General features: G+C 38.7%; 2 protein-coding genes across 3 annotated transcripts; one reads left to right on the top strand and one right to left on the bottom strand.

The window, feature by feature from the left end:
• Positions 1 to 52,841: 52,841 nt before the first annotated feature.
• LOC104231639 (subtilisin-like serine-protease S) lies at positions 52,842 to 57,426 on the top strand. Of its 2 annotated transcripts, none has more exons than XM_070167953.1 (11): positions 52,842 to 53,306; positions 53,441 to 53,538; positions 53,649 to 53,746; positions 53,831 to 53,938; positions 54,593 to 54,704; positions 54,779 to 55,307; positions 55,387 to 55,481; positions 55,580 to 55,822; positions 55,901 to 56,015; positions 56,266 to 56,455; positions 56,533 to 57,426. In XM_070167953.1, exons 1-11 carry the CDS (start codon positions 53,226 to 53,228, stop codon positions 57,093 to 57,095), a joined length of 2,232 nt encoding a protein of 743 aa, XP_070024054.1. In that variant the 5' UTR covers positions 52,842 to 53,225; the 3' UTR covers positions 57,096 to 57,426. The 2 variants fall into 2 exon arrangements, with proteins under 2 accessions (XP_070024054.1, XP_009782970.1); XM_009784668.2 differs by having other exon boundaries at positions 53,831 to 53,989.
• Positions 57,427 to 57,671: 245 nt separating this feature from the next.
• On the bottom strand, positions 57,672 to 61,009 carry LOC104231640 (uncharacterized). The gene is made up of 2 exons (XM_009784669.2): positions 60,767 to 61,009; positions 57,672 to 58,280 (listed from the first exon to the last, which is right to left on the bottom strand). Exon 2 carries the CDS (start codon positions 58,263 to 58,265, stop codon positions 57,822 to 57,824), a length of 444 nt encoding a protein of 147 aa, XP_009782971.1. The 5' UTR covers positions 58,266 to 58,280; positions 60,767 to 61,009; the 3' UTR covers positions 57,672 to 57,821.
• Positions 61,010 to 72,089: the final 11,080 nt, after the last annotated feature.

Below are 72,089 nucleotides of genomic sequence, written 5' to 3'. Positions count from 1 at the left end.
CCCGGTTTCAGAAATAATCACAGCTCCTATCCCGACTCCTTTCATGTTAGCAGCCCCATCAAAGAAAAGTTTCCATCTAGGTTTTTCAATTTGCTCCATCTCACCAATATGCATTACTTCTTCATCGGGAAAATAAGTTCTCAATGGCTCGTACTCTTCGTCGACCGGGTTTTCGGCTAAATGATCGGCCAATGCTTGGGCTTTTATTGCAGTCCGAGTCACATAGATGATGTCAAATTCTGTGAGCAATATCTGCCACTTTGCAAGTCTCCCTGTTGGCATAGGCTTTTGAAAAATATATTTCAACGGATCCGGCCGCGAAATGAGGTAAGTAGTGTAGGATGACAAATAGTGTTTCAATTTCTGAGCTACCCAAGTTAGGGCGCAACATGTCCTTTCCAGATGAGTGTACTTAACCTCATAAGTTGTGAACTTCTTGCTAAGGTAGTATATGGCCTGTTCCTTTCTGCCAGTGATGTCATGTTGCCCCAGTACACAACTAAATGAATTTTCCAAGACTGTCAGGTAAAGAATCAAAGGTCTTCCTGGTTCTGGCGGAACCAGCACGGCTGGGTTTTTCAAGTATCCTTTTATCTTATCAAATGCTTCTTGACACTCATCAGTACATTTGACCGCAACATCCTTCTTCAACAATTTAAAAATAGGCTCACAAGTTGTCGTGAGCTGAGCAATAAACCTGCTGATGTAATTCAACCTCCCTAACAAACTCATTACTTCAGTCTTGTTCCTTGGAGATGGCAATTCTTGGATGGCTATGATCTTTGATGGGTCCAACTCGATGCCTCGCCGACTGACTATAAATCCCAACAGCTTTCCAGATGGAACACTAAATGCGCACTTGGCAGGGTTAAGCTTGAGGTTGTACCTGCGAAGTCTCAGGAAGAATCTCCTCAAATCCCCAACGTGGTTGGCCTGATACTTTGATTTTATGATCACATCGTCCACGTATACCTCAATCTCCTTATGTATCATATCATGAAATACCGTGGTCATTGCTCTCATGTAAGTTGCCCCGGCGTTCTTCAAACCAAATGGCATTACCCGGTAGCAATAAGTTCCCCATGGTGTGATGAATGCCGTCTTTTCTGCATCCTCTTTATCCATTAGAATTTGATGATACCCGGCATAACAATCCATAAAAGATCATATCTCATGTTTGGCACAATTATCGATCAAAATATGGATATTGGGTAATGGGAAGTTATCCTTCGGACTTGCTTTGTTGAGATTGCGGTAATCGACGCATACTCTAATTTTGCCATCTTTCTTTGGCACAGGAATGACATTAGCCAACCAAACAGGATATCGAGTGACCTGAATGACCTTTGCATCCAATTGTTTGGTGATTTCTTCTTTAATTTTCACACTCATATCAGTCTTGAACTTCCTCAGCTTTTGCTTGACAGGAGGCACCATTGGATCAGTGGGCAATTTGTGAACCACTAAATCAGTGCTCAAGCCTGGCATGTCGTCATATGACCATGCAAAAACATCTTTGAATTCGATGAGTGTTTTAATTAACTCTTCCCGGATCTTTGGTTCGAGGTGGACACTTATTTTAGTTTCTCGGATATTATTTGTATCTCCTAGATTGATGTCTTCGGTATCACTCAGGTTAGGTTTGGTTTTTTCTTCAAAATGAATTAACTCTTTACTAATATCTACGAAAGCCTCATCCTCATCATATTCTTATTCATAATCACAATATACTTCTTGAATTATTATTTTGGAGTCAAATTGATTTTTAGGACTGGGCTGAGGATTCCTTATGCATGCCATATCACTAGAGCCAGCGTAAAAAGAACTGTACAGAAAAAGAAGAAAAAGAAAAGAAAACTATCAGGAATGATAATGAAAAGGAAACTGTATTTCATTGGATGATGAAAGATAACAAGGTTTGCACACTTCAAACAAACTGTAAGATAAAAATTTGGATTACAACCCTGAAGTAACCCAAACAAACTGAAGGAAAATCAAAATAAACTACTAACACTCCTTTCGAATGGGGAGAGGAGTGGCTTTCCAGTTATTAAGCTTTGTCTCTGGCCCAACGAATTGAACTTCCGCGTTGCTAGAACCTTCACCGTTTTCCACCATGTTCACATCGTCAAACAGCTTTTCAAATCTTTCAATTAATTCCTCCTCAGGTTTAATCATGGATTTAGGAATTGTTGTTATCGGGTAATTTCTGGTACCGGACTTGACAAAAGACTTTGATAGATGTGGGACTGGCTTTGGAAGGACCCATGCCTTCTGTTTTGGCTTTCTGGCCTTTCTCACGTCTGTGACAGTGGGTATGAATCCCAATCCGAATGTTCCCCAGTTCTCGGGAAGAGATACTAGTTGTATAATTCCTTGAAAAGATGAGCCTAAACCTTTGCCGGGTACAAAACCATTCTTCAACATTTCATAGGCTACCATGACTGATGCAGCAGTTATCTTTGGATTCGGAATGTATTTCCCCTCCGGAATTTTCTCTACCAACATTGTGTCGGAAACCTAGTAAACCCATGGTCCCTGGTCATTTTCTATTCCCTCGACTGGTGCAATGGCACTGCTGTGAGCATTTAAACTGTCTTCCCCATGCACAACTATTTCTTGTTTATCCCATTCAAACTTGACCACCTGGTGTAGTGTTGATGGGACTGCTTTAGCAGCATGGATCCATGGTCGACCCAACAGTAAATTATAAGAAACAGCTATATCCAACACCTGAAACTCCATTGTGAATTCAACCGGTCCTATGGTCAGCTCCAGCACTATGTCGCCAAATGAATCTCTGCTTCCACTGTCAAATCCCCGTACGCAAATACTATTCTTGTGGATTCTCTCCTCTTTTATGTTCAACTTGCTCAGAGTTGAGAGAGGTCAGATGTTTGCGCTTGACCCGTTGTCAACCAACACCCGGGTCACTACGGAGTTTTCACATTTTAAGGTGAGGTAAAGAGCTCTGTTGTGCTCAGTACCTTGCACAGGCAATTCGTCATCAGAAAATGTGATTCTGTTTGCCTCAAAGATTTTGTTAGCTATTTTTTCCAAGTGATTCACGGAGATTTTATCAGGAACGTGTGCCTCATTCAAGGTCTTCAATAAAGCTCGACGGTGCTCGTCCGAATGGATCAGCAATGACAATAATGAAATTTGAGCGGGCGTCTTTTTCAATTGTTCCACGATAGAATAGTCGTGGAGCTTCATCTTTCTCAAGAATTCTTCTGCTTCTTCTTCCGTCACAGCTTTCTTCATTGGTGTTGGATTATTTTTAGTTTTTCTTAACTCTTCGGGAGTAAAACATCTTCCCGAGCGAGTCAAGCCTTGCACCTCACAGACTTCTTCCTTGACTTCTTTTCCTTTGTACATTACCGTCACCCGTTCGTAGTTCCATGGAATGGCCTTGTTGTTGATCACTGGTAACTGGGTTACTGGCTTGATAATAACCCGATCTATACGGGCTCCTTCCACGACTATGATGGGTTTGCTGGCGACCCCTAGTACAATCACTTTTGATCCTTCCTGCTTCATAGCAACTTTGCTCGAAGATCCCTTCTCAACTACCACAGATGGCTCATCACCATTTTTGTTCTGCTTAGGTACCGACTTCTCCTCTACTAACTATTCATCTGGCTTGGCTTCATGAGACCTAATCATCATGACGGTTTGTGACGGCTTCTTTGTTTCCCCATTAGCCCGTACTATTTCTATCATATTGGCCTCTTGATGGGCTGGCATTGGATTTCTGTTGATATTGGGAGCTTCGGGGGTTTGAACTTCAATTTTATTAGTATCAATCAGCTCTTGTATTGCATTTTTTAAATGCCAGCACTTTTCCGTATCATGGCCTGGTGTACCAGAACAATACTCGCAGCTAACGGTGTAGTCCAGATTCTTTGGAGGAGGATTGGGCAGCTTGGATTGTATCGGCCTTAGCATATCTAGCTGTCTTAGCCTATGGAACAGACTAGTGTAGGATTCTCCCAGTGGAGTGAAGGTTTTCTTTTTCTGCACCCTTTCACCCATGAGTGCTTGATTAGGCCTGAAACCTAGTCCGGGATAGGTTCGCGGATAAGGGTAGGTACTTGGTATGACAGGAGCACGCCAATGAGCGTGGGCAGGTGGCTGATTGTATGCTTGCACATGGTTGACGGAAAAATGAGGTTCCGATGGGTGATAGTAGTGTTGGGGTGAATTGTGGTGATAAGTTGGTTGGTGGGATCGATGTTGATTGTAGTAATGAGGTGATCCTCTGGATCCCGACCAAGTTCCTGAATCAACCATTGCCGCTTCCTCTCTTTTCTTCTTTCCAATCCCTCCTACTCCGCCTTGAATAGCTTGAGTAGTTGCCTTAATAGCCTAATAACTCATGATTTTATTCGTCTTGAGGCCTTCTTCCACCATACCTCCCATCTTCACTACTTCGTTGAATTATTTTCCTATTGCTGAAACCAAATGGGCATAGTAAGTTGGCTCCAAGGCTTATAGGAAGTAATCTACCATCTCACTTTCCTTCATTGGAGGATCCACCCTTGCTGCCTGTTCCCTCCATTGGAAACCATACTCTCTAAAGCTTTCATTGTGCTTTTTCTCAAATTTTGTCAAGGATAGTCGATCTGGGATGATTTCCAGATTGTATTGGAAGTGACAAGCAAATGCCTGTGCCAGGTTATCCCATGTGTACCATCTCCCATGGTCCTGGCGGGTATACCACTCCAAAGCTGATCCGCTCAAACTTTGACTGAAGTAAGCCATTAATAATTCGTCTCTTCCCCTAACTCCTCGCATCTTGCTGCAGAAACCCCTCAAGTGGGCTACTGGATCGTCGTGCCCGTTGTATAGGTCAAATTTGGGCATCTTGAAACCAACTGGTAATTGCACATTTGGGAACAAACATAAGTCCTTGTAGGCCACACTGACCTGCCCTCCTAACCCTCGCATGTCTCGGAACGATTGTTCTAAGCTTTTGACCTTCCTGAACATCTCTTCTTGTTCAGTATTTTTGACTGGCTTGTCAATTTCTGTTGGGAGGTCAAAACGGGGAGTAAATGAATGGATTTCGGAAGCTTTGAAAGTGGGCTCCGGGGGTAGTATTGGTTGTCCTGGGCCTGGAATATAGGCTCACTAGGAGATTTATGGAATGTAGCTGGGGGAGGTGCCACGAAGACAGGAGTCACTGGTGGAGGAGGGTATGGAACTGGTTTAGGAGGTGGAGACTGCGGTGTATGAGAGGTGGTGCCTCGGTAGTGCTGGTAGATGGGGAAACTCGGGGATAGTTCAGTGGCAGGACTATCATGAGTTTGGGCTAGTGATGGGGTGGAGGCCGGGTTAGCTGGGTAAGATGGGGGTGATTGCCCTGTGGACCAGGCCCGATACATCTCGGCCATTTGTTGCTTAAGTTTAAGCATCTCTTCTTTCATTTTACCGACGTCCATCTCCTCTATCTCAACACCTGTGTCGACATCCGGGATAGACATGCTTTCGGGTATCGGTCCTTTTGATCTGGTGTGATAATGATAATATGCCAGTATACTCTTAGAAAAACTAACTGCTTGAATTCTGGAAATGAACAAACTTGTTAGTTTTGAGAGTTTAACACATATATAATTACACGTTGAGATGCAATGTTCCTAGACAAATAACCCTTTTCTATCATGCATTTGCTCGGCTGCTTGTGTCATCCCAGCTTTTCTTGATATTTCTTTTTATTGTCACTCACTCTTTATTTTATTCCTTTTTGTGGTCGAATCTTATAGAGATTGCCTACGTATCATGACCCCGCATGAATCAGACCTTGCATAGTTCGGCGTAAAGCAATTGTCAACACTTTTATTTATTCTTGAAATAATACAAAGATGGAATAGACATTACATTTGGAAAACATTATAAGAAAATGGATTAAAAACTCGACACAAACCCAAAACAAAAGACATAACTCTTAACAGCTCTGAGCATGCTCCACTCCCCACTTTTGTTTTCAATCCTTGGATCATCTGTTCACGGTGGGGCTTGACCCGGCTGACCTCCTAGTGTACGATACATTCTTTCTAACTCCAATGCCAGATGATGGGCAAAAATAGGTGCATGCTCTATAAACCTTTCATAATCCATCCCTTGGCAGTTCACATAACTTTGAGAGGTGTAAACCGCCAAATCATGGATTTGTGCCCTGAAATCTTGGAGACGTTGGTCTTGGTTTTGCAGTTGCTGTTGGCGAGTGGTGGCTATATCTCTGATACGGTCTTCGCGATCTAAAGCTGACTCTAATTGAGCTCGGAGTCTGGCCTGATCGAGTCTTGCCTGTGCTCTTTCTCTGTCGATGTCTGCGTGCTGATGTTCTCTATTGTACCTTCTCGCTTCTTCCAATTGTGCATGGAGTTGAGCTTCTGAATGTATCCAACGGTCTTTCTCTTTCTTGAATTGTGCCCTGTCTTCTTCGGATTGCAATACTTGGCGTTCCTTATTAGATCTGGCCTCCTCGTTTAATTGTATGATTCTTTCTTTAGCTTTGCCCAATGCCTTTTCGGTTTTTGCCAAAATGGAATCATAATCTTGCATTTTTTCCAAAAGACTGGCGATGATTTTTTGATCTTTCCAACTTCTCATTGGTGTTTCGGAAGCTTTCTTCATTTTTTAAAATTGAGCGTGAAGATTTTTATTTTCACAAGCCAGACTCTTCTTTTCACCTTCTGCTTCTTGTGCTTGCAAGTCTTTCTCCAAATTGAGGTTCCTCAGACTTTCCTTTAAGGCATGAATAGTTGCTTTGTATCCCTTTTCCTTTTCTCCCCAAACCAATCGTTCTTGGATTTTATCGTTAAAGGTTTGAACATGGGGTCTTTTTATAGGCCTTCTTAGATCGGGTTCTGGTGCATCATCCACGCGGGAACATTTCTCAAACCACCTTGCATATCCTGGATTTATCTCGCCCTTTGTAGTGTCTGGAACTTGAGTATCATCTTTCAAGTATCGACATCCATTCCACATCTGCTGAATTAAAGCTTCGGGAAGAGTGGCTTCGGGATGTAACTCGATTACTTGTATACTCAAATCCTCATCATCAGGCACCACTTGGTATCTCTCTAGTTGTCTTAGAACTCTCTGCGGCGCATATGGCTGGACGCTTCTCAATCCCAATAGCAGCAAATAACTATTCAAGGTTGACATGTGTATCACTTCCCTTACCGGGAGCCATCCCAAAGTCCACTCAATTTGACTTGCCGTTAAAGATCATAGATGAGATACCCAGGCTTCCACCCCTTCTGGAGACTTATAATCTTTTATTCTTTCTTCATAACTCTCGATGAAATTATCATTGCTTGGACCATACTGCATGAACTTGGGGTGATGTTGGAGATGTTCAATCATCCACATTTGCAACAAAATTCTGCACCCTTCGAAGACCTTTGCCCCTGATTTACATAAACTCAACGCTCGATAAATGTCTGAGAGAATGATCGGGGCAAGGGTGTGATTTTCCTTGGTAGTGAGGACCTGTACGACTTTTGTTGTGCGAATATCAATTGTTCGTTCTTTGTTTGGGAAGACCATGATTCCCAGAAAAGCCACCATGAAAGCGAAGCGACGGTGAATCTGCCAGGTGTCTTTGTTCTGTTTGTTAGTAAGGCCCTTTTCATGAATTTCAAATCCGTCCGGCTTTCCGAACCTTGAATATAGGAAGTTGAAAGAACAACACCCGTTGACAACATTGCTTTTTCTGATTTGATTACTGATGTTCAGAAGACCAAAGAATCGATGCACTGAGGGAGCCTTTGGGAATATCAGATTTTGATTTCTTAAATCTCCGTCAAAACCAGCATATCCAGCTATCTCTTCTAATGTAGGAGTAAGCTCGAAATCAGAGAAACGAAAGACATTGTGAATAGGGTCCCAAAAAGTTACTAACACCGCAATCAAATCATCACGTGGTTTAACTTTCATAATATCTGTGAGAGTTCCCAAATGCTTAACGACCCATTTCTGACCATCTTCTCCTAACTCATGCCACCATATCTGAAGCCGAAATAGAAACTCAACTACATTTGCGAACGGTGAGTTTTGGGTGGTGCTCATTTTGTATCTGCGATTAATTTTAACAAAATCAAGACTCCTTTTGAAAACAGACACTCATAAAAAGAAAATCATTTTTTTTATTTATTTAACAATTCTTCTTTTTTTTTTCAAAATGTAAAACTATTTTGGGAATTTTCTAAAACAACCCATTTTATTTCTCGGCCCTTACAATGATTTTTTTTCAATTAAGCTGGTCAACATGCAAATCCGAGGCAAATGAATGCACAAGTAGCAAGTAAGATGCATCATGATGGTCTTTTCATTTCGGGTTCACCTGTCCTAGACAGACCCAACCCCTGTGTTGAGTCTCCAAGGTCAAATGTACATGATGCAAATAGACGTTCCTACTAGGGATGCGGTACAAGGCTGAGTTATTCTAAGTGAAAAACCTGAGGCAGATTATTCTAGACCTGGCTTACCCAAACGGACAGCTTGAGCCGAAATGGGGCAACGTACCGGGAGCACGAAAGTCTACCCGGCCTAGTTACTTGTCCCAACTTCGTCTTATTTGGAATGACTTCTAACAGAAAGGTGGGCCACGCGCACGTGTGCACCATAAATTCAGAAGACTCAGAAAGAAGAAGGGTTTCGTAGCAGTTTTATATATACAATTCAGATAATATTAAAGCGGTAAAAAGCAACATTTAGTACATTAAGCATAAATATGTGGAAAAATCAGATAACGAACAAAGCCAACTATAACAGTTAATTTAAGCTTGAATTCTCGAACCCTGAACCAGTGGTTCTGGATTCACTCCAAATCCCCAGCAGAGTCGCCCGAGCTGTCGCACCTCCTTTTTCTGCCCCGCAAGGGGTGAAGGAGTTTTTTCCAATTAAAGGACAATCGAAACGAGATTTATTTATTTATTTCAGAGTTGCCACTTGGGAATTTTATGGCGTCCCAAGTCACCGGTTTTAATCCCGAATCGAGAAAAATATGACTCTGTTTGTCATTGTGCGAACCAGAAATCCGAGTAAGAAATTATGTTAATCCGGGAGAAGGTGTTAGGCATTCCCGAATTCCGTGGTTCTAGCACGGTCGCTTAACCATTTTTTATACTTGGCCTAATTATTTTGATTTACTAAATACATTTTTCTTGTTGCATGATTTGGTTACCGCTTTTGGTTAGATTGTTTACAATTATAGACCTTCCTTGAAATGAATCACGCGTACGTATATTCGTATTATATATTTTTTTATAAATGTAAAGAATCGTGTCACGCATACGTGTACACAATAAGATTGATAATATTTTTTTATATATTTTTATTATAAAAATATATTATGGCCGAAATTGCGCGTGCTTAAAATAAAATTACGAACATTTGTCACTCTTGTATGATTAAATAGTGAACTGCACATCTCGGGTTATATGAAATTAATTTAATTTAAATATCCTCCGAAAAACCCCTTTTATTAAGAAAGTTTGCTCGAAGTTGCGCGAACGCATACTCCGAATTGTCTTTAGAAATGTAATCATGTCACGCGAACGTGTCCCCAATTACACAAAATATTTTTTTGATGGTAATATAAATTTTCTACAACTGTTTATTATGTCCATTTATTTTTAAATATGAAAACCATGGGAAATCACCGAATGGAATGTCTCGAGATTTCTTAAAAAATCAAAATTTATTAGGTGTTGACCACGGATTATATTTTAAACGTGTGAATTATATACCTCAAAACTATTCAAATTAAAAGAATTAATGAGATGAAAAATAAATAAATAACGCGCAACTAAAACTACCATTTTTATCGTGAATACGGTATTCGTATTTTGCTTATATATTTTTAATACTTGATAATTATATGCACAAGTTATTTATCATTTTCCTAAGCTTAAGACTAAGTGTATATGTTTGAAAACTTATCAAAAGCGAATTACGTGTAAAAACTAGAAAAAATTTAATTGATAAGCAAACTAATAGTTTTCGAAGAATTTTCATTATTCTATTCGGAGCGAACTCTACTTTGCATATCTTTGACTTAAAATGTTGCAATTCGTATTTATAAATCCGACCTTCTTCTACACGACTAGTTTTTAGTCCAAAGGTCAAATTATTTGGTTAATTTGCTTACGATGATTGAGTTTGGGATAAATAAGATCAAACCAATTTTTATCTCGGCTTATGCAAGCTATCTACAAATACTAAATCTATACTTTTACAAATCAGTGACATTATTTTTATATACTATTTATAAGGAAATGGGTTAATCGCATTCCTAAAATAAATGGCCATTTGTTGTTAAAAAAAACTAATTTACAAATTTGATTAAACAAATTGATATTATATACTGCAAATACACATCTAAACCTTTTGGAATATCCCAACATCTTAAACGTAACGGATTATGCCAATTTTCCTCTCACTCATGGTTATACACATAACCATTAACATGCCATATACAAACAAGAAACTCTTACATCAATTAGAAAAAATCTTATGCTTGACGAGATAAATGTGCAAAAATAAAAAAAAAATAGCTCCTGTTTTGAAAGAACGAAATAACAATTTCAGCTTGATTTCATAGGCTCTGATCTAGATTTACTTCAAGGTTCAAATGTCTTTACATACCTGGAAATGAGGGTAAAAGAGGTAGTATTCAGCAGTAGCAGCACAAGAAGCCCAACAACAGAAATAAAATGCCAAACAATTCAGCAGATTTGAGCAAAGCCGACAGAAACCGTGAAAACCACACGAACAGTAGCAGAAATTTTAAGAAAATTTCAGATTCAATCAACAGTATCACCAAACAAACCCGGACAGATATGAGGAAACAATATTTCTGATTTTTCTTTCTTTCTTCTCTATTTTTTCTATTCTGTTTTCTTTTTTCTGCGTGTGTGTGTGTGTTTTTTTCTGTTTTTCTTTTTCTATCTCTCTTTTCAGATAATCTGTCTCTCTTCCTCCTCTCAGTCCAGATTTTTCTCCTTCTTATACAGGTCTGTCCCCTTCCCTTAAGTGCTGCCCGACCCCTCTTCTTTTCAACAAAATCAGATTTTCCACTAAAAATCTGCTCTTTTTTCTTTAAATCCCACTAAAGAAGCCTTTTCCCTGATTTTCAGCCTCTCCAATCCTTTTGTCCCCCATTGGTGCATTAATTAATTCATACTAATATCCCATTAACAAAGCACTAACATTAAAATACTATCCTGACTGTTTCATTCCCATAATACCCCTAAAAACTCTTAATATTACTGCCCTCATAACACAGACACTGCTTCATTACAGCTTTTAAATCTGAAATTCTGTTTTAATCTAACAGTTATCTAAGATCAACTCTGGCCAACAGCTATAATCAATTCAGTTTATTCAATTCAAACAACATTTCACACTAGGACTCGAATCAGATTGAATAGCATCAGAATAGGGGTCAAGAAATAGCTATATTGGATTAATTAGAATAACAATTGTCATATATATACAAATCATAGATACAGAACATTGTAAACACATTGAATAGAAATATATGTAAAAGATGGTGAATAATTAAGAGACAAGGGATCAAACACAATACACATGAGACCATTCGCACACTATTATCAACAGGATGCCAAGTGATTCAAACTATATGAACGACCTATTCAATTAATCGATTACATATTACAATTGTCACTTAAACAAATCAGTAACAAAGCAACTATCAAACAGTGTTATTGACGAACTTATAGACTAACAGGGAATTAATTAAGCGACGCAATTCAGGACTCGATTTCACAATTTATAACACATACTGTTAAGGCGATTATAAATAATAGACAGAATCGGACCAAATAAAAGGTCCTTTGAAAATGAATAGAATTATAAAAGGTCCTCATAATAACAGAATTATACGGACCCAGTCTTCGAAACTCTGATTCGGACACTTTGAAATCGAACAGACCTTAGTCGAAGTATTCTCAACTGAAAATACTTTGATTAAGGTCGATTAGACCCCAACCTTCTATTCAATTTGGGCAGATTCCAAGATTTGGGATTTTAGGGTTCTTGAGGGTCTGATTTAGGGCTCAACCACTTCTGGTCAGATTCGAACCAAACAAAGTTTGGTTTGGTTATGAGTGAGGTTAGGAGAGTGACTGGTGTGAGTTTGGGGTATATTGGGGTAGGTTTAGGTCATGCTCGAATCTTCGATTGAAGATTCGAGATGTTGTAGGGTGATTCTAGGTGAACAAACAACAGATCCGTAACGAGGGTAGTTAGGGGGTGCCTTGGTGTGAGTTTGGGGTTGATTGGTGTATGTTCCCGTTTGGCTCGAATCTTCAAATGAAGATTCGAGAAGATGGGGGAAGATTCGAACCACACGAATAACATATTTGGAACGGGGGTGGTCAGACGGTCCTAGGATGTTAAGGTGGTGGTCACCGATGTTGTTGCCGCCGGGTTTCAGGCGAGGGAGATCTAGGGCGGCTAGGGTTTTGGGGGGGGTGGCATCGTCTCAGAGACAATGATGAACAGGAGGACGAGGTGGGGTGTTTGGTTAGGGGGGCTGGGTTAAGAATTCAATTTATATAGGGGAGGGGTGGTCTGATCTGGGCCGTTAGATCAGGCAAGATCGATGGCCAGGATCTCTCCACTTAAAGGAACGGTGCCGTTTTGGTTTAGTGGGGGATTGGGTCGATCTCATATGTGGATGGGTCGGGTCAGGAGGGAAAGCCTGGGAGCCATTGGATTAATAACGATGAACGACGCCGATCAAATTCAACCATACGACGTCGTATGGTTTGTCTTTGAAATTAACTGACCGGGCATCATCAAACGGCGTAGTATTTGCCCTATACTACGTCGTTTGATGGTCTTTGGGTTGACTGACCTGGGCCGGGTAAATGCTTTGTTTTGGGCCTGATTTTTTTTGTCAATTAAAATGGCCCAGTCCTATTTTTTGCTCTTTTCTTCATTTTTACTAACTAATAAAACCAATTAAAAATTAATTAAAGTGCTCATTAATTCCTAATAAGTATTATCACATAATTTTAAACACTAATTAGAAGTAATCTCACACAATTAGATATTAAACGCCGGAGAAATTATATAATATAAAAATCCTAAATGTATTTTTGTATATATATTTTATATTTCTATTTTGTATAAGCCAATGATTAATTAATTCTAAAATGCCACATTAATTCCTAACTGCATATGCACCTACATAAAAAGAAATTCCTATTTAATAAAATAAATATTAACAAATAAAATGCCACGAAGAATTCAAAATTGCATACAAAGAAAAAATTATTTGTGATTTCTTTTGGAGTAGTTCTTGTGAGGAAAAAATCACGGGCTCACACTTGCTGTCACACCTCCTTTTTCACCCGCGCCCGCAGGGGCGCAGAGGGAGTTTTTCCAATTAAAGGACAATCGAAATGGGATTTATTTATTTATTTCAGAGTCGCCACTTGGGAGATTTATGGTGTCCCAAGTCACCGGTTGAATCCCGAATCGAGGAAAGGATTGACTCTGTATTACAGTCCGTGAACCAGAAAACCGAGTAAGGAATTCTGTTAACCCAGGAGAAGGTGTTAGGCATTCCCGAGTTCCGTGGTTCTAGCACGGTCGCTCAACTGTCATATTCAGCTTATTTATCTGATTTTTATACATGTTGAACCTATGTGCAGATTTTAATTGTTTGCCGCTTTTATTATTATTGTTTTTAATGAGAATTGCAACGTCGTGAAAATACATCGCGAACCACGTCACATCAATGCACCCGTGGTTATTGACACATTTCAACTCTGTTGAGATTTGGATTTGGGTCACATAAATGTGCACCCGAGTTTAAGAAAATAAATTATTAAAGGCGCGCCTAAAGAGACTAACGCAGGGTTATTTTGGGAAATGGTCGTGAAGTTCGCTAAGCGGCCGATCCTGAGTTCTAAGTATATATACAATTATCAAGGGCCCCGCAATTTATGCATTTAGGTGAGGCTCGCCTTATTTTATTATTTTAAAGGTCCATCCTAAAACAATCTATAATTTTCTAATTAATTCGTCTCTCAAATGAAAGCAGTCCTAGTTAACACTGATTTTAACACACAGCTCAATTCTCATTTTTGTTTAGCACTTAACTCACAATTGTTTGTTCATCCCTATTAGAGTAGAAATGGTATTACCTATAACTTACTCTAACGAATCACTTATCCAATAATGATTTAAATCACACATGGAGTCATGGATAATTTCAAATTCAAAACTAAACATACGTGACCTGGACTAACGTGAATATGCACCTATTTGCTGTGATTTGCCTTTGATTTTTAGTGTGGCGAGCAACTAACCCTAATAATGAAACTATTTGACACTATGGACTTGATTTCAACAGAAATAAGCTACATATTAGAGTTAACAGTCCATCACGATTTAAAACAACTCAAATCGGTTAAACAACAATCTTAATTATACAGGTGCCTATTGTCCACAAGTTATAAAACAGTACATAGCATGTTAATAATCCAACTAGTCCCTTACGCAGCATTAATGCACAAATTTATCGTACAAATCTTAAAGCTAACTGTATCATATTAAACAAAAAAAAGTAAAGCTTTAATGAATGTCAAACAGCAATTGCCTTTCCATTCCACTGAAGAAACTACATCAAAACAGATTCAAATGTGTACCTGGAGAAATGCAACACAGGAAGAGGAGAAAGAATAGTCAGCAGCAGGCTAGTAGCAACCAATACAACAACAATACACCAGCAGCAGCAACTCAATCAATACTCCAAAGAAAACCAGAAAGGTTGTAAACTAACAACAATAGCAAATACCAAGACAAACAGACTCAACCAAGCTTGTATTAAACCCAAAGCTGAATCAGTAGACCACTTAACCACTTAAGCAATAAAAAGGAATGAGAATCACTGCCCATAATTCGAATTACATCTACGAATGCAATGAAACAGTATCTTTCTTTTTATTTCTGTTCTTAAACTCTCCTGCACTCTTTAAAAGAAACTGATAACTTTCAAAGCTCCCAAATGTTGTTCTTCTCCCTCCCCCAAATTCTCTCCTTAAGGTCCTATTTATCCTGTTGCGGATCCTCTTTTGAAGTATATTTTAATCCCTTTTAGATCTATCCCTCACCTTTCCAAGTTGTACCTACTCTTGCACATGTATCCCTCAATTTTTTATCATTATCCTCATGCTATTCTGATTTTCCACCCTTAAAGGCACTAGGCATGGTTCAGTTGTATTTCCTTTTCAGTTTTTTAATCAAAATCCCATGTTATTCTCTGATTTCCACTCTCTAAAGGTGCTAGACAGGGTGTCAGCTCTACTGCCTTTTCAATTCTTAATTAAAAACCCCTAAAGCCCCATAAAGATTTGAATTATACTTGTCATGACATTAGCAAGAAACATTCCATAAACAAACCTATTTGATATTCGACTTCCGAAATAATTAATATAATTATTTCAAACGAGGAATCAGAACACCACGAGACACAAACATGCTGATTAAAACACAAGTTAATTGATTTGTATAAACTGTGAAAAATGAAAAACTAGAAATCTAAAGAATCATATGGCAGGTGCAAACATTTGCAATTAAATACAGGGGTTGATTAACATATCCAAAATCAGAAAATAAGAACTAACAGAAACAACTAAATTGGACAGGAAAACTAAAATTAACAAAAATACGAACGGCTAAGCTAATCTAAAGCAAAGAAATGTGGTTCGAAGTAAATTGCAATTTTCACCAGAAAAATGAACCAATCAAATACATGCAGAAGAAAAGAGGGAGAAGGATAGGTGAATCGAGTAAAATAGGAAGAAAGTGCCATAGGGGCTCACCGATTCAACTTTGAACTCCCTTGGCGTCTTGACTCGCAGGGAACTGAGGCTAATCATTTGTTCTTGTTAAGAATAAATGACCAGCATCAGTTCCTGCAGTGAGTCAAATCTTCTTGTTACGGGAACACAGTCCTGAGTCGACGTATGCCAACAACTCATCGAGAACCGATTTTGAAACTTTAAGTCTCAGACTCAGATTTGAGATTCGAAAGAACATAGTAATATTCGAGGGAAAATAATGATGGATGGTGTATGAGGAGGTCAAGGTGGTTGTTGGGTGTTAGTTAGGGATGGCTTGGGAGGTGGCGCTGCCACCAGAGAATCTTGTGGCGGCGCTAGGGTTTGGACCTTCGAATGAATATTCGATATGCTTGGGCTTGATTCGAAGGGAAATGAGTATGGGACTGGAACGAGGAAGTCCTGGGGAAGCTGTGGTGTGAAATTGGAGGCCATTGGATGAGATAGGGTTCCGGCCTGATTTTCGATATAATATTCGAAGCACACGGCTGGGATTCGAGGGATAAGAGTTAGGGATTCGGAATGGAGAGGTCGAGGGGAATCAGTGGTGAAAATATGGGGTCGTTTGGACCACCGGAACCGCTGTGAGGCGATTTCCAGTAGGCGGAGGGCGGCGGTTGAAGGCGGAGGTTGTTGGGTCTGTCTCTAGGTTCAAACTTGCTCGTGTAGTCTTCCTTCTGACTTCTGCAACGGAATTTATGCTGGGGATATTTTGTTGTAACCCTCCGCTTTACTGACTTCTGACTTGAAATTGAGTGTAGTCCTTTGTTCTACAGGCGGGCTCCTGACTTCGAACTTGAAATTTGTTCCTCTGTTCTACAGGCGGGCTCCTGACTTGTTTTGAAATGTACTCCTCTGTTCTACAGGCGGGCTCCTGACTCCAACAGCAACTTAAAGATAAAGCCGCCTCCCTTCTCCAGGTGGGCTCCTGACTTCAACAACAACTTAAAATTTAACAGCCTTCATTCTCCAGGCAGACTCCTGACTTCATAAACAACTTAAAGATAAAGTAGCCTCCATTCTCCAGGCGGGCTCCTGACTTCAACAGCAATTTAAAGATAAAATAGCCTCCATTCTCCAGGCGGGCTCCTGACTTCAACTACAACTTAAAGATATAACACCTTTATTCTCCAGGCGGGCTCCTGACTCTGTCAACGACTTAAAAATATACTACCTCCATTCTTCAGGCGGGCTCCTGACTTCAACTATAAAAATATAACACCTCCGGGCTCCTAAGTTCAACAACAACTTAAAAAGATAATACCTCCATTCTCCAGGCGGGCTCCTGACTTCAACTATTTCGTAAAATATAATACCTCCATTCTCCAGGCGGGCTTCTGACTTCAATAAACCTTAAAATATAACACCTCCATTCTCCAGGCGGGCTTCTGACTTCAACTATTTCGTAAAATGCGTTCTATCGTCGTGGTTCCTTCCTGCCTCTTGAATCATTTTCCTTCTAACTTGAATCATCTTCTTTCAGAACTGATTCCCTCAAAACTGGTGTTTCATTCCTCTAAAAACTGCTGGGGATAACACCGGCGTTTCAAGAATATGTTATTCTCCTCCTTCAAAGACTACTTCCCTTAAAGCTGGTGTTTTCCTTCCTCTGAAACTACTTCCCTTACGACTTGTGTTATCTTCCTCCTGAAATTGCTTTCTTTAAACTTGTTTTGCCTTCTCCCGAAAACTGCTGGGGATACCGCTTCCCTCAAAACTTGTGTTAGACTTCCAGAAATTTTTGAAATGAGGGAAAATTTTCTGCCTCAGTTTGACAATCTTTCTTGTGGCATGTCTTCCCGTCGTCAATAACATTTCCTGTCCCTGCTTCAAATCAAAGAAAATTTGTTAGTTTAAAACGTGGGAGACGTTCCTGTCGGGGATGGTTTTCCTTTTTTCCTTTTTTCCATGCTCTGCATTGTTCGACCGTCTTGAAACTTGACTGATAACTTTCGACCTTCTTGATGCTTCTGTATCCACCCACTTCTCGATCGTTATTTTTCACTTTTACTCCATACTTTCCACGACATCTTAGAACAATCCATCATTTGGTCTTATAATGACGTCTTTCTTGTCCCGTCACATTATCTTCGGCCCGTCTTATCCCTATTTACCTTGTCCCATGTTGGCGACTGGTAGTTGGCTTTGAAAATCCTTCTTAAAACAAACTACCATAAATATCTTTAACCAAAAGAAATGCAAGATGATGACTTCAAAAGATAAAAAGAAAGATATTCCTAAATAATTGTTTGAAGAGAAAAAAGGAAAGGACTTATCTGAATGGTGTAACCGATCTCAATGATCATGTCGTGCATTTCGGTTTAATCAACCCAGTCTATTATATCACTCAATCTTTCTGATGACCATACTTTGCATTTCAAAAGGTCCTGCCACCCAACTCTTTTGCCGAATCAACATCTTTGTTCTGCTTGATGCCTCGACGGATCATTTCCGTCAACCTTACCTCGTTCGCCCACTTTCAATTCCTTGTCGCCTTATAGTACCCTTCGAGGGGTTTTCACTAGTAAGACTCTCTCGTTTCTCTCAACTCCCGTCGCTCTATGGTGCCTGTGAAGGTTTTCACCGATAAGACTCTCTCATTTTATTTCTTTTTAGCTGGGGATTGGGGTGTTATTGATAAGATTCTCTCATTTCATTTCCTTTCTGCTGGGGATTCTCTCATTTCATTTCTTTTCTGCTGGGGACCAGAGTGTTACTCCAGACTTCCATTTGCCCGACTTGTCACTTCTCGGATACTGATCGGGAGGTCTTTTGGACATTAATATAGGTTTGGTGTATGGCTAAAGAAAAATTTTAAAATAATTTTGATGGGTAAAACATTACAACTTTTGGAATCAACTTTCGTTCCCCAAAATAATAAACACCACTTCTGCCCCAGTTTTTCTCGCTTGGGGATTTTTTATTCTTATTACACTATGACCGAGCCGTGAGGCGCCTACGTATCCTTTTTTTGAGGAATCAGGTCAAACGTAGTTCCCAATTCCTTTGTTTTTCTTGTGACTTTTCTTTTGTCTTTATCATTATTTTTCTTTTCTCCCTTTTTTCATTTTCATTTCTAATTCCAAAAGAGGGGTATGAAAGAATAAATAAGGCTCAAAAGGGGAAGCAAAGGTTGAAGTGTTTGGATGGAAGAATAAATTGCCTCCGTCATTTCATTCTCCGATATCATGCCAAATGCAAACAAACAACAATTACAATTAAAAGAAATCATACATAATATCTCTTAACTGCATCAGAATTGATAGCCATGTCGATGCATTTTCCTTCGACATCTGTTAAACATAAAGCACCATTGGACAACACTCTAGTTACAATGAATGGCCCTTGCCAATTCGGGGCGAACTTGCCTTTTGCCTCAGCCTGATGTGGAAGGATGCGTTTCAGTACTTGCTGGCCTACTTCAAACTTCCAGGGACGCACCTTTTTGTTGTATGCTCTTGCCATTCTCTTTTGATATAACTGGCCATGACACACAACTGCCAAACTTTTTTCATCAATCAAATTCAACTGCTCCAGACGAGTTTTGACCCATTCATCATCATCAATCTTAGCTTCAGCGACAATCCGAAGGGACGGGATTTCAACTTCCGCAGGTATTACGGCTTCAGTTCCATATACCAACAGATAAGGAGTTGCACTTATTGAAGTACGGACAGTGGTGCGATAACCCAACAATGCAAATGGTAATTTTTCATGCCATTGCCTCGACCCTTCTACCATCTTCCGAAGTATCTTCTTTATGTTTTTGTTGACTGCCTCAACTGCTCCATTCGCCTTGGGACAATATAGGGTAGAATTGCGGTGTGTAATCTTAAACTGTTGACATACCTCTTTCATCAAATTGTTGTTGAGATTAGCACCATTATCCGTGAGGATCACCTTTGGGATTCCAAATCGATAGATGATATTTGAGTGAACGAAATCGACCACTGCTTTCTTGGTTACAGACTTGAATATTTTGGCCTCAACCCATTTGGTGAAATAATCAATGGCTACCAGAATGAACCTATGCCCGTTAGATGCTGCTGGCTCAATTGGTCCAATGATATCCATGCCCCAAGCGACGAAGGGCCATGGCGCTGACATTGTGTGCAATTTCGATGGCGGAGAATGGATCAAATCTCCGTGTATCTGGCTGATGACATTTGCGCACAAGACTAATACAATCTCGCTCCATGGTGAGCCAATAATAACCTGCTCAGAGAATTTTTTTTGCCAGCACATATCCGCTCATATGTGGTCTGCTGACTCCTGAATGTACTTCAGACATGACAGCCATAGCCTGTCTAGCATCTATGCATCTTAACAATCCCAGGTCTGGTGTTCTCTTATACAAAACTCCTCCACTCAAGAAAAATCTACTTGCCAACCATCGAATTGTTCTCTTTTGATCCCCCGTGGCTTGCACAGGGTATATCCCCTTCCTGATGTATTCCTTGATATCGTGAAACCATGGTTCGCCATCCAGTTATTCTTCAATCATGTTACAATAAGCATGATGATCTCGGACTTGAATATGCAAAGGATCGACATAAGCTTTGTCCGAATGGTGCAGCATTGATGCTAGGGTAGCCAAAGCATCGGCGACCTCATTATGGACCCTTGGAATATGCCTGAACTCCACTGATTTAAACCGTTGGCAAAGATCATGTAAGCATTGTCGGTATGGTATGAGCTTCAGATCTCCCGTTTCCCATTCTCCTTGAATTTGATGTACCAGAAGGTCCGAGTCTCCCAAGACTAAGACTTCCTGGACATCCATGTCCGCAGCTAACCTAAAAGACAAAATGCATGCTTCGTACTCAGCCATATTATTGGTGCAATAAAAACGAAGTTGAGCCGTAACAGGATAGTGATGCCCTGTTTCAGAAATAAGCACAGCTCCTATTCCAACTCCTTTCATGTTAGCAGCCCCATCGAAGAAAAGTTTCTAGCTTGGTTTTTCAGCCTGTTCTAGTTCATCAATATGCATCACCTCTTCATCAGGAAAATAAGTCCTCAGTGGCTCATACTCTTCATCGACTGGGTTCTCGGCCAAATGATCGGCCAATGCCTGGGCTTTCATCGCAGTCCGAGTCACATAAATTATGTCAAACTCTGTGAGCAAAATCTGCCATTTTGCAAGTCTTCCTGTCGGCATAGGCTTTTGAAATATATACTTCAATGGATCCAAGCGTGAAATGAGGTAAGTAGTGTAGGATGACAAATAATGTTTCAACTTCTGTGCCACCCAAGTTAAGGCGCAACATGTCCTTTCCAGGTGAGTGTACTTAACCTCATAAGCTGTGAACTTCTTGCTAAGATAATAGATGGCTTGTTCCTTCCTACCGGTGACGTCATGCTGCCCCGATACACAACCAAATAAATTTTCCAAGACTGTCAAGTAAAGAATCAAGAGTCTCCCTGGTTCTGGCGGAACCAACACAGGTGGGTTTGTCAAGTAACCTTTTATCTTGTCAAATGCTTCTTGACACTCATCAGTCCACTTGATCGCAACGTCCTTCCTCAACAACTTGAAAATAGGCTCACAAGTTGTCGTGAGCTGAGCAATAAACCTGCTGATGTAGTTCAGCCTTCCTAACAAACTCATCACTTTAGTCTTGTTCCTCAGAGGGGGCAAATATTGTATAGCTTTGATCTTTGATGGGTCCAACTCGATGCCTCGCCGACTGACTATGAATCCTAACAGCTTTCCGGATAGAACACCAAATGCACACTTGGCGGGGTTAAGCTTGAGGTTGTACCTGCGAAGCCTCAGGAAGAATTTCCTCAAATCCTCCACGTGGTCGGCCTGATGCTTTGATTTTATGATCACATCATCTACATATACTTCAATCTCCTTATGTATCATATCATGAAACACAGTAGTCGTTGCCCTCATATAAGTTGTCCCAGCATTCTTCAAACCAAATGGCATTACCCGGTAGCAATAAGTTCCCAGGGTGTGATGAATGTCGTCTTTTCTGAATCTTCTTCATCCATTAGAATCTGATAATACCCGGCATAGCAATCCACAAAAGATCCGATCTCACGCTTGGCACAATTGTCAATCAAAATGTGGATGTTGGTTACTGGGAAGTTATCCTTCGGACTTGCTTTGTTGAAATTGCGGTAATCGATGCATACTCTGATCTTGCCATCCTTCTTCGGCACAGGCACAACATTAGCCAACCAAACAGGATATCGGGTGACCCGGATAACCTTTGCATCCAACTATTTGGTAACCTCTTCTTTAATCTTCACACTCATATCAGTCTTGAACTTCCTCAACTTTTGCTTGACGGGGGAGAATGTTGGGTCAGTGGGCAATTTGTGAACCACTAAATCAGTGCTCAAACCTGGCATGTCATCATATGACCACGCAAAAACATCTTTGTACTCGATGAGTGCTTTGATTAACTCCTCCTGGATTTTTGGATCGAGGTGGACACTTATTTCAGTCTTTCGGACGTTGTTTGTGTCCCCTAAATTGACGGCTTCTGTGTCATTCAAATTGGGTTTGGGTTTTTCTTCAAAGTGAATTAACTCCTTACTAATTTCTTCGAAGGCTTCATCCTCATCATCATATTCTAATTCGTAATCACAATCTACTTCTTGAACTATCATTTCAGAATCAGATTGATTTTTAAGACTGGGCTGAGAATTTCTTATGCACGCCATGTCATTAAGACCAGTATAAAGAGAACTGTACAGAAAAAGAAAAGAAGAAAACAAAATTAAAATAAAATAAAGAATGAAGAAGAAACTTTTTATTTTATTGAATTACGGGATAACAAGGTTTCACACTTTGATAAACACAACAAAATAAAAGGAATCTGGACTACAACCCTCGAATAATCCAGATAACAGGAAGGAAAATCAGAGCCAACTACCAAGACTCCTTCCGAATGGGAAAAGGAGTAGCCATCCAATTGTTGATTTTTACATTTGGCCCCACAAACTGCTCATCCGCCTTGCTGGATCCCTCCCCAACTTCTACCATGTTGATTTCGGTGAATAATCTTTCAAGGCCTTCATTTAAGTCTCCATATGCACCAATCCAAGGCCCTGTAACTTTGGATAGCAATTGCTTTTTGATGCTCAGCCTGACAAAAGATCTGGACAGCCGCGGGATTGGCTTGGGAAGGACCCAGACTCTTTTCTTCAATTTGCGGGCCCGTCTCACATCCGCCACTGTAGGCTTGAACCCTAGCCCAAAGGTATCCAGATTTTTGGGCAAAGAAACCGGTTGAACAATACCCTGAAGATCAGCCCCTGAACCTTTGCCTGGCACAAACCCGTTTTTCAACATCTTCGAGGCTACCATGACAGTTGCAGCTGCTATTTTGGGAAGTGGGATGCTTTCACCCTCGGGAACTTTGTTCACTGAAGCCGTATCGAAAACCTGGTAAACCCACGGACCCTTGTCATCGTCAGTTTCTATGAAGGGTACGATGGCATCATTTACGGCGCTTGTATTGTCTTCCCCATGTACTACAATCTCTTGCCTATCCCACTCGAATTTGACCATCTGATGTAATGTAGAAGGCACTGCTTTGGCGGCGTGGATCCAGGGTCGCCCCAACAGAAGATTATATGACACTGCCACGTCTAACACTTGAAACTCCATGGTGAACTCGACCGAACCAATTGTTAATTCAAGTATGATGTCACCCACTGTGTCTGTACCACCACCATCAAACCCTCGAACATAGATGTTGTTCTTGTGAATTCTATCACCATCGACCTTCAGTTTGTTCAAGGTGGTCAAAGGACAGATATTGGCACTGGAACCATTATCAATCAGTACTCGAGTGACTACCGAGTCTTCACACTTCACAGCCAAATAGAGGGCCCTATTATGTTCTGTACCCTCCACGGGCAACTCATCGTCTGAAAAAGTGACCCTGTTGACCTCAAAAATCTTGTTTGCTATTTTCTCCAGATGGTTCACAGAGATCTTATCCGGAACATGGGCTTCGTTAAGAATTTTCATCAATACCTGGCGATGCTCATCTAAATGGATCAACAAGGATAACAATGAGATCTGTGTCGGGGTCTTCCTCAACTGCTCCACAATGGAGTAATCTTGAGCCTTCTTAACTCCACAACTGCTCCAAAACTGCTCCAAAATTCTTCCGCCTCTTCCTCGGTAACTGGATTCTTTGTTGCTACTGGATTGACCCTTCTTAACTCTGCGGGAGCAAAACACCTTCCCGAAAGAGTTAGACCTTGGGCTTCACACACTTCTCCTTTGACTTCTTTCCCTTTGTAAATCATCGTCACCCGTTCATAATTTCAAGGAACAATCTTGTTGTTGATCACTGGAAGCTGAGTTACCGGTTTTATAATAACAGGCTCTGTGCGAGCACCCTTCACGACCGCAACAGGTTTACTTGCAACCCCTGGCACTACCACTTTAGCTTTCTCGGGTTTCACTGCAACAAGGCTCGACGACCCACTCTAGGCTACCACAACTGGCTTATCATCTACCCCTATTAACTGGACCACTAATTTCCCACTGGTTACTTTTTCCTTTGAGCTGGTTTTGCTGGAACAGATCATCATTACTGTCTGTGAGGGCTTCATAGGCTCCCCCTCTTTGTGTATTAACTCAATCATGTGTGTGTCATGGTGAGCTGGCAGTGGATTCTGATTAATATTTGGTGCTTCTGGTGCTTGAACCTCGATCCGATGAGTATCGATAAGCTCTTGCACAACTGTTTTCAGCTTCCAACATTTCTCTGTTTCATGCCTTGGGGCCCCAGAACAGTACTCACAACTCACCGAATGGTCAAGATTTCTAGGGGGATTTGGCATTTTAGGCTCAATTGGATTCAACATACCCAACTGCCTCAATCTGTGAAAAAGACTGGTATATGATTCCCCCAGTGGAGTGAAAGTCTTTTGCTTCTGTGACCTCTCATTCTTAAGGGCTGGTTTGGTCGGAAACCTGTCCCGGGGGGATTTCTGTAGGCCCTTGGGGGTGGATATGTGTTTTGTGGATCTGGGTAGGGATTTTGTGGAGATGGCGCACGCCATTGTGCGTGTGCCGGAGTTTGGGTATAGTTTTGTGCGTGATGGACGGAAAAATGGGGATCTAGCGGTGGGTAGTAATGTTGTGGAGGGCTATATGAAGTATGGGGGTAATTTTGGTGGTAGGGTCGTGGTTGGCTATAGTAGGGTGACGGGCCTCTAGATCTGAACCAGGCTCCGGACTCAACAGTCGTGACATCTTCTTTCTTCTTCTTCCCAAGTACACCTCCAGTGCCGCTTTGGATGGCTTGAGTGGTTGCCTTCATCGCTGAATAGCTCATGATTTTGTTGGACTTAAGACCCTCCTTGACCATGCCTCCCATTTTTACAACCTCATTAAAAGACTTGCCAATTGCGGACACCAAATGACCAAAGTAAGTTGGCTCCAGAGCCTGCAAAAAGTAATTGACCATCTCGCTTTCTTTCATTGGGGAATGTACCCTTGTTGTTTGCTCCCTCCACCGGAAACCATATTCTCTAAAGCTTTCACTATGCTTCTTCTCTAGTTTAGTCAAAGATAGTCGGTCTGGAATGATCTCGAGATTATACTGAAAGTGACAAGCAAATGCTTGTGCCAGATCATCCCATGTGTACCATCTTCTGTGATCTTGGCGGGTGTACCACTCCAATGCTGCTCCACTCAAACTCTGACTGAAGTAAGCCATTAGCAATTCGTCCTTTCTTCCGGTTCCCCTCATCTTACTGCAAAAACCTCTCAAATGAGCCACCGGATCACCGTGTCCGTTGTACAAGTCGAATTTGGGCATTTTGAACCCTAACGGTAGTTGTACATTTAGGAACAAACACAGGTCTTTGTAAGCTACGCTTACCTGACCTCCTAGCCCTCTCATATCCCTGAAGGATTCCTCTATGCTTTTCATTTTTCTGAACATCTCTTCCTGTTCAGGGTTTCTGGCCGGTTTTTCTGCTTTCCCCGGTAGGTCAAAATGTGGATCATGTGGATAGGCTTCAGGCACTTTGAAGGTAAGCTCCGGGGGATAATACTGGTTGTCTTGTGTTTGTATCACAAGTTCACTCGGGGATTTATGGAGTGCAGTTAGTGGAGATGCCACAAAGACAGGGGTGATTGGCAGAGGAGGGTATGGAATTGACTTTGGTGGCGGAGCTTGTGGAGCATGAGAAGCAGTGCCATGGTAGTGTTGATAAATGGGAAAACCTGGATCGGTGGCGGGATGATCCTGAGACTGAGCTAATAGTGGGGTAAAAGCAGGGTTAGTAGGGTAAGCTGGCGGTGATTGCCCTTTGGACCAGGCTTGGTACATTTCGGCCATCTGTTTCTTAAGCTTGAGCATCTCCTCTTTCATTTTGTAGACGTCCAACTCTTCTACCTCAACACTAGTGTCGACATCTGGAATAGACATGATTTCCGGTATTGGTCCCTTCGATCTGGTTTAGTAATGGTAATGTGCCAGTATCCTCTAAATAAACTAACTGCTTGAATTCTTTAGAAGTTGACAAACTTGATAGTTTTCAGAGCTTAACACATATGCAATTACACGTTGGGATACAACGCACCTAGGCAATTAACCATTTCTATCATGCATTTGCTTCGGTTGCGTGCGTCATTCCGGCCTCTCATAATTGTGTCTCTTCCTTTATTCTATCCTTCTTTATTATTATTTTTCCCATTTTCCTTCTTTTTTCTTTTTTTAGTGGTGGTCGAATCTTATAGATATTGCCTACGTATCATGTCCCCGCATGAATCAGACCGTGCGTAGTTCTGGCCTATAAGTGCGAAAAGCAAAGAGATAATTTTTGGAAATTTTCGATTTTTCATTAATAAACATTCTATTACAAACCAGACGCTTTTTGGAAAGGAAAATAACAGACTCGAAACCAAACCAAGTATGAACTCAATAACTACTGACAGACTTTGATGCGAAAGAAAGGCAGACTCTAACAGACAACAGACTCTAAGAAAAGAAAATGCAGATTTAAACTATGAACACATTAAAGTTTTAAATTTGGGTGCCCGCGGGGCGTCATTCGGCCTCGCCGCGGGTTTAGGGGTAAGGTTCCTTTCCAGCTGTTCCAATTCATACATGATTTGCTTCACAAATATCATCACTGCCGAGAAGAAAGTAGTGCGGGTCATATTTTCACCCTCCCGACATTTCCTGGTAATAGCATGAGCAATAGTCAGAATCTCGTTCCTGGTTCGGTCTTTCTCTAGGAGGAGGCGTTCTATCTGATCCCCTCTAGCCTTCAAAACCCGAGAATCATGCAGATGTTGTTTCTGTAACTGCTGTATTTCATCTTCCATCGAGGCCATTAGATTAAAGCAGTGTTTACTCTCGGTTTCAAAAGCCTTGGCTTGTTTAGCCGCCTTGTTATCTAGGGTGGTCACCTTCCTTTTTAGACTGATAATGGTCTTTTCATAATCTTTCCTCGCCTACTGTAAGTACTGTGTGCGCTCTTTCGTTCTCTTTGCCCATTGTGCCTGGAGTTGTGCTACGGTATCCTCAGATTTCTTCAAATCATCCCAGCATTTACCGATTTCCTTTTTCAACCCTTTTATTAACTGCTCATCCAACCGACTCCCTTGTTGTTTGTCAGCATCTCTCCTCATTTGTCGGATTTGGGCTTTCAGCGCCTCATTTTCTTGGGCGAATTTGCTCTTTTCTCCCCGATCGGCATCAACTTGCAGACTATTTTCAAATTCCAGGTCTCTAATCTGTTTCCTCAGCTTGCCTATTTCTGCCCTGTAACTCTCTTCTTTAGCCAACCAGTCCCACTGTTCTTGCGACGCCTGGACGAACTCCTGGAGATGGGATCTTTTGGCCGGTCTCCCAAACTCGATTTCTCTCCTAAACCAAGCATGGTATCCCGGCGAAACTTCACCTTTGGCTCGATCACGTACACATGTATTGGCTGTTAAGTATTGACATTCGCTCTAAATTTGTCGGACTGTTGCTTCATGAAATTATCCGTGGGGCCCGATCTCAACTACTTGGCCGCTAAGATCTTCATCTTTCGGTACTATCTGGCATCTCCCTAACTGCCTCAAAACTCGATATGGGGAAAAGGGTTGGATACCACTGAGCCCCATTAAAAGTAAATGGGTTCCAGTGGCTGGCATATATACGATTTCATCCATAGGTAGCCATCCAAATGTCTACTCTATTTGGCTCGCAATGACAGAACGGAGGCGTGTTGTCCACTCTGTGACCCCTTTTGGTAAGCTGATTCTGTCAACCCTCGTAGGAAATTCCTTTATGCATGTTTTCTCCGCCGACCCATAGCTCATAAATTGAGGACGACGACATAGGTGTTCGATCATCCACATCTGCATAAATGCGTTGCACCCCTCAAAAAAGCTTCCCCCGGCTTTGCAGGCTGTGAGAGCGCGGAAGATTTCAGCTAATATCATGGGTGCAAGGGTGCTGTTGGCCTGAGTAAGTAAAGTGCTGACAACCCCAGATACTCGTATGTCAATGTTCTCGTCTTTTTTAGGAAACACCAGGAGTCCCAAAAAGGCTACCATGATTGCAAAACACCTGTGTTCTTCCCACTTAAGGCGATTTCCTTTGCTACATATTTTGTTTTCCGGCTTATTGAACCCCACTATGTGGCCATATCTGTCGTATATAAACCGCAAAGTACAAAAACCAGCTGCCAAGTCTGGATTGTGGACCCTCTGCTTATTTTCAAAGAGTCTAGGAACCTGTGTATGGCTACGACCCTTGGAGCAATCAGAGACTGGTGTCTTAGAGGAATTTTGGGACCCCCGATGTATCCGGCTATTTCTTCCAATGTTGGGGTAAGTTCAAAATCCGAGAAATGAAATACGTTGTGAGCCGGGTCCCAGAATGCGGCCAAGGCCTTTATGATATCCCCCCTAGGATTAATTTTCAGCAACCCAGTGAGGCCTCCCAGGTATAGATTGACTGTGTCGCGCCCTGATTCGCCCAAGTCATCCCACCACATATGCAACTCCAAAGGGATCTTGTTCATGATTGTTACGTGCAAATTCTGACTTGTGCTCATTATGCACATTTATTAGGGTGTTTAAGAAAAAATCACGATTCAAGTGACTCAAAGATAACATGGAACCTTTTCTCTCTTTTTTTTTTCATTTAATATAAAACCCGGTTTCGCCAATACGGCCTTTCAGCACCTCGAGGTCGAAGATTTTAAGGCTGTGTCGGCTAACCGGTGGAAGCCTAAAAATGACCACAGGCGGCTGCTCTTGCAAAATAGCCCTCCGGCGCCCTTTTAGGGACGTTCGGCTATTTCTAGCAAGAATAGCATCACCCTAAAATTTTTTGTTCTTTTGGCTATTTTCGCAAAAAGTGAAGTTGGACCCGATAGGGGTTGCCTACGTATCTCACACCCTGTGGGAATCAAACTGGCGTAGTTCGGGCCGATAAAACAAATTTTGTTTTGAAAACCAGACTCTTTTCATTGGCAAATAAAACTATATTTTTGTTTTTTTTTTCTTTTTCTTTTCTTTGTTTTTCATTTTCTCAAAAATTCGGCAGAGTTTCGACACTATTTGGACATTGGTTTTTTCAAAACAGGCGATTAACTCTCTTTAACCCTCATACTGCTATTTCTCTTTCCTCAAAATATTCAAAAGTCGGTCAGCATGCAAGTCCGAAGCAAATAAATGCACAAGTAGCAAGTAAGATGCATCAGGATGGTCATTTTCATTTTTGGTACACCTGTCCTAGACAGACCTAACCCCTGTGTTGAGCCTCCAAAGTCAAATGCACGTGATGCAAACAAACGTTCCTACTAGGGATCCGGCATGAATCTGAGTTATTCTAGGTTCATAACCTGGGCATTTGTTCTAGACTGTGTACCCGAGCGGACAACTCGAGTCGAGGAGGGGGCTACGTACCGGGAACCAAAAGGCCATCCGGCTTAGTAACTTGTCCGAGCCTCTTTCTTATTTCAAGGTATGACACTAACCGAATAGAGAGTCTCGACCAGCGAGCACATCCCCGAAGATGAGAAGAGAAGGGTTTCGTAGCAGTTTATATACAGTTCAGATAATATCAAAGCGGTAAAAGCAACATTTAGCACATTAGGCCCAAACATGTGAATAAAATCATATAATAAATAAAGCCAAACACAATAATTATTCTAAGCTCGAATTCTGAACCCTGAACCAGAGATTCTGGGTTCGATCCCCAGCAGAGTCGCCAGAGCTGTCACACCTCCTTTTTCACCCGCGCCCGCAGGGGCGCAGAGGAGTTTTTCCAATTAAAGGACAATCGAAACGGGATTTATTTATTTATTTCAGAGTCGCCACTTGGGAGATTTATGGTGTCCCAAGTCACCGGTTGAATCCCGAATCAAGGAAAGGATTGACTCTGTATTACAATCCGTGAACCAGAAATCCGAGTAAGGAATTCTGTTAACTCGGGAGAAGGTTTTAGGCATTACCGAGTTCAGTGGTTCTAGCACGGTCGCTCAACTGTCATATTCAGCTTATTTATCTGATTTTTATACATGTTGAACCTATGTGCAGATTTTAATTATTTGCCGCTTTTATTATTATTGTTTTTAACGAGAATTGCAACGTCGTGAAAATACATCGCGAACCACGTCACATCAATGCACCCGTGGTTATTGACACATTTCAACTTTGTTGAGATTTGGATTTGGGTCACATAAATGTGCACCCGAGTTTAAGAAAATAAATTATTAAAGGCGCGCCTAAAGAGACTAACGCGGGATTATTTTGGGAAATGGTCGTGAAGTTCGCTAAGCGGCCGATCCCGAGTTCTAAGTATATATATACAATTATCAAGGGCCCCACAATTTATGCATTTAGGCGAGGCTCGCCTTATTTTATTATTTTAAAGGTCCATCCTAAAATAATATATAATTTTCTATTTAATTCGTCTCTAAAATGAAAGCAGTCCTAGTTAATTAGCGTGCGTGAAAGATCCGAAATTACGTAACTCGATTTCAAACAGTTAAGCCCCAGAGTTGAACGAAGAGAGCGGGACATTTCCAGTACCCGACTAAAGTTTCATTTCACAGAAAATGGGCCGCCTGAGCCCACAACGGTTCATACACCTAGTATCCTATCAATGGAACTTCTATAGCCAGGGCAGGAATTATTTAGGCCTCAGGGATCATAACAATCCAACTTGATCAATGGCTGTAGGGGGGAGCTAATTTTTTGCACTCGAGCTTGACATCATTTTTAAGCTATTGTAACACTGATTTTAACACACAGCTCAATTCTCATTTTTGTTTGGCACATAACTCACAATTGTTTGCTCATCCCTATTAGAGTAGAAATGGTATTACCTATAACTTACTCTAACGAATCACTTATCCAATAATGATTTAAATCACACATGGAGTCATGGATAATTTCAAATTCAAAACTAAACATACGTGACCTGGACTAACGAGAATATGCACCTATTTGCTGTGATTTGCCTTTGATTTTTAGTGTGGCGAGCAACTAACCCTAACAATGAAACTATTTGACATTATGGACTTGATTTCAACATAAATGAGCTACATATTACAGTTAACAGTCCATCACGATTCAAAACAACTCAAATCGGTTAAACAACAATCTTAATTATACAGGTGCCTATTGTCCACAAGTCATAAAACAGTACATAGCATGTTAATAATCCAACTAGTCCCTTACAGGCGCATTAATGCACAAATTTATCGTACAAATCTTAAAGCTAGATGTATCATATTAAACAAAAAAAAGTAAAGCTTTAATGAATGTCAAACAGCAATTGCCTTTCCATTCCACTGAAGAAACTACATCAAAACAGATTCAAATGTGTACCTGGAGAAATGCAACACAGGAAGAGGAGAAAGAATAGTCAGCAGCAGGCTAGTAGCAGTCAATACAACAGCAATACACCAACAGCAGCAACTCAATCAATACTTCAAAGAAAACCATAAAGGTTGTAAACTAACAGCAACAGCAAATACCAAGACAAACAGACTCAACCAAGCTTGTATTAAACCCAAAGCTGAACCAGTAGACCACTTAACATAAGCAATAAAAAGGAATGAGAATCACTGCCCAGAATTCGAATTACATCTACGGATGCAATGAAACAGTATCTTTCTTTTTATTTCTGTTCTTAAACTCTCCTGCACTCTTTAAAAGAAACTGATCACTTTCAAAGCTCCCAAATGTTGTTCTTCTCCCTCCCCCAAATTCTCTCCTTAAGGTCCTATTTATCCTGTTGCGGATCCTCTTTTGAAGTATATTTTAATCCCTTTTAGATCTATCCCTCACCTTTCCAAGTTGTACCTACTCTTGCACATGTATCCCTCATTTTTTTATCATTATCCTCATGCTATTCTGATTTTCCACCCTTAAAGGCACTAGGCATGGTTCAGTTGTATTTCCTTTTCAATTTTTTAATCAAAATCCCATGTTATTCTCTGATTTCCACTCTCTAAAGGTGCTAGACAGGGTGTCAGCTCTACTGCCTTTTCAATTCTTAATTAAAAACCCCTAAAGCCCCATAAAGCTTTGAATTATTATAACCAAGACAAACGATTCTTTAGAACATACTTGTCATGACATTAGCAAGAAACATTCCATAAACAAACCTATTTGATATTCGACTTCCGAAATAATTAATATAATTATTTCAAACGAGGAATCAGAATACCACGAGACACAAACATGCTGATTAAAACACAAGTTAACTGATTTGTATAAACTGTAAAAAATGAAAAACTAGAAATCTAATGATTCATATGGCAGGTGCAAACATTAGCAATTAAATACAGGGGTTGATTAACATATCCAAAATCAGAAAATAAGAACTAACAGAAACAACTAAATTGGACAGGAAAACTAAAATTAACAAAAATACGAACGGCTAAGCTAATCTAAAGCAAAGAAATGTGGTTCGAAGTAAATTGCAATTTTCACCGCAAAAATGAACCAATCAAATACATGCAGAAGAAAAGAGGGAGAAGCATAGGTGAATCGAGTAAAACAGGAAGAAAGTGCCATAGGGGCTCACCGATTCAACTTTGAACTCCCTTGGCGTCTTGACTCGCAGGGAACTGAGGCTAATCATTTGTTCTTGTTAAGAATAAATGACCAGCATCAGTTCCTGCAGTGAGTCGAATCTTCTTGTTACGGAAACACAGTCCTGAGTTGACGTATGCCAACAACTCATCGAGAACCGATTTTGAAACTTTAAGGCTCAGACTCAGATTTGAGAATCGAAAGAACATAGTAATATTCGAGGGAAAACAATGATGGATGGTGTATGAGGAGGTCAAGGTGGTTGTTGGGTGTTAGTTAGGGATGGCTTGGGAGGTGGCGCTGCCACCAGAGAATCTTGTGGCGACGCTAGGGTTTGGACCTTCGAATGAATATCCGAAACGCTTGGGCTTGATTCGAAGAGAAATGAGTATGGGACTGGAACGAGGAAGTCCTGGGGAAGCTGTGGTGTGAAATTGGAGGCCATTGGACGAGATAGGGTTCAGGCCTGATTTTCGATCTAATATTCAAAGCACACGGCTGGGATTCGAGGGATAAGAGTTAGGGATTCGGAATGGGGAGGTCGAGGGGAATCAGTGGTGAAAAGATGGGGTCGTTTGGACCACCGGAACCGCCGTGCGGCAATTTCCGGTGGACGGAGGGCGGCGGTTGAAGGCGGAGGTTGTTGGGTCTGTATCTAGGTTAGAGACGAAGGCGGATGGGGTATGGCTTTGGGGGGCGGGGGTATGGTTTGGACTTATATATGGGGGCAAGCGATTTGATCCTAGCCGTTAGATCAATTGAGATCAACGGCTTGGATCAACTTCACTTAAAAGACGGTGTCGTTTGGTTTTTGTGAGGGGATCGGGTTAGACCGGGTATTGGAGTGACGGGTCGGGGTTAGGTTGGGTCAAGGCTTTGGGACCGTTTGATCAGCTGAGATCAACGGCCCAGATTGAGCGTTACTAAACGACGTCGTTTGATTTGTCTCTGAAACCAGCCGGTTTGGGCCTGGGTTGGGGTGTGACATTGGGCCTGAAACTTTATTTTAAAAACCAGCCTAGTCCGATTTTAACTCTTCTTCTCTTGTTCCTTTCTTTTATTTTCTTTTTGATTTCTAATTACCAAAACTCAAAATTAACTTTAAAGAATACTAATTAACCCTTAATAATAATTATCACCCAAAATTAAATACAAAGATAATAACACAATTTGGCCATTAAATGCTAAAAATGCAAAGTACATAATTTTTGTGATTTTTCCATTTTGTAAAACAAACTTGATTGTTTAATTAATTCCTAAATTGTAAAATTAAATCCTAAATGCACATGCAACACATATATTTTGTATTTTTCTTAATTAAAGTAAAAATAAACATGCGCAAACAAAATACAAATAAATCACAAACAACACAAAATCATTTTATTTTGAATTTTTGGGAGTAGTTCTCATAGGGAAAAAATCACGTGCTCACACTTGCATAAATGGACGGAGAAATCTGGCCAAAACCAATCAATTCAAACGCAATCAAGAGATATTATGCTTAGACTATTTATAGTTCCTCATCTGATGTAATTGAACTATGCTTGACCTAATTTCCATTTAAGAGGGGATACGTAGGCAGCCTTATGAGTTCGGTCATATCAAAATAAAATTTTCATTTCTCTCAAGATCAGAAATTGGGGCAGAATTTTGAGGAGGGCCCTCAAAGTTCTGTAGCAAGTCCAGCCAACACCATCACATGCCAGAAAGTTAGAAATTGGTTAAGAAACTAGGGCAGAATTTTGAGAAGGATTCTCAAAATTCCGAAGGAGGTTCAACAAGGCCTATTATCCGCAAACGATCAAAAAGATCATCTACTAAACTAGGGCAGAATTTTGAGGAGGACCCTCAAAATTCCAATATAAGAGAGCTGCAATGCCTTTGAGATGTGTTACAGTCACCAGTTCATCAAAATTACTTGATATATCAATACGTTTCTAAAACAACTCTATTTTTATCAATAATTGCATATTTTCGAAAACTCTATTTCCATAACAGTCAGGTGTCACCCAGGGGACTCAAAAGGCTTTCAGAACGGAGCAAAGCAAAGCCAGCCAACAGAAGCACGAACCAACTTTCCCCCACAAAACTTACAATTTTTCTTTGAATGTAGGCATATCTGACGTAGCAATAACATCTGCAAATACATACACGTAACAAATTCGCTATCAATCAGGACATCAGACACCTTATTTGCTACTTGCTCTTTGCATGAGGTTAATCCTTGCCTCCACACTTGCATGAGTCTAATCCCTGCCTCCCTATCTTGCATGAGGCTAATTGTTGCCTTCATACTTGCATGAGGCTAATCCCTGCCTCCCTATCTCTCATGAGGCTAATCCTTGCCTTCATACTTGCATGAGGCTAATCCCTGTCTCTCTATCTTGCATGAGGCTAATCTTTGCCTCCATACTTGCATGAGGCTAATTCATGCCTCCACACTTACATGAGGCTAATCCTTGCCTCTATATCTGCATGAGGCTAATCCTTGCCTCTGTATCTGCATAAGGCTAATCCCTGCCTGCATATTTGCATGAGGTTAATCCTTGCCTCCGTATCTATATGAGGCGAATCCCTGCCTCCATATTTGCATGAGGTTAATCACTACCTCCACACCTGCATGAGGCTAATCCTTGCCTCCACACTTGCATGAGGCTAATCCCTACCTCCCTATTTGCATGAGGCCAATCCTTGCCTCCATATTTGCATGAGGCTAATCCTTGCCTCCATATTTGTATGAGGCTAATTTTTGCCTCCCCAGTTGCATGAGGCTAATCCCTACCTCCACACCTGCATGAGGTTAATCCCTGCCTCCATATCTGCATGAGGCTAATCCTTGCCTCCATATCTACATGAGGCTAATCCTTGCCTCCGTATTTGTATGAGGCTAATCTCTGCCTCCATATTTGCATGAGGCTAATCTCTACCTCCATATTTGAATGAGGCTTATCCTTGCCTCCCCATCTTCATGGGACTAAACATTGTACCTCTCTGCACAAATATTGCTCTATTTTTAGCGCTATCTATTTCCTTTTCGATCGGGCTAAGCTCTGCCCTCCATTTCACAAGACTAAGCTTTGTCTTGTTAACATTATATTATTGCATATCATGGGCTGAAATATTGCCAATCTATCCGAAGGCGTCATAGTCTAAAAGGCATCATCCTCATAACCGGAAGACACCATGCCATGGCCTGAGGATCCCTCAAATTTGCATATCATTATTCAAAGGCGCCACAGTTCGGAGGCACCATTGTCATGGCCCGATAACACCATTTCATAGCCTGTGAATCCCTCACTAAACATTTCATGGTCTAGGACGTCATGGTCCAAGGATGTCATCTTTAACCATCCAAAGACAACCCCCATGGTCCAAAGAGAATTTGCATCATATTTAAATTTTTGCAAATACAAGTTTGTAGCATCTTTTATCTGTAGGTAACCAGCAAGCAACCGCTATCCTAGCAAGAGCAATCTCGCTCCAGTTCCTTCAATTGTCCCGAACCCTAACCACTCACCATAGCCTCTTTCGCATCTCATGTCCGTTCTTGCAATGATTTCATCGGCATATTCCACCGATGATGAATCCAGAACTACACATGGCCTAATTCCAGTAAAACTAGGGATATATAGGCAACTCGAAGACCGGCCTCTATTTTTCAAAGCATCCCGCCCGGTCAAAATTGGCCATCATTTCTTTACCTGAAAAATCTTCATCCTTCCCGGGTAAAGATGGGCAGCTGTTGATACTCAATTTTTTCTTATATATTTTTAATACATAAATATACTTTCAAAATAACATACATGCATATATAAGCATGCATAAGCATTTTTATAATTTTTCTATAATTTAAAGGCTTTAAATTGATTTATTTCTTCCTTTTTCACTCATAATGTTTCCAATAATTATCCTTCAAATTATTTTTGTGGTAATTTAGTCATCTAAATTCTATATTTATGCTAAACTATTGCTTAAATATTTATTAGTACATTTTTTATAATTGTATTTATATTTTTAAAGATGCAATACTAGCCTTATTAATACATAATTACGTTATTAATGCATAATTTGGTCTTTTATATTTTTTAAAATGTTAAACAACTAATTTAAATCATTTTAGTACATGAAATTACTTTTTCAGAAATTATCTCTTATAAATTATATAGTGTTAAAATAGCTATTTAAAACTTAGCCTATTTCATTTCAGTTTCAGCCTAAATTCTAAACCAATTCAATCCCAATACCCAGCCCAATTTCTAATTAAATTACCTGACCCAGGCCCCTTAATCTTGGTTGTTGATTTATGAGATCAACAGCCCGTATTCATCTTTTCCTAATTAAACTACCTTATACCCCCCTCTCCAACCTAATTCATTTTACAACCTACCCCGCCGCCCTAAAATCCTCTCTGCTCTCAAAACACTCTCACCCGAACCCTAATCTCCAAACGTTGACCCCCCGTTTATGGCCATCTTCGGTGACCTCTCACCATCTCTCAGGCCTCCAATGGTTTCTCTCATGTCATTCTTGCCATCTCTAAGGCCCTCAAGGGACCAGAGCCATGCCGACTTGCATCTAGGGTTTATCTTTTGCCTGTTCTTGGCCATTCCAGTGTGATTTCGAGTAAAATCATTCTATGTTAGCCACGATCTAAGGGTTTTTCAGTATTTTTCTTCACCTCTGTATGGTTTTCTGTGAAACCCTAACTTCGTCTCTAAACCTCCTAGATCTGTATAGATCTAGGATGATTTGAGTTTGTTTCTTGTGTTTTACAATAGCCTTGAGATTCTCTACCAAAATCGTTTGATTTCAAGTGATTTCTTCACCTTTTCTAAAATTAAGGTTTTCAGAATTTCTTTTAAAACTTTGCTTGATGATTTTTTGTGTTTAAACTTCTGATTCTCACACGTTTATGACTAATTTTATGAACCTGCTGTAACCCTAGCCCATTGGTACTGAAAACCCTAATGTTTTGGGGTTTTTCATTTGGTTTCTTATATGGGTACTTCAGACTGTGTTCTTGCATTAGTTTCTTGTGACTTATCATGACTTACTTGTCCTAGTATGCTTCTATTGAATATTCTTAGTTCAAACTTTCACTGATATTATGAACTTGTGTTTGTACCAGCCAATCATGCAAAACTTCTATGCCTCTCTTTGAATCAATGTCGTTTAACCATGGGTTTTGTCGAGGCTATGTGAAATCCTGACTGTTCATGCCTTACCTCCTTTTATATGCTAAGCATGCTGCTTCTCTCATGATTTTCTGAACCCTTGATTACTCTGAATCCCGTATTTTCTGGTTTAATTTGAACCACTTCCATTTAAAGTTTTGATTCTTACTTCTTTACCTAATGTGATTGAATTTACCTGCCTTAATTGTCCTCCTTGCCTTGTTTGTATTCCGCTGATTCTTATTGATTTGTTTCCTTAATTAAACCGCTATGCATTTACCCTTAATTACCTATTATATACATAAAGCTTTACTTTATTCTTTCCTTAAATACATGGCATGTTTACCGTTGATTGAACTGTCCCTTGATTAAGGAAAGATCTTGCTGATTTATGGGTAACTTCCCTGATTTACTACTCAATTGATCTCTTGCCTTGTTTTGTTAAGTTTTCGACTCCTATATAAACTTTCTCTTCTTTTAAGTTCAAGACAATCATAACAAGGCAGTCTAGTTCATCTACACTAATATACTCTCAAAAAACCCTCTACTCTCTTCTGTTCCTTACAATTCCTACTAGTTCAACCGGTTGTAAGCCAAGGCTGAGTACTGGCATTATCTTTACTCTGTATTCAACATACTCTCCTCAGCTGGTATGTTCTGATTAAATTCACATTCCAAACTATGTGTTTACTTTATTACTGCAATTTTGTCAATCTTGATTTCCAGTTTTATGAGCTATTCTACTTAGATGCAATCAGTATGCCCAGATTATTGTATCACAAAGCATGTTTCAAGCTTATGATTTCATACTATTTAGCATGACCAAACCCTGCTTGTTCTAATACCTTGAATGTTTTTCATAAAATGTTTGTCTGGTACAGTTTGTTCTAATGTAATTCTGCTTGTGTCGTAAACCTATGTGTTCCCAACTTAACTTTGTAACTACCATCTATGTACTTACATCACTAAGGTGTATGCTAGGTGTTCCCCTACCTCTATCCCTTATGTGAGATTTGTTCTGAAGTTGTATGTTCTCTAACCTGCCTTCTAACTGTTTTAAATGTCTTCTTAAACTATTCCTACTCTTAAAACTCTGTTCTGACTTTCATAAAAGTTTTTTCTGCTACTAAGACCTTCTTTCTCTGCCTACCAAACTCTTTCTATGTCAAGCACTCTCCACTACTCCTAGAATATTTAGGTCCTACCCATCTGGCATGTGTACTGCTTTGGGATCCATGAGATTTCTCTGAACTCTGGCATGTCAGAGCTGGCCTTTCCACACAACACTTAAATCAGTTATTGTTGAGAAAGGGTCTAGGTGTGAGCACTGTCCGCGATCCTTGAGGTCCTTATGGAACTTTGATATACCTAGACATGATATTGTCTATGGTACTTTGACACTTGAGGCTATTGGAGGCTTGAGAAGTCATTTGAGCCTACTTTAGGCTCCCTATAGTTAACTTCTTCTTTTCCTTTTTTATTTTTTATGTAATTTGTTCAGCTGGTCTGTAATAATTATTTGTAAACAATATTGGGGTGATTAGTGAAAAGGGATGGGTAGTTACATACTTGTGGGGTAATTCGGGTAGATACCATATTTATAGGATTATATTAATATACTTGCTATGTTTGCTTTACTACACTAGAAACCATGCCTATAGGGTTTAAAAGGTTCCCATAGTAGAAATCATGTCTATAGGATTTAAATGGATTCAATAATAGAAACCATGTCTATAGGTTTAAAATCAACTTCATAAGTAGATACCATGCCTATAGAGTAAAGTCATTGAGTTTAATTTCCGCTACTGCATGTATTTACATCTGTCTCACTGACATCACCTTTAAACAATTAGATACCATGCTTATAGGAATTAAAATAAGAAATTCTTCTTATTGAACTTAAAATCAACTTAGTTTAAACAAGTCGGTCTAATTCATGTTAGTTCACTTTGAAACTGGCCTAATCAATTGTATGTTTCCTTAAATGATTTTTTAAGCACTACCTTAATTTACTATCACTAGACAGCATGCCCGTAGGAACTCAAGAATCCGTTTAAAAACTATTCAATGTTTTACTACATCAACGTAGTTATCATGCTCTTAGGACATCACTGTTCTGCGTTTAGGCAAGCCTATAGGACGTTTTCAATTCTAAAACTCTGAAATTGTGTTTTGCTACTTAAGTTGTCTAGATTTAACAGATTTAAACCAGTAGGCAAGTTAAATAGGATTATGACACTTTGTCCTAATTCAAGGCTGTATAACCCCTGCACACCTAGATATCATATTCTAGGATTTTCTCTTAAGCATTGAAATGTTGTTTGAAGACGTGCACTTATTTGCTATGTTTGAGGAGGTAACTGTGAGCCTATAATTTGTTTCTTTATATGCAGTCCTAACTGTTCTTGATTGACGCCTAGATTTTATCCTTTAAAACCTTAGGAAAGTCTAGAACTGTACAAAGAATAGAGGCCCTAAAATATCTCCAAGGCCATGAGGAAGGGACGGGTAGTGCACGCATAGGACATTGTCAAGGTTACTAGAATGCTTTAGGCTATGACCAAGGGGAGGGAATTGGGTAGAAAGGATATGATGACTATGCGCTAATGTCACGTGTAGCCCCTCATTGAGGAGTGTTTACCGGGCATTGTGTGGGATGATCCTGTAGGCTAACCAACCTAGGACCCCTTTTCCAATTCCCAATGTTTAAACTTTACTCTTTTGTATGCAACTTGCTCAAATTCCTTGTTTTATTGTTATTTGAGTCAAACATTGTCCAACATGATTTTATTTACAAATTATGTGTTTCAGCTTCTTGTTTGTTAAAGGACTAATTCATACGTATAAGTTTGGACGGGACCCACCGTTGTGGACCGAGAGGGGTTCCTAACACCTTCCCCTCAAGGTTATTTCGAGCCCTTACCCTAATCTCTGGTAATGCAAACTAATCTAAGAGTTAATTACTCTAGGTGCCCTAATGCACCATAATCCGTTAGGTGGCGACTCTTCAAATACCCAAATCCCAAAAGGAAATGAGTTATTATCCTCATGAACATCGGAACCCGAACTTTCTTCGCAGAGAAAAAAAGGGAGCGTGACACCAAGTATTTACAACTACAAATCCCATGGATTCTTCTACATGTAAGCAATTCAAAGAAGCACATAAATTCTCAAGAAGGTTAGAAGAACCCATAATTACCAAAATAAAAATTTCAATACATTCAAGCTCATGATGATAACTTTCCCCAATAATATTCCCAACATCAATGGATTCTAACAAGTGCTTAAACTGTCATAGAAAGAGTCATAAATAGGTTCATGAAAGAGTATTTGATCACAAGTGTCACAATAGTCAAGCATATCCTTTTTACTAGTAGCAAACACTTTTACAAGCTCACAATCAACATGACTTAAAGAATGACTTCCCATCACACAACAAAAATTACATTCTAGCAATTTATCATATGAAAACTCATTAGACTCTTGAATACGAGAAGAAGAAATATTTAACTTATTCGCAAACCTCTTCTCATATATTTCATGCCTCTTTCCACCAAGTTGGAATACAAAATCATTTATGTCGCACTCAATTTCTAAAGGAAACAAATTACTCTTGCACTTGAACTTAGATATAACAGTTAATGACTTGATATGCATCAAAATATCATCATCCACAAAAATAATAAAGTCACCAACATAAGAAATAAGAGTATAGTTCATTACTTCAAAAAATACCTTAGGTGTTCTAGAAAGGCCAAGAATGCGAACAAACCAATTATACAATACCATACTTGGACTTATTTACCAATGGAACATTATCACCTTGTATTCTTTTATGCAATGGGTCTAACTTAGCAGTGGCTTTAGGGTACTCCATATCATAAACCTGAAAAATAAAAATCAAAATAGTACAAAAGGTTCAATAACAAAGAATTTAACCAAGCTTTTATCTTCCACCATCCAACAAGAATTAATTTTGCCTAGTTCTTGTTGGAATCCAATTTGATCCTTTGCCACCATCTCTTGCGTCTCACTTCTCCTTTCAAAAGGTATTTCAACACGTGACTGCACAAAATCACAAGAACTAAAATAAGAAAGAGTTAGTGGGTTATGAAGTAAAGAAACTTTTTTTTACTTACACTCTCTTTGGCTTTTATCACAAGACTAACGTTTTCCTCCCCTTTAGCCTCTTTTCTCTCACTAAAGTTTTTTTCTTTTTCTTCACTCAAACCCTCTTGTTTTTCTCTCTCTATCTCACAGACTTTTTTTACCTCATTGCCTTCTCTTTTTTTATTCTCAAGATCACTCTTTACTTTACTCGACATCCCACTCTTTTCACTCAACACAACCTCTCTTTTTTCCTCTCTTGGGATGTTGACATGCACCCCCTTACTCCTCTCATTCTTTTCTCTCTCATATTTTTTCATATTCTCTTTAACAGTCCTTTCATCTTCACAAATTTGTGAGGGAGTCAAAGGTTCAAGAATGAGTTTCTTCCCGTTAACCTCAAAAGAGTATTTTTTTTATGTTATATGATTCTCTTCTGTAGACATACCATGGCTTTTCCAACAAGATATAATAATTATCACATCACACCAGATTGCATCCTCATACCTTCCAATAGAGAATAGTATAACACTCTTTTATCTACCTTTTCTCCTCTTAACATGTAGGGTTCAATATGTTCAACACAAGGCAAGTTCAATTTCTCAACCATATAAGTTCTAGTTGAGTTATAGCCAAATCCGACTCCGAATCGATGTTCAAAACTCAAAATTTTGCTTTATGAAACTTTCGGCCAAAACCCTCAATTCCCTCTTAAAACTCCACAATCCAATTACCAAAAACAAAGATAGATTCACGAAATATAAACAAAACCGAGTAGAGAATACTTAACCCAATTAATATGGTGAAAATAGCCTCAAGAATCGCCTCAATCCGAGCTCCATAACTCCAAAAATGTAAAAATGCCTGAAACCCTCGAAATATAGTACTTTATACTTCTGCCCAGGCATCCTCTTATACAAACACGGGAAATCCACCGCGTTCTCAATAAAAAAATATCATCCACCAAAAATATTCTACGCATTCGTGGCACAAGCCTCGCGAGCGCGATACACACAGGAGACAGAACTACGCGAACGCGATGAAGAAAGGCCTCCAGCTCCAGCTCCCAGCTCAACCCTACGCGAAGGCGATCCTTCATACGCGAACGCGAAGAAGACTTGCCCTAACTCCATGCGAACATGGTCAGCTAATCACGATCGCGATGAAGGGTTGTGACACTAGAAACCAGCAGAAAACATAAGTGCCAAAATGAAGGAGAATAGCCCAAAATCAATCCGAAACACGCCCAAGCCCCTCAGGACCACGTACAAACATCCCAACAAGTTCCATAACATAATACGAACCTACTCGAGGCCTCAAATCATGCATAACCACATCAAAACGATGAATCACACCTCAAATCAAAATCTATGAACTTTGAACTTTCAATTTCCAAAACTCGCGCCGAAACATAGCAAATCATCCCGGAATGAGCCCAAATTTTGCACACAAGTCCCAAATGACATAACGAAACTATTCCAATTCCTGGAACCACAATCTGAATCCAATATCGAAAAGTCCACTCTCGGTCAAACTTTCCAAAAATCTAACTTTCGCCATTTCAAGTCAAATTTAACTACGGACCTCTAAATCACAATCCGGACATGCTCTTAAGTCCAAAATTACCGAACGTAGCCAACAGAACTATCAAAACTCCAATACGAGGTCGAATACTAAAAAATTAAACTTGTTCAACTCTTCCAATTTAAAGCTTCCTAGTTGAGAATCATTCTTCCAAATCAAGTCTGAATAACCAGACAACCAAAACTGACAATTCACACAAGTCATAATGCATCATATGAAGCTACTCATGCCCTCAACCATCGAGCGTAGGGTAAATGCTCAAAATGACTGGTCGGGTCGTTACACCATAAGGGTTTTAAGTGATTCCAAAGTGATTACACCGTATTTCGGCATCAAAAGTTAGTTTTAGTAAAGAACAACACCTCTTTGAGGTTGTGTTGTCATTGAGGATAGTTATGGGCTGTGTTTGGCTGAAATTTTAAGTTTTTAATACTGTCTAAGGTGAGTATAACAGCCTACTAATTGTGCTTAAGCTTTCTTGTATGTTGGTTAAGTTGTTAGGCTGATAAACAACAAGATAATACTTGGATTAGCTTAAGTCACTTCTATGGTATTGTATTGCCATTGAGGGCTGTTGTAAGCTAAATATAACTTGGATTTTGATTTGAGTCTACTGTAGGATGTATTGTATTATGTTCTTGCATGTGCTTAAGGTTATCTTGATGTTGATTAAGTTAAATAGATGGACTAGACATGAACTAGTGAATAAAGTTGCTAAGTGGGGATAGTTGGAGTTCTAGATTATTTCCTTTGTTATAAATATATGGTATAAGGATGTAATCATTAACGAATGACTTTATTATCATGTTAATGACACTGTTAAGTTAATGTAAGAAGTCTATGATGGGTGATATGGGTTATACGAATTTCAATCGGAGCTTGCCGCTCGTCTTGAAGTAGTTGTGACTTATTGTTGTTATATGGTGTCTTGTTATTGATATTTCTATGTTGCTGGATTTATCTGGTTGTTGTTGTTGGTATATGGTATTGGAGGAGGCCCTTGTTACAAGGGAGATGCTTCCCAAATTTACATAATCGAGCTACTAGTTTAAGTTGCGGACTTAGATTTTACTCAATACTGATTTTGAATCTCCTTATGCTATGATAGACTAAGTTGAGTTGTTTGAAGAATTGCTTGGAAGGTATTAATGACTCAACAGAGTTAAGGTATGTTAAGGCACTTCCTTCTTTCTTTTGGCATAATCTAAAGTGAAATTAACATAAACGATACGCTATTTCATAACAAATCTACTCCTAGCAACTAAGTCTATCTATATTGTTCTTTCCTTATAAAGTCATTGTAAGCATGTATGTATGATTCTTGAATCCTATTGAGGTTCATATTGATGGTGCGGATGTCCATAACATTAATCGAAGGTGCAACGACCTTACGTCACTCCAAAAGGTTTAGAACTTTATTACATGAGTCCAACATGCATTATATATATGTATCTATTTTGCTCTACCGAGCTGCGCTATAGTCGGCTGGGTATGACACCTATTGTAGAACCACTAATACGTTGGGTTATACCGAGCTTCATGTGGTCGGGTACGATTCCACCTAGCCTTATGATGGCCGGATACGTTTTTACTGAGTCCTCATCGAGGCTGGGTACGATATGATGATGATGATGATGCCCACAAAGGCGTATGATTTTAAGAGTATATGTATATATATGTTTCATGAATTTCATGTCAGTCACCCTTAGAGGCACTCAGATGTTACAGGTTGTATCTCTTTTATTTCTCTTTATGTTACTGTTCTTATTTATGCTTTTCTACCTTACATACTCGGTATTTTATTCGTACTGTCATCCCTTTTGCTTGAAGACGCTGTGTTTCATGCCCGCAGATCCCGATAGACAGATTGACGGTACTCCTAATAGGCTATCAGCTCAGCGGAAGGTGCTGGTATACTCTACTTGCTCCAGTATTACTTATTTGGTCAGTATGCTTTGGACATGTATTTATTATTATGGCGGGGTCATGCCCCGACCTTTATGACATTTATGTACTCTTAGAGGCTTGTAGACAGATGTCATGTATATGAAAGATTGTATGGCCTTGTCGGCATATGTTCAGTGTACGAGTGATCATTTTGGTCTTATAGGCCCGTATGTCACATGTATAAGTTTGTATTACATGTTGGGTTGTCCTATGGCGAGTATTCCCTTATGTTTTATTCTAGTTATATCATGACAACCCTTCTGGCCAATTTATCCATGATGGTATGATCAGAAAAAATATATTACGTTAGTATTCGATTAGGTAAGGCATCGGGTGTCTGCCGCGACCCATCAATTTGGGTCGTGACATAAATGACCCTGAACGAATAGAAATACCCCCTTCTCACATGTGAAGGAGAATTGGCTAACGTGTAAAAATAAAATAACTAATAAACTGAGATGTAATACTGAACTGTAATTCTCAGAACTTCATAGCAAACTTATCTACACTATTCCTTAATATTCTTTAAGCTCAAAGTACTATTTCCTGCAGCTGTGAAATTAACTCTTCGTTCTTCAAATCATAACATAATCTAAATAGCCACTTATTTAATTGTTTAAACTAAAAATAGTTGGTTGATGTATAATATAAGTATAATTTATGCATCATATATGTATGATTGTGTATAATTTATATATAATTTATGTATACCGATTAGAAAAAAGAAAACATTGAATCTGATCGACCATTTGCGTTAAAATCCCGCAATTGACACTGACAGAAATTTTTGCGATGGGGGTATATCGCATTTGTAGCGTAAAAGAACTATTTATGTCTAAAACAATTAAAACGGTGGATCGTGATTCTAGAAAGAAATCAAATTAATCCTAAGGACACGTACATTATCTTTTCCCTTTAATTATAAATAGTTCAATCGATAAAATGTTAAATTACTAAGTTATCTTTAAGAAAAGTGTATATATTTTTAATCGTTTTAAAAAAATAAGACAACAATAAAATATGTATATTTTTTATGTATATACATATAACATAGGTGAAACCAGAATTTCAGTTTTATGGGTTTTGAATTTTGGAACGATGATATCAAATACTAACAATTGAGTTCTAAATTTAATTTTTGTTCATATTTAATGAATATTTTAACATAAATATACTGTTTGAGCAAAAGCTACTGGTTCAGCTTAACCCGTAGCCGGGCTTCTAGCTCTACCTCTGCATATAACATATATATTTTATTTTTATTTTTTTACTAGCAAATACAATTAGTTCGGTTGACCGGTCAATTTTATATTTTATCCTATTTTAACGGGGCCTGGATTCTTTTTATCACCCTATAAAGAAAATAAAAAGGATGGAAATCGTAGAAAATAATTTACTGATATTTAAAGCAGGAGATGAAGTTAATAAATGGAGCGCAAAGGAATTTGCTAGGGAAGACAAAAGCACGCACGACAGAAGAGTTGAAAGAACAAAAGCACGCATTTCATGAGGAATGTGTCTGTGTCTGCCATTTGTTTAGGTATACATATTCACGCTTTTCGTGCATTCCCATGTATTACTATATTGTTTTATCTATTTTTATTACCAACTCTAATGTAAAGATATTAATTGGGTTATATACTTTTAACCTAATTTGGATGAAACAAAAATTCAGCTTGGGAGCTATGATAATAAATACTACTCTCTCACTTTTACTTGTTCATTATATTAAAAATATATTTTTACTTTTACTTATCTACTATACTAAATTAAAAGAAAGACACTCTCTTTTTTCTTATTTTTACCCTTATCATTAATTATTTATTCTCCAAATCATTTCCCAAGACTTTTGTTACTATCATTATCATGGGTAAAATTATAAAATACATACTTTATTTATTTATTTTCTTAACAAAGGAATGCAAAAACAAAAATAGACAGCTAAAAGTGAACGGATATAATATTTAATATGACAACCAATATTATCAACTACAGTATTCAACTGTAAAACAACTGTCGTGATTGCGAGAAAAAGAAAAGAGTAGTCTTTCTTTATTGTCTTAGTGGTAGAAAACAAAAGTATTTTGAGATTATACGACTGTATATAAAAGTTTGAAACTTAATTGTTATTCTATTGTGAAAAGTTAATTAACTTTCTTTTATTATGTCTATACTTTTTTTTGAGTGAAAGTGGTACCTTATAACTTTCAATTTGAAGGTTAAGCATAACCAAAGTAGAGGTGGATTTAGTGAACAAAGTTATGTGTTCATTCGAATTTAGTAGTTTTGACTTAGACCTTATATATGTTATAAAAAAACTCATTAAATAAGTACATATAATAAATTTTAGACCTAATAAATGAGATGAAATGTGATAAAATTTTAAATTCTTATAATTTATAAAATTCAAATCATGAATCTGCCTATATAAATAACTAAATGAAGGGGGGAAAGAATGCAGCTTTTCTACCTAATATTTTAACACTACATACTTGTTATGTCGTTAGCTAATATAATTATGCTTTCCTATACATTTAAAATTATACAGATATTGCATAGATCTCTGGAATTGGGAGGAGAGAGTTGGGCAAGAGCCAGCTTTCATAAGATTCTTTATGTTTGTTTGGTTTGTCCTGTGTTTCTGTAGTATTATTTGGGGGTTTCTTGATCACTTTTTGGACTTCCACGAGAGAGGGTAAATTAAAATGTACTGTATTGACTACTTATAGGTATGTTCCTGCTATTTTTAGGTAATAAATGACAACCAGCAAATGATGTTGTCTCTTGAGGAAAACATTGAGAAATTTTCTCCATCAGCTGAGTTGTCTTTGAATGTATCTAGGTTAATGACAAAACAATTACTAAAAAATAATGATCCTTGTTCCTTGTGATATTTCTCGCATATGTTTCCCACATTCCTCCGTGAAGTGAGCAAATATATTAGGTTATGACATAATGACTTATATAACAACAATAACAAATTCAATATAATTTCATGAATAGGGCTTGAGGAAGGTAGTGTTTACGTACCTTACCCCTACTTTCTAAAGAGAAAGATTATTTTCAATAGACTCTCGGGTCAAGAAAAATAAAATTACAACTGTATTAAAAAGAAATACCGTAATAGAGAAGCCAAGTAAAAGTAAAAAATAATAACAAAAAGGTACAAACCGTCACCAAAAACCTTAAGGTGGATCGCAAAAGCGAAAGGCGTCCTATAGTATTACCTTCGGAGCGACTTTAGGGGTCGCCACTAAAAGGCCTCAAAAACCCGAATGTAGGTCGCTAAACATATTACCTTTGGTGGCGACTCTACAAGTCGCTACTAAAAGGCATCGCATAAAACCTTAAGGCGGGACGCCAAAGCGACAGGCATCCTATTAGTATTACCTTTAGTGGCGACTATATTAGTCACCACTGAAAGGCGACACAAAACTGCTAAAACGAATGGCATCTTGTGGTGGCGACTCTAATGGGTCGCCACTAAAATGCTTGGGCGCTCGCCAATTCAAAAGGCATCCTATAGTCGCCACTAATATTCTCACTAATTTTTTTTAAATAGTGCTCTAATAATAACAAGCATGAAAGTGAATTGTTGAAGCGAATCGAAGAAAAGAAATAACAGATAGTAATAGAAATTTAAGCATAAGAAAATACGAGAATACGACTAATACTACTAGTATGAAAAAGAAATGCGCTTGATTATCTATTAACCTTCTATCTTATTTCTCGACCTTCACACTCTACTGTCAAGGGTCATTTCCCCGATAAACTGAAGTTGTTACATGAAAAATGACTGATGCTAAAAAAAAATTGAATATCATTAATCCGTACCACGACAAGTTGCATGTTTTAGCAATATTCAATGATTTTCAAATAGAAGAGATAACTAAAACATATATTTATATGAGATAGAAAGGATAATATATTATCTATTTGATATGTATCCTTCTATATATCATCTTTCCCTTCCATTTCCCCGATCGCCCAATTAAATACTAGAAAATAAAATTTAAAAGACAAAAAAAAATTACAAACACATGAAAGTCTTATACTACTTATCATAAGGCAGTTACAATTATTTACTTGTATCTCATCATCAATTGTACTAAACATGGAAAATATCTCTTAATATTTTTTCCATGACTGAATTGCTTGCACCCAAGCATTCTTCCTTTCCAAGATGATGAAAAAGGTGACTATTAAAGCTCAAATAGAATTAACTACCAAATGTTGATGACTGCTATAATTGGTCATGTTAATGGAGATTAATGATGACATTTCTGGTATTATCATGATGAAACCTGAACTTTTGGTTGTCAACATTTGACTACAGTATCTTGCTATATTCCTCATCCTTTACCTTGTTTTGTTCAAACCCAAAGGCAAGAAGTGTAAAGAACAACTCTCGTTTTTTTTTTCCTTGTTCTTGGCAAGCAAGTTTTGATTTAAAACTTAAACCACAAAATTGGCAAACATCTTTGCTTAGCTTACTAGAAACTCTTTGATCATTGGATGGTTTAAGGGTGAAAAAGGCCATTGCTCAATAAGGCTTAAAATGAGTAATTGAAATAACTTGTATTTTATTTAATGATTCTACTCCCTCCGTCCACTTTTACTTGGCACGTTTTGACTTTTCACGTCATTTAAGAAATAATAAACGAAGTGTATAATTTACCATCATAGATACTCATATTAATTGATGCATATTTTATTAGATTTGAGAAAATAATTTGAAATGAGTAATAAATATTGTGGGTATAACATGAAATAAAAAATTGTCTTCTCTTGAAATGCTTAAAAATGACAAGTAAAAATAAAAATCTATTTTTAGTATATATGCTAATTAAAAGTGTGTGGAGAGAGTATTAGGTAAGTTGACCATTGACCAATGGATGTATTCATTTCCTGTTATACAAGTATCACACCGAATCAAACAATATACTCTTTGATTTAAATTTTTAATATTCCTAGTTTTCTAAATTTCTTGTGGCTAATTGTTTCTAATGTGTCCTAGTACACGGACACATGGAATCCATGTGCAAAAATGACCCGAACTGCATTTAACTTCTTTACCATGCAAAAAAAAAAATTACACTTTCATATCACCTTAAAGGTAACTAGTCATAATCACTGAAATTAGTATCCTAAAAAATAAGGTAAGTAACCTTTTAAGCAGGTTAAATTAATTGTGTAAAAATATATAAACTAAATTCTTTTTGTATCAAACAAGTGGTTCAACGATTTTTTTTTTTTTTTGAAAATTCAAATAGAAGGGTTAATATGAGAAAGTAACCTTTTTTATTTCTTTTTTGGGGATTCTCCATATAAAGAGAAGGAGCAAATGCATGCTCTAATTAAAAATTGAATTCTTACCAGGTAGAGTATATCTGTATATGCCTGGTCAGTCGCACATCGAAATATGTAAGAGTGATTGGACAGTCTCCTAAAACATACCCAAAATAATTATAAGGCAAAATATCTTAAACCACTCTTAAATTTGGCTCAGATTATTATTATCCTTGTCGAACTATGTTCGGTCTTAATTACCCCTCAACTTGGCCCTTTGAGAGTCATTACCCCCTAGACACTGATGTGGCAAAAAGTATGGGTGCACTCACCTGCCACGTGGATTTTTCTGTCTATGTGACATTTTTTTGAAAACTAAAATATTTTTTACCTTTTTAAGAATATTACTTTTTAAATATTTTTCGAATACAATTTATAATAAAATTTGGATAGAATTACATTATTTGGGCTAAATATTTTTATTTGGCCAAAAATAATAAAGTTTTAGTTAATCTTTTTTTTTGAATTTGACCTAAAAATAAAGATTTATACAATTGAAATAAATAGTCAAAGCATCTAAAAAGTTATAAAAACATATAGTTTGAAATTAATTATTTTGGCTATAATTTTTTATACAGCTCTAAATTACGGTGCTCTAAATTTTATTTTATTTTTTACAGATTTTACCTAAAAAAGTAAAAATACACAGTTGAAATAAATAGTCATTGCATGACAAGAAGAGATAAAAAGAGTGTATAATTGCAAGAAATTACAAGTGCAATTGTACACTCTTTTTATTTCTACTTTTGATGCAATGACTATTTATTTCAATTATATATTTTATAACTTTTAGATGTCTTGACTATTTATTTCAATTGTTTAAATCTTTATTTTCAGGTCAAATTCAAAAAAAAAGATTAATTAAAACTTTATTATTTTGGCCAAATAAAAATATTTAGCCTAAAAAATGTACTTATATCCAAGTTTTATTATAAATTTTATTCGAAAAAAATTATCTAAAAAGTAATATTCTTAAAACGGTAAAAAATATTTTACTTTTTAAAAAAATGCCAGATAGACAGAAAAATTCACGTGGCAGGCAAGTGCACTCACACTTTTTGCCACATTAGCATCTAGGGGGGTAATGGCCCTCAAAAAGCCAAGTTGGGGAGGAGGTAATTAAGACCGGACATAGTTCGAAAAAAGTACTAATAATTTGAACCAAATTTAGGAGTGATTTAAGATATTTTGCCTAATTATAATTGTCCTAAGAATTTACATTGGTGAAGGAGAGGAAATTGGGGCTATTCTAGTAAGTAGCACTACTCTCTACATTCATTGTATCCATCACATAAAATATTGGCGCTTTCGTAGGACATTAAGTTCTAAAATATTGCATGAATGTAATTTTTAACCACTAAAGTTGTCATAACCTATATATCATGAGTTTGAGTAGGGGAAATCACTAATACTTGCATTATGACGATCATTTCTTGCATCTTGTGTGCATTCAGAATACTTTTGCATTGTACTATTTTTTGTATGTACTGCCAGATGTAAAAAAAATTCTAATATTACTCAACTAAAAAATAGTTATATGTAATCTTCATTAAAATTGAAATTGATAACTTATAAAATTAAACAGCCACCGGTCATAATTATGTTAAAATACATTACTGATTACATAGAATAATATAAGTAAATCAAAATATCATTACAAAAATGGAGTATCTTTTATCTTTTTAACGGTCTTAATGTTGCTGCTTAGGTAGTGGAGTACCTCGTGGTTGGTTCAGTTAAAAGCAAACGCCACCATTTTCACCACTAACTCCCAGCTTTTCTCCTGTCCAGTCCTCACGTTTCCATTTTTTTCTGCCCTTCGTGTGTGAGTGGAGGAGTTTTTCCAATATATGGGAATGGGAGTGACGTCTGGTTTTTGTAGTGCCATCAAATTCTTGGATACTGTTTTACGCTATACCCACTTAATACTGCCAGTTTTGTGTAACAGAAATACTGCACAGTATACCTGTGACACTGAATAATCTCTCTCTCTCTCCTCTTTATTTCAAATCAGTCTTTCTTTCTCTCTCTTCTGTGTCTTGTACTGCTCGTTTCTGCTATAAAACCCCCATCCTTTTTCGGCCTATAGTTGATAACACATTCCTTTACTAGCCTCATACCACAAAATAGGAGATGGGTGTTCTAAAAAAGACTCTTCTTTTACTCTTTCTTTGTGTTTTTCTTGGAGATATTAGCCTCTGCTTTTCTTCCAAGGTAAATAAACTTTGGCTCTGTAGTCTGTATGTTGATATGGGTTTTTATGTGCTGTTATTGAGGGTGTATATTTGAATGATGTTTTGAAATGATGAATAGTTAGTAAAGTTGTGTTCTTGGTTTTTTTTTTCCAGTTATATGTGGTGTACATGGGAAGCAAAGATAGTGATGAACACCCAGATGAGATTTTGAGGCAAAACCATCAAATGCTGACTGCTATTCATAAAGGAAGGTCAGTTCTTGTTACCTTTAGCTATGAGGGTTTTTCCCTTTTTTGAGCTGGTTCATTGGGTTTTACACTGGTTGCTTTTAGCAAAAAAAACTGAAGTTGTAACTTTACAGCATTGAACAAGCCAAGACTTCACATGTATATAGTTATAGGCATGGTTTTAAAGGCTTTGCAGCCAAGTTGACTGAAGCACAGGCTTCTGAAATATCCAGTAAGCCCATGCCAAATGTTTTTCTTTAAGGTAATGATATGAATAAGTACTGAGAAATTTGTCTTTAATGTTAAAATAAAACAGAAATGCCTGGAGTGGTATCCGTGTTTCCAAATACTAAGAGGAGCCTACACACAACTCATTCATGGGATTTTATGGGGCTCAGTGATGATGAAACAATGGAAATTCCAGGTTTTTCTACCAAGAACCAAATTAATGTAATCATTGGTTTCATTGATACAGGTGGTTTCTCTGTTCCTTTTGCTTTAATTATCTTAAATTCTAGCAATCTTTTCCGAGTTAGGTGAAAGATATGATCGTTTAATGATGGAATGCACCAACCAAGTTAGTGTTGGTCCCTTCATTTAATGTATTGTCACTTAAAAGGGCTCTTGTCTCTGTTAGTTTTCTTAAGAAGAGTACAATAACATGACTTTGCAAAAGTGCTAAGTTTGTCATTTGGGTACATATGGCTGAACCTGAGGAAAGTAGTTCCTTTCATCAATCAATTCTTGTTTCAATCATTTTCGAATGATGAAATATGTTTGCTTAGATTTTTTTAAAACTCAAGTTTATGCAATTTCTTAGCTTCCCAGTTCATCTTTCTCACCTCTTCCCATATTTTGCCATTTGCATTTATGCCTAACAGTGTGCTTGAACTACTTGTAAATGTTACTTTATGGGAAGGGCCACTATACATTAGAGTGACATGTTTCAATGCAAATATTATCTCTGTTCACAACCTTATCAGTTTATCCTCAACCTGGTCCCCAGCTCCACTGTTTCCCTTGTTTTTCGAGCTAATTAGAACTTGAGGTTAAGCTCTTAAGATATTTAATGAAACAGGAATTTGGCCTGAGTCTCCAAGTTTTAGTGATACCAACATGCCTCCAGTGCCAGCTGGATGGAAAGGACAATGCCAATCAGGAGAAGCATTCAATGCCTCTATATGCAACAGGTTTTCTTTTGATTGGCAACCATCTCTTCTTTTGTTATTTAGATGATAAGTGCAATATGATTTGTCTTATGTAGGAAAATAATTGGGGCAAGATATTATATGAGTGGCTATGAAGCTGAAGAAGAAAATGGGAAGACCATGTTTTACAAGTCTGCTAGGGACAGTTCTGGTCATGGGAGTCACACAGCTTCAACAGCAGCGGGGCGTTACGTAGCTAATATGAATTACAAAGGTTTGGCAAATGGAGGAGCCAGAGGTGGTGCCCCAATGGCCAGGATAGCAGTGTATAAAACCTGCTGGAGTTCTGGTTGCTATGATGTTGATTTATTGGCTGCATTTGATGATGCAATTAGAGATGGGGTTCATGTCATTTCTCTATCTTTGGGCCCTGATGCTCCCCAAGGAGATTATTTCAATGATGCCATTTCTGTGGGGTCATATCATGCTGTTAGCCGCGGAATACTTGTGGTGGCTTCAGTTGGAAATGAAGGCAGCACTGGTTCAGCCACAAATTTAGCTCCTTGGATGATCACAGTTGCAGCCAGTTCAACTGATAGAGATTTTACTTCTGATATTTTACTAGGAAATGGAGTTCGGCTCAAGGTAATCCCAGTTTTCGACAAGTTTACATGTTATTATTATTCAATTTCTATTTTCTAATTAAGTTGTGGATATTTGGAAGGGTGAAAGTCTTAGCTTATCTCAAATGAATACATCTACAAGAATCATACCTGCTTCTGAAGCTTATGCTGGATACTTCACTCCCTATCAATCCAGGTGAATCATAAGGTACTTTCGCTGTTTGTTAAATGTAGATATGTATGCATTGACAATTATCTTAATTTACTTTTTTCCTTCCCTCTCTTTTCCACTAGTTATTGCTTAGATAGTTCTTTGAATAGAACTAAGGCCAAAGGGAAGGTGCTTGTGTGCCTACATGCTGGAAGCTCAAGTGAGTCAAAGATGGAGAAAAGCATTATAGTTAAAGAAGCCGGTGGAGTTGGGATGATCCTTATAGATGACGCAGACAAGGGTGTGGCCATCCCTTTTGTCATTCCTGCAGCAACTGTTGGGAAAAAGATTGGAAACAAGATCCTAGCTTACATTAACAATACACGGTTCACTTCCTTCTTCTTGACTTTTTGATGTTGTTAACTATCATCTCTTCCCAATCTCACATCTTATTATATTAACAGCCTCCCCATGGCAAGGATTCTCTCTGCTAGAACCGTTTTGGGAGCTCAACCTGCTCCTCGAGTAGCAGCATTTTCTTCAAGAGGTCCTAATTCTGTAACACCAGAAATTTTGAAGGTAATTTGTGCGCTAAAAATAGTAATATAGGGACTTAATTTCAACTGCCACTTGTTTTCAACAATGATCTCTCTCTGCCTTTGTCATGTAGACCAACAAAGTTTTATGTTGCATCCTGATATTTACTTCCTGGATCGTCAATGTGGTTGTGGATTAGTTCTTTGTTACTTTGCATTTTCTTTGGTTCTTACCTTATTTGAGGATTTGGCTTTTTCTTGCAAGTAATTTCCTGGCTGATTTGCCTTTGTAGCCTGATATTGCAGCTCCTGGATTAAATATCCTGGCAGCATGGTCTCCAGCAGCTTCTACTAAGTTGAACTTCAATGTACTCTCCGGAACTTCTATGGCTTGCCCCCACATAACAGGAGTTGTTGCCTTGTTAAAAGCTGTGCATCCATCTTGGTCTCCCTCTGCAATTAAATCCGCGATCATGACGACAGGTAGAATAAAAGCTTTTACATAATCTAACTCTTTCATTCAAGCCTTCAATGCACTAATCTCATCAATATTAATGCAGCTAAACTGTCAGATAAGCATCACAAACCCATAATAGTAGATCCTGAAGGGAAGAGAGCTACTCCATTTGATTTTGGTTCTGGCTTTGTTAACCCTACGAATGTCCTGGATCCTGGTCTTATATACGATGCACAGCCAGCAGATTACAGAGCATTTCTTTGTTCAATTGGTTATGATGAGAAATCTCTGCATCTGATTACAAGGGACAATAGCACCTGTGATCAAACCTTTGCATCACCAAATGGACTAAATTATCCCTCCATCACAATACCAAACCTCAGAAGCACATATTCAGTAACTCGAACTGTTACTAACGTGGGAAAAGCAAGAAGCATTTACAAGGCAGTTGTCTATGCACCTACGGGTGTCAATGTCACTGTGGTTCCCCGAAGATTAGCCTTCACTAGATATTACCAGAAGATGAATTTTACAGTGAACTTCAAGGTGGCTGCACCAACACAGGGATATGTATTTGGTTCTTTGACATGGAGGAACAAAAGAACATCGGTAACATCTCCACTTGTTGTCAGAGTGGCACATTCCAACATGGGTATGATGGTATAGTTGAGGTCAAGTGCTATTTATTGGGATAAAAAGTAACATATACTGCACAAAGTAGCTGTTGAAAATGGTTGCAGCAGCAAGAATTCAGTATCACTCTTGATAATCCCTTGAAATCAACACAAAATTCTTAGTAAAATACTTGTAGTTAGTTTTAGAATATGAATAACTAGTAATTCTTTATTCCATTTATCACTAGTTTTGAGTTTTAGTCCTTGCTACCTAGCTACCTTGTTAACTTTTCATAGCTTCTTGACAGGCATCATACTGCAAATTCTTTTAATTGTCTTGTAATTTTACATTATGGATTGGCATCTCTCCGTGTCTTTGCTTCCATCTCACCTAGTAGTTCATTCTTTAATGGAATATCTTATCATGTTGGTGGTATTAAACCCAAAAAACAAACAAAAAGCAATTTTCTTCTCAAACTTGGTTAAGTACAAGTCAAGAGACTTTCAACTGATCCAACATGCCAGACTCCACTGCAGGTTGAGTAAGATAACTTGAACAGTGTCTGATCCAGAAATAGACTTGAAAATAAGATTAAGGAGGGGGTTGGGAGGAATTTTAGACCGGGTATTCCCAATAAACATCCAATCAATATTATATAAGGTATTGCTACAATCTCCACTATCAAATGACATCTCAATTTTATGCTAGCAGAACTTGGATAGTTGTACACAATTCTGTATCTATATCCCCAATTTACTGAAACGCCCATTTAAACCATCATAATCGCTGGCCTTGGGATTGAGTGTCTGAAGGATCAACCAGGCCTTCCAACACAACAAGTTCATCAAGGAGTGTTAGTTTCTCATCTTCAAGGGCCTTAATCTCATCTTCGGCTTCACTCAATTCTTTACCAAGAGCAAAACTTTCCTCCTCCAGCAATAAATACTTTCTCCTTAATGCTCGATATTCATTTCCGGAAGTGGAAGTATCCGGCAAGAATTCAGGTGTTGATTTGTCGGTATGTTGGAATAATGGGGAAATTTCGTTTGATGGTACTCTTTTGGTGGGTTTTAGTCCATTTTGAATTGGCAGTGCATGAAAATCTTGTATCCTTTTTGCCTTATTCCCTTCTTTTTGCAGCACTGGAGCCTTCTGTTGTGATGTTTTCTTTTTTCGCATTTTGGAAGCTGACGCTTCCTCAAGTCCTCTAGGGTCTTGCATATCTCTATGTTTAATCTGCAAGCATAAACAACTAGCTATATCAGAAGGGTGCAAGTTGAAGAGAGCTGCAATGGTTATAATTATAAACCACAAGAATAATTAGAATCCAACTTCCAAACATCAGCAACAATTGCTAAAAGAAAAGTCATTTTGGTTAGCTCTGTCAGCCATGTTCATGTAAGGTCATGAAAAGCACCGAGTTGGTAAATGCTCATCCAACCAGAATTTGGTTTATATTTTTAGGTTCTTTCGTTCAGTCTCTACATGCTGACTGCGATCCCCCACCCGATTCCACACATGAAAACAAAAGGACTCTAAAAAGATAATGAGTAATTCCTGCATGCAGCCCGAGGTAAAATTCTGTTAAGTTCCGGTTATCATCTACTAAACTTTTTTTTTTTTGGGGGGGGGGGGGGGTTGCAGAGGGAGGTAGGAGGATCCCCTCAGGAATTAACAATAAGTTCCGATTAGTAGAATAGGAAAGTCCAGACAAGAATAATGCCAATGTGATAGTTAAGGCATCGAAATCTAACAAGCAGAGGAGTAGAAAGGTCTCAAAGTAAAACCGATAAAAGAAAGCATCCGAAATAGCATCAGACAGTTAAGAGAGCAGCACTGATGATCCTATGCCTCCAAAAATAAGAATAAAAGAATAAATGAATTCCAGGTAACATACTTCAAAAATCGCTTACCAGTTTTATCAATTTCTAATAATTTCAAAGATATCAATATATCATAGTGGGGAAAAATTGAAGAGGACACCACAAATAGCATTTTTTTCCCGTTATACAAAACTTTGCAAATTCAGGGCACGCTGAAAAATCTCTCCCATGTCTAAAGTTTTGTCCTTCATTTGTTCTACCTTATCCATACATTTTAAAGTTTTACTTGAGCAAGACAATTTCATGATGCACTACTTCAAGATGCGAGCATATAATACCAAGGTCACACTGTTTTTGAGTTTTTTCTTTCACCCAAAATATGTTATCGTCTATTCTGGTCTGTATCGTTGGTTTTATTCTTTAACACAGAAGATAAAGCTTTACGTATAGCCCATCTAGAGGACGATGGGTTAAGCCCAGCCAAGCAGTAAGTCTCCTAGCATAACAAGAAGAATGTAGGATAAGAATTACAAGTAAATTTGTAAGTTATGAGAACTGATATTCCAGTCACTTTATTATATTTCTGGTTGGATGTAGAAAAGCAAGAAGGGCTCGGAAGCTATCACAGCTTGTTACTAAAGCATCCACAAATCATATGATTCCTATATCGAAGCAACCAATATTCTCTGACGTGTAACAGAAATATCCCTGTGTATACTTAAAACAATGACCTACAATGATTCAACAAAATAGGTATTGCGTCAATAAGGGAGGGACATTTCATTCAGATCTTTGTTATAAGAAAGTCAATTTTCTAGATTCAAACCACAATGGCCTCAGACTTTAGTTTTTTCAAATCTTAGAAAGGAAATTCATTTGTCAATTCTAAAGACTAGACATGCTTATAATGCCAGACATGCAGGCAAAATATCGAAATTCCACGTTGAATAAACCTATACTAACAACTGCAAGTTAAAGTCAATATTTTGACCAGAACTCTCTCTAGTAGCAATTAACAAAAATTGAATGGTCACATTACAGGGAAAATTCCTCCAATGAGACTGTCCTTTTTACAAGTGGGTATAAGATATTTCAATGAGAATCCTAAGAGAACTCTCTCTAGCTTTAAGAATCCTAAGAGAAGATTTCACAGTTTGAACAGCAAGATTGACTTTGATGAGAAATGGGAAGCATCTCAATGACAAAACATTTCAAATTTTCAGTGCAAACCTTAGTCTTGAATGACTCTAAATAAAAAGATAAAAAACCCCAAAAGGATCAAACTCAAGCCAAAAAGAGTATTGCACAAAAGCGCTAAGAGTTTGAAGCTAGACAGTGACTTGGGGAGATTCTAAATTTCAATAGTTATATGTGAAGATTTGAACGAATACCTGTGGAAAATACATGAATATTCTAAAACAGAATGAATGTGATATATCTACTCTAGTGTGTGGAAGAATTATTGTGGCTCTTTTAGTACGTTCTCTCTATTTTTCTTTTAGAAAACATTAGCAATCTTCTTCCTCCAATGTACATCATTATTTTGACATAAACATGTTAAAATCCTACTTTGTGATTAAATTAAAAAACCGTTTCTGTTCCTTAGCCATTTTATCTAGGAAGCTCGGAATAGGCTTATCATGAAATTAGGATAATCCGCAAGCTAATCTAATTAAAACACAAAACCCAGCAGAGTAGTGGCCATTGTTGCCCTCCTTATCCGGGCAAAACACAAAGCAGATGAATAAATCGAGTTAACCCAAATAATAATCCTCTTAAATTAAGGTAAAAGGAGAAGACAAATTCAACTGGGTCTATGAACCCAAGAACCCAACTAAAACTAGCAAAACAAGTAATAGGATCATATTATAAAAGCACCTCTTTTTCCCCTAAAATTACCTGTAACTGTCAATCTCCTTGAAATATCGGCAAATTCAATTGGGTCTGTGAAGTCAAGGCCCAAGAACCCTAAAATACCTGTAATTAGCGGCAAAATTGAGTGGCTGTCAATCTCCTTGAAATCTCAACTTCTCAGAGCTTACAGCGAAGAAGAAAGGGTTGGTGGGTTTTTGCAGTTTCCAAATTCCAATTTTGGACCTAAGCACTAAGCGAGAAAAGGACCCCAGTTGATAACGTTTCTTCTTCTTCATAGGACACTAGGACTACCTTTTGTCTCTCCAATTTTTTCACTTCTGGTAATTACCCTTTACACTTGCCTCCACTATATTTCAAAATATTGTATACTAGTATTAGTATCCGCACTAATCATGTCAAATATTTAAGTTATTTGAATTATAGGTAAATAATCTTAAAATCTGCATTTTATCAGTAAATATAGATAATTATTGAATATTAACTACATGAAAATAATTAATTATTTCTTCTATTTTTTTATACTATTCTTGTCGGTGTTATTAGATCCTAAAAATAGTTCGAAAGTAAAATAATAACTCATATTTATGGCAAAACAATCAAATATTGAGACAATGAATGACTATTTAGATAAGACTTAACTCTTTTACTACTACTTGAACTCTTATTTGGTGTGTTGATATACCTTAAACAATATTTCTTTCTTTAAATTTCAGTTTCTAAAACATTATATTTCAATAATAATTATTTTTATAATAATATAATTGAAAATATTATTCTTAATTCAAAACTCATTTTAGTTGGCTATCTAAAATATAAAAAATTCTTTAGCTAGTGAATTTTTTTTACTCCATTTTGTTATTTGATATTAACTATGTTAAATATTTGAGTTATTTGACTTATATGTAAATAACCTTAACATTTAAACCTTCTAAATAATTATAGATAATGGTCAGATATTAATTAAGAAACACTACATGAAAAAAGATTAACATTTTTTCAATCCTCGTAGTGATAATTTTATTTTTGCACTATTCTCATAGGTGTCATTGGAACCTAAAAATATCCACAAGTGAAATAATAACTCATATTTATGGTAAAACACAAAGGTTGACAAGATATAAACGATTCTTTGATTACGACGTGACTCTTATACTACGACTCGAACTCTTATTTGGTATGATTTTATCTTTCAAAAAATATTTCTGTTTTGAAATTTCAATTTCTAAAACTTTATATATATATATATATATTATAACAATGACTATCTTTATAATGATGCAAGTGTTTATAATGATGCAAGTGAAGATATTATCCTTAATTTAAAATTTACTTTAATCGGCTATCTAAAAATTTAAATGATTCTTTGGTCGAATTTATTTCAGTATGACTCCACTTTAAGTTTATCGATATCTCTAGCCCCAGAATTTGAATTTTTAATACCCTATATATACAAAAAATTTGTTCTTTGAATCATTAAATATTACATTAGTTGATTATTATTATTATAAAAATATTGCATATATTGTTTTAAAATTGTCAAGTAGTTTAGTTTTCGAGACTATACTTGGCTTAAACCTCAATGCAAACTACTCAAATTGCATTCCAATTCAAATTCGAATACCATATCAGTTTGTTGGTAATATTAATTTTTTAAAAATGACACACAATGTAAATTAAAAAAATATTATAATATATCCTTATCTTATAATCTATGCATTTGAGTTGAAAAAAATATATTTGAAATCGATGAGATTAACTTTCAAAATTTTTATACTCAACAAAGATGAAACATAAGAAGAAATTTGTTGTCATCTTTTATTTCTCGTTTTTAGATTTTTCTAACATTTTTTTCAATATATATTTTCTTTTATCTTATTTTTTATGTCATTATTTATTTTGTTACAAAAAATTAATTTATTTCACTACAAAAGGATGAGTTTTAATAAAAATTGTCTATATATGAACTTTAATTATATTTTTAGTCTTTGGTTGAAATTATTTCATATTTTTATTTTGGCTTTATCTAATCCCCCTAAATAGGTGCTCACCCGACCACTTAAATTAAAAAAATTGAATGATGTGTAATTTATATATAATCCATATATAATATGTGTATTAGTGTGTTGTCGGTATATCATCTATTTATATTAGCTATAAAAAGTAATCAATAAATATGACAGGATATTATGTAAATATTCCATAAGATTTCGATTTTTTGAGTTTATCCATTATATAACTTCTATTATAATAATTTTAAAACTCTCTACTAATGTTCAAAAATATCTTATCTTTTTATTATCTTTGAATAAAAAAAAGTAAAGAGTTTTTTCGAAATAATTTGTTTACATTTTAAAAAATATTTCACGTCATACCAATTTTTTCTTTATATATACTCTTTGTTACACTTAAAAGTCGCTATAGAAACTATCAATTAGAAACCAATTTATCTCTTGTTGAGTTTGAAAAAAAAAACCTTTCACATAATCTAATAATTCAAAACTAATATTCTTCAACGAAAAAAATATTATACCCTTGCAATATTGGCTTGACTACAGCTAAATGAAGGTGTTTCAGCTTATACCCTTCAATTCCTTGAATGTGCTAAATTGAAATTAATGATATCAATTGTATAGCCAAAGTTTTGTTATTTGTTTGTGTCACGATACGGATTTTCCACCCGAGAGAGTCGTGATGGCGCATACTCGTAGAAGCTAGGCAAGCCACGAAATTAGAAATCTTTAATTCTTCTGTTTTAATCCTTTTTACAACTTAAATTAATAAGTGATAAACATTTAAATAACAGCGGAATATGCGATTAAGCGGAAGACTTAGACAAAATAAACCAAAATAATACGGAAATAAACATTTGCCTCTACCCAGAAATTGGTGTCACAACATTCACGGACTGTCTAAGAATGCTACATACAAGCGTCTGAAACAAAAGAAATATAGTCTGTCTCGAATACAAAAGAAAACAGAATATCTAAGTAGACAGAAGAGATATCAGGCCTGCGGATGCCTGCAGGACTACCTCGGGATATCGGTGGACTGAAGGCTGGCTCCCGAGCTACTGCTGCTGACCAAGTACTGCTCCGGTATCTGCACAGAGTGCAGATTGTAGTATCAGCACAACCGACCCCATGTGCTGGTAAGTGCCTGGCCTAGCCCCAGCGAGGTAGTGACGAGGCTAGGACCAGACTCCAGATAAATCTGTGCATATATATATATATAGCGGAAAAATGAACTGGAACAACAATTAAAGTTGGGAAGGGGAAACATGCTTCGTGGAATAATAGATAAAACAGGATCTCAAGAGAATTATAAGGGAACCAAAATTTAACTTCTAATAAGGATAATGAAAACAAAGGCAAATTTCACTTTCGGTTCACATCTTGTTGCAAGCGTGCAACCCGATCCCATTTCTCATATCATGTGGTAGGCGTACCACCCGCTCCCATTTCATTAAATCTTGTGGTAGGTGTACCACCCATTCCCATTTCATTATATCTTGTGGTAGGCGTACCATCCGTTCCCATTTCATTATATCTTGTGGTAGGCGTACCACCCGCTCCCATTTCATTAAATCTTGTGGTAGGCGTACCACCCGCTCCCATTTCATCAAATCCCGTGGTAGGCGTACCACCAGCTCCCATTTCATCAAATCTCGTGGTAGGCATACCACCCGCTCCCATTTCATCATATCTCGTGGTAGGCATACCACCCGTTCCCATTTCATTATATCTTGTGGTAGGCATACCACCCTCTCCCGTTTCATTAAATCATGTGGTAGGCGTACCACCCGCTCCCATTTCATCAAATCTCGTGGTAGGCGTACCACCAGCTCCCATTTCATCAAATCTCGTGGTAGGCATACCACCCGCTCCCATTTCATCACATCTTGTGGTAGGCGTACCACCCGTTCTCATTTACAAGCCAACACAAAATCACAAGGAATCCCGGCAAGGGAACAAAAGCAATATAATAACTTCCCGGCAAGGGAGCAACAGTATCGAAACAAACATCCCAGCAAGGGAGAATCAGCTATAACCAATCCTAACTCAACTTCTACTCAGCTCAATTAATACCAATACTCATTAATAAATAAAATCCACGAGAATAAACTAAATCTTTGCTCAATATCGAGAGTCATCAATTAAAGCATCCGTAGTAACATTTAAGAACACAACAACTATCAATTTAAGACTCACGGTCATGATCGACACCAACGTATAGATACTCGTCACCATGCCTATACGTCGTACTCAACAAGAAGCAATTAGCAAATAGGACACAACTCCTAATCCCTCAAGCTAAGGTTAGACTGGACACTTACCTCAAACTTCCACGGCCAACTCAAGCCTCAATTACCGCCTTTCCTCTCGAATTCGGCTCCAAATCAATTGTATCTATATATAATCGACTTCATAAAATCAATAAATGCTAAACAATTCGAATCCAATGCCTAATTATAGCTTTCTAATCATTCTTCCCTAAAATCCAAAAATCGACCCCGGGCCCGCATGGTCAAAACACGAGGTTCGGACCAAAACTCGATTACTCATTCACTCACGAGCCCGAATATATAATTTGTTTTCAAATCCGACCCTAAAATGAGGTCTAAATCGCAATTAATCAAAAAGCCCTAATTCTACCCAAATCCCTAAATTTTTTTTACCCTTAATCTCATGTTTTAGGCCTAGAAATCTAGTAAGTGTTAATGAAAATGAAAGAAAACAAGTTAAAGATTACTTACCCAAAATATTATGGTGAAGAAATACTTCAAAAGTTGCCCCACAGCTTTGGAGAAGAAGAAGTTTATGAAATTTTTATGAAATCCCGAAAGTATTCTGTTTTTGGTCTTTTAAAATCACTGGGCGAAAACACTCTTCACGTTCGCGACAGACCCCTGGCGTTCGTGATGGGTCAGGCTGGGTAAGCCTTCGCGTGAACGGAGCTTTAACCCCTCGCGTTCGCGTCCAGTGGATCGCGTTCGCGTAGGGTAATTTCCCCACCCCCTGCCCCGGCCCACTTGGCCTTCACGTTCGCGTGGCCAGGACCGCGTTCGCGAAGGGGTAACCCCCCACTGCCTCGCGTTCGCAACCTGAGCTACGCGTTCGCGTAGAAGGATTTTCCTTCAGCATAATTTACACATCGTGTTCGCGAGGGCCATCCCGCGAACGCGAAGAAGAACATATCATTGCACCTGAACAGCTATTTCTGCAACTTTTCTTAAGTTCAAAACTTCCCGAAACATATCTGAAACACATCCGAGCCCTCGGGGCTCCTAACCAAACATACGTACTAACTCAACAACATTATACGAACTTATTCGTGCGATCCAATCGCCAAAATAACCTCAATAACAACGAATTAAATCTCAAAATCAAAGAATTTTTTCTCAAACTTCATAAAACATCAATTTTAGCAATTTAGGTCTGAATCACGTCAAACGACGTCCGTTTTTCACCAAATTTTTCAGAAATGTCTTAAATCATATATAAGACCTGTATCGGGCACCGAAACCAAAATACGGGCTCGATACCAACATGTTCTAATCAGATTTCATTTCAAAATTTCTTAAACAATTTCAGAAAATAATTTTCTTTAAAATTCTTTTCTCGGGCTTGGGACCTCGGAAGTCGATTCCGGGCATACGCCCAAGTCCCATATTTTCCTACGGACCCTCCAGGATCGTAAATCAAGGGTCTGGGTTCGTTTACCCATAACATTGACCGAAGTTAAATTAACTCATTTTATAACCAAATTTTATCATTTTTCATAGAATTTCATATTTAAGCTTTCCCGGCTACATGGTCGGACTGCGCACACAAGTCGAGGCTACTCTAAATGAGGTTTTCAAGGCCTTGGAGATATAGATTTCAATTAAAATCAAGTGATGACCTTTTGGGTCATCACATTCTCCACCTCTAAAACAACCGCTCATCCTCGAACGGACAGAAGAAGGAAGTACCTGAGTTGGGGAAAAGATGAGGATAACGGCTCCGCATATCGGACTCGGACTCCCAGGTCGATGCCTCAGGAGGCTGACCTCTCCACTGAACACGAACAGAAGGAAAACTCTTCGACCTCAATTGACGAACCTGCCGGTCTAGAATAGCTACCGGTTCCTCCTCATAAGACAAGTCTTTGTCCAACTAGACAGTGTTGAAATCTAACACGTGGGATGGATTGTCATGATACTTCCAGAGCATGGACACATGAAACACCGGATGCACGGCTGATAAGCTCGGCGGCAATGCAAGTCTATAAGCCACCTCTCCTACTCGATCAAGAATCGCAAACGGGCCAATGAACCTAGGGCTAAGCTTTCCCTTCTTCCCAAATCTCATCACGCCCTTCATAGGCGACACTTGGAGCAATACCCGCTCACCGATCATAAAAGCCACATCTCAAACCTTGCGGTCTACATAACTCTTTTGCCTGGACTGAGCTGTACGAAACTTATCCTGAATAATCCTGAACTTGTCCAAGGCCTCCTGAACCAGATCCGTACCCAACAACCGGGCCTCTCTCGGCTCAAACCATCCAACCAGAGATCGACACCACCTACAATATAAAGCCTCATAAGGAGCCATCTGGATACTCGACTGGTAGCTGTTGTTGTAGACAAACTCTACTAAAGGCAAAAACTGATCCCACAAGCCTCCAAAGTCAATGACACAAGCTCGGAGCATATCCTCCAAAATCTGAATAGTCCGCTCGGACTGCCCGTCGGTCTGAGGATGAAATGTTGTGCTCAACTCAACCTGTGCACCCAACTCTCACTGAACCGCTCTTCAAACACGTGAGGTAAACTGCGTACTTCGGTCCGAAATGATAGACACAGGCACTCCATGAAGACGAACAATCTCCCAGATATAGATCTCAGCTAACCTCTCGGATGAATAGGAGACTACCATAGGAATGAAATGTGCTGACTTGGTCAGCCTATCAACAATGACCCATACTGCGTTGAACTTCCTCCGAGTCTGCGGGAGTCCAACAACGAAATCCATAGTGATCTGCTCCCACTTCCACTCGGGGAGCTCAATCCTCTGAAATAATCCACCAGGCCTCTGATGCTCATACTTAACCTGCTGACAATTCAAACACCGAGCCACATATGCAACGATATCCTTCTTCATTCTACGCCACCAATAATGCTGCCATAAATCTTGATACATCTTCGTGGTGCCCGGGTGAATAGAGTACTGGGAGCTATGGGCCTTCTCTAAAATCAACTTTCGGAGCTCATCCACATTAGGCACACAAATTTGACCCTGCAATCTCAAAACTCCATCATCATCTAAGGTAACCTGCTTAGCACCTTTGCACTGCACCGTGTCTTTAAGGACACACAAATGGGGATCATCATATTGCCGATCACAGATACGCTCCAATAAAGAAGAACGAGCGACCGTGCAAGCTAATACACGACTAGGCTCAGAAATATCCAACCTCACAAACCAATTGGTGAAAGCCTGAACATCCAAAGCAAGGCCTCTCACCGACCAGAATATAAGAAAGACTGCCCATACTGTCTGACTTTCTACTCAAAGCATCGGCCACCACATTGGCCTTTCCCCGGTGATATAAGATAGTAATATCATAATCCTTCAACAACTCCAACCACCTCCTCTGCCTCAAATTCAACTCCTTTTTCTTGAACAAATGCTGAAGACTCTTGTGATCCGTGAACACCTCACATGCCACGCCATACAGATAATGCCTCCAAATCTTCAATGCGTGAACAATGGCTGCCAACTCCAAATCATGAACCGGATAGTTCTTCTCATGAATCTTCAACTGCCGCGAAGTATAGGCAATGACCTTGCCATCCTGCATCAACACTACACCAAGACCAATACGTGATGCATCACAATAAACTATATAAGGCCCTGAACCTGTAGGCAATACCAACACCGGTGCCGTAGTCAGAGCTATATTGAGCTTCTAAAAGCTCTACTCACACTCGTCTGACCATCTGAACTAGGCACCCTTCTGGGTCAACCTGGTCATCGGGGCTTCAATAAATGAAAATCCCTCCACGAACCGATGATAGTAGCCTGCCAATTCCAAGAAACTCCGAATCTCTGTAGCTGATGGTGGTCTAGGTTAGTTCTTGTCGCCTCAATCTTCTTTGGATCAACCTATATATCCTCTGCTGATACGACATGACCTAGGAATGCAACTAAACTCAACCAGAACTCACACTTCGAGAACTTAGCATATAACTGACTATCCCTCAGAGTCTGAAGAATCAATCTGAGATGCTGCTTGTACTCCTCCTGGCTGCGGGAATATATCAAAATATCATCAATGAAGACTATCACAAACGAGTCCAAATAAGGCCTGAACACTCGGTTCATCAAATCCATAAAAGGTACTGGGGCATTGGTCAACCCGAATGACATAACCAAGAACTCATACTGCCCGTACCGAGTGTAGAAAGCTGTCTTAGGGACATCAGATGCTCTAATCCTCAACTGATGGTAGCCAAATCTCAAGTCAATCTTTGAATATACCTTGGCACCCTGAAGTTGATCGAACAAATCATCAATCCTAGGTAGCGGATACTTATTCTTGATTTTAACCTTGTTCAACTGCCGGTAATCAATACACATTCTCATCGAACCATCCTTTTTCTTAACAAACAATACCGGCGCACCCCAAGGTGAAACACTGGGACTAATGAAACCCTTCTCAAGCAAGTCTTGCAACTGTTCCTTCAACTCTTTCAACTCACTCGTGGCCATACGATACGGCGGAATAGAAATGGGCTGAGTGCCCGGAGCTAAATCAATACAAAACTCAATATCCCTGTCGGGCGACATACCTGGCAGGTCTGAAGAAATACCTTAGGGAAATCACGAATAACGGGCACAGAATCAATAGAGGGAACCTCAGCACTAGAATCCCGAACATATGCCTAATAGGCCAAACACCCCTTCTCGACTATATGTCGAGCCTTCACATAAGAGATAACACTACGGGTAGAATGACCAGGAGTCCCTCTACACTCTAAACGAGGAAAACTTGGTAAAGCTAAGGTCACAATCTTGGCATGGCAGTCCAAGATAGCATGGTAAGGTGATAACCAGTCCATCCCCAATATAACATCAAAATCGACCATGTCTAAAAGCAGCAAATCTACACGAGTCTCAAGACCCTCAATCACCACAATACAAGAATGATGGACTCGATCTACCACAATAGAATTACCCATCGGTGTGGACACATAAACAGGAACACTCAATGAATCACTAGGCATGATCAGATACGGTGCAAAATAAGATGACACATATGAGTATATAGACCTTGGATCAAACAACACTGAAGCATCTCTATCACAAATCGGAACTGTACCTAGAATAACTGCATCTAAAGCCTCAGCCTCGGGCCTAGCTGGGAGAGCATAACATCGGGGCTGGGACCCATCACCCTAAACTACATCTCTAAGACGGCCTGTTGCTGGCTGGACTCCACTCTCTAGCTATCTGAGCTCCACCTCTAGCACCTCTACCTCCACCTCTGGCACCTCTATCCCCGCCTCTAGTTGGCTGGGCAGCCTGTGGAACACCTGGTGCCTGTACCATAGCATGGGAACCCTGATGCGGAGAACTGCTCGAAGCTCGAGGGCAATACCTAGCAATGTTTCTCGTGTCGCCACAAGTAAAACAAGCCCTCGGCTGCTGGGGCTGACGACCCTGGAAACTCTGAAGCGTTGGTGCATTGATAGGTGCTGGTGGTGCACTGTAGGACTGCTAATCAGAATACTGCATCTGAGGACCACATCTACCTAAAGCACCATGAGAAACCTAAAGAGCTGACTGAAAGGGCCTAGGATGATGGTCTCTACCATATGAATCCCTACCTCTATACGAGGTACCACTGAATCTACATGAATGACGGGGCCTCTTATCCGACCCATGACCACCTCCCTGTGACAGAACCATCTCCACTCTCCTAGCCACATTGGCCGCCTCTTGAAAAGATATCTCACTCTCGGTCTCCCTAGCCATCTGAAGACGAATCGGTTGAATAAGACCATCAATAAACCTCCTCACCCTCTCTCTCTCTCTCTCGGTAGGAAGTATGACAAGGGCATGTCGAGCTAAGTCGATGAACCTGGTCTCATACTAGGTAACAGTCATGGAACCCTGCTGGAGGTGCTCAAACTGCCTCCGATAGTCCTTCTCTGAGTAATGGGGAGAAACTTCTCCAAAAACAACACTGAAAACTGCTCCTAAGTCAAAGATGGTGATCCAGTTGGTCTAGCAAATTAATAATATCTCCACCAAGTCTTGGCGGATTCAGACAAGCGAAATGTAGCAAAATCAACCCCATTGGTCTCAACAATACCCATGTTCCTGAGAACCTCGTGGTAGCTGTATAGGAAATCCTGGGGACACTCAGAAGAAGCACCACTGAAGGTAGTAGTGAAGAGCGTGGTGAATCTGTCCGGCCTCTACAAAGCATCGGCGGACATAGCCGCTCCATCGCTAGTCTGAGCTACCACACTCAGCTGAACTGCTCTAACTGGTTGAACCTCTAGAGTCGGAATCTAGGGAGGTACCTACTCCGGAGTGCGAGTAGCAGGAGTCTGGGCTCCTCTTCCATCCTGAGAGACAGCTGGTGCTACAGGAAGCAAGCCCGCTCGGGTGACACTCTCCATGAGGCCCACTAATCGGACCAGAGCATCCTAAAGAACTAGGGTAGCAATAAACCCCTCTGGGACCTGAGCTGGACCCACTAGAACTGTTGGGGCCGGAACCTCATCATCAAAGTCAACCTGAGGCTCTACCACTGGTGCTTCTGCTCGGGGTTGAGTTTTGCCCCTACCTCGGCCTCTAGCTCGGCCTCTGCCCCTCGTGTGTGTTGATACCCAATTTTTCCCTGTATATTTTTTATATATACAAAATACTTTCAAAATAATATATGTACGCATATATAAACATGCCCAAGTGTTTTCTAACTCACCACTTGAGTTCTTAAACATTTTCCCTAATTTTCTTTCAAAAATTACTTCTCTTCGATTTAGGGTTTCTGAAAAAGTTTCAAAATGTCTTTCTGATTCTTCCTTTTCTTTTCTTTATGTGTATTTGTCTATACTATGTTAGTATGTTTCTTTTCTACCACGCATGTATTTTTCTTCTGCTTTTTTTCTATTATACATGATTCTTCCGTGCTTTGTGTTCTACTGTGCTTCTACACCATGCTCACATGTTCATCTCGCTGTGTTTTCCTATATGTTCTTTTGCAATCCTTTTCTAGTATTTTGTGTTCTTCTATTGTATGCATCTCCTACTGAGTCCTTAAGTTTTTGTTTGCTTTTACTGAACCTTGT

Source organism: Nicotiana sylvestris, chromosome 2, assembly GCF_000393655.2.
Source record: "Nicotiana sylvestris chromosome 2, ASM39365v2, whole genome shotgun sequence".
Lineage (NCBI taxonomy): Eukaryota > Viridiplantae > Streptophyta > Magnoliopsida > Solanales > Solanaceae > Nicotiana > Nicotiana sylvestris.
Note: the sequence above shows the minus strand (reverse complement) of the source record. Positions and strands in the feature narration are given on the sequence as shown.

Bases quoted from the DNA above. Each gene is read 5' to 3' on its own strand.
- LOC104231639 (XM_009784668.2), top strand. From the start codon at position 53,226: ATGGGTGTTCTAAAAAAGACTCTTCTTTTACTCTTTCTTTGTGTTTTT. The intron at 53,539-53,648 runs GTCAGTTCTTGT...GTAACTTTACAG, and splicing joins ACTGCTATTCATAAAGGAAG to CATTGAACAAGCCAAGACTT. The intron at 56,456-56,532 runs GTAGAATAAAAG...ATATTAATGCAG, and splicing joins ATCCGCGATCATGACGACAG to CTAAACTGTCAGATAAGCAT.
- LOC104231640 (XM_009784669.2), bottom strand. From the start codon at position 58,265: ATGCAAGACCCTAGAGGACTTGAGGAAGCGTCAGCTTCCAAAATGCGA.